At 42.9% G+C, this 71833-nt stretch overlaps 2 protein-coding genes and 1 non-coding gene across 7 annotated transcripts in view; 1 reads left to right on the top strand and 2 right to left on the bottom strand.

Annotated features, from left to right (window-relative positions):
• LOC109692633 (uncharacterized) overlaps positions 1 to 327 on the bottom strand; it is an 11261-nt gene extending 10934 nt beyond the window's left edge. Inside the window, exon 1 of the mRNA XM_020173378.2 lies at positions 131 to 327. The gene's annotated coding sequence lies outside the window, so the exon portion shown is untranslated. The remainder of the gene's footprint in view (positions 1 to 130) is intronic.
• A 24176-nt stretch (positions 328 to 24503) lies between these two features.
• Pigg (phosphatidylinositol glycan anchor biosynthesis class G (EMM blood group)) lies at positions 24504 to 70269 on the top strand. 5 transcript variants are annotated; one of them, XM_020173379.2, is made up of 13 exons: positions 24504 to 24800; positions 25603 to 25808; positions 30954 to 31163; positions 32657 to 32845; positions 33733 to 33874; positions 41260 to 41472; positions 45886 to 46103; positions 46599 to 46880; positions 48565 to 49004; positions 49530 to 49721; positions 52746 to 53055; positions 56622 to 56785; positions 69219 to 70269. In XM_020173379.2, exons 1-13 carry the CDS (start codon positions 24647 to 24649, stop codon positions 69457 to 69459), a joined length of 2961 nt encoding a protein of 986 aa, XP_020028968.1. In that variant the 5' UTR covers positions 24504 to 24646; the 3' UTR covers positions 69460 to 70269. The 5 variants fall into 5 exon arrangements, 4 of the variants coding, with proteins under 4 accessions (XP_020028968.1, XP_020028969.1, XP_073898904.1 ...); XR_012435900.1 differs by lacking the exon at positions 52746 to 53055 and having other exon boundaries at positions 69219 to 69355; XM_020173380.2 differs by lacking the exon at positions 30954 to 31163.
• Positions 58991 to 59125, bottom strand: LOC141411252 (small nucleolar RNA SNORA61). The gene has a single exon (XR_012436057.1). It is a non-coding gene; the product is annotated as a small nucleolar RNA SNORA61 (small nucleolar RNA).
• Positions 70270 to 71833: the final 1564 nt, after the last annotated feature.

The following is a 71833-nucleotide window of genomic DNA, read 5'->3' as shown; positions in this document are numbered from 1 at the left end:
AACACTGGTTCCCCGCAGCACCGACTCTGACACAGCAATCATGAAACCCAGTCCGAGTCGTCCCTTCCCTGGACCCGGACCCACGGAACCCACAGAGCTGCGCCCGCACGGCCCAACCCACGGCTCGCACCTGCACGTCTCAACTCCCACGGTCCGCCGTGGCGGGGGCTCCTTTGCCACTGTGGCACCAGCCTTCAGGGACGCAAAATCCAGCCCCAGAGCCCTCGGAGTAACGTCGGAAAGCCCCAAGAGCCCGAACTTCCGTGCGGGAAGCGCACGCGCAGGAAGAATACGAAGAGCCGTTCCCAGAGTTCCGCGCCATGGTTCTGTGCGGGAGAGGAACACTACATTTCCCACAATACCACGCGCCGTCCAGCAGAAAGTAGGCTAGTTTCAGGGGTCCACTGCTGTAGACCAGCTGCCCCAGATTCTCGTCTCACTGGTGGGGACTGAGTTGGGAGACCTTCTTGGAAATCCTGGTTTACTGCCTAAGGCGATTTGGAACCCATTGGGAAATTCGAATGTAGGGGGAGCATTAGATAATCTTGCTTTTAAGTTCTTCTGATAATTCTGGCTACAGATACACGTCTCTTTTTTTTTTTAACATGAGGCATGAAAGGTATATGTCCTTTTTGCTTTAAGTTTTTTGATATGGTAACCTCCTTCGCACCTTTCAAAAGACATTTGTTCTCAGCCACAAAACTGATTTGTGATGCTTAGTGAATTATATTCCGCAAAGAGAAATATTGCTGTAATATATACACTGAAATAAAATATCTGGGTTATACGGTAGGTGCACTCCATAATCTTTGTGTCAATTTACATTTCCAAAGTCTGTTCATTATTTCCCCAGAAACGCAAAATTTCTATCTATCTATCTATCAAATCTTTAGGGGGTTCTAGTTTGGTTTGGTTCTGAGATGTACTTGAACTTTGCCTTTTCTAATTTCTGTCGCAAACTAGGGAAAAGGTACTGCTCAGGGGCTTCTCAGAGCTGGGCCACCACCACTATTGTTAACAACAACAACAAAATAGTGATAATAAATACCTCAGTACTTGTGTCTGGCAGGAAAAGAACTCAAGCAAGATGCAAAGATAAAAGTCACAGTAAAGCTTATTAGAGGAATATACTTTCAATAGACTGAAAGTGGGTCTTCTCTAGAGTAAGAATGACAAGTCAGGTATTACAGTTGTAGTATTTATCGAAGAACTCTTTATCTTTGAGTTCACTTGGCCCGTGGGATGGATTCCTGGGTTTGAGTCTTTGTCTTGTTAAATAAGAGAGATTACCAGTGTCAAATACCAGTTCCTGTTCTAATTAATAGAGAATTTCTGTTTGAAATTTCTAACCTTTGCTCTATCAAATGTCAAGGATGTAACTCTTGGGTCCCTGGGTCTTTATCCTGTGTAAACTACCAGCACCAGACCTAGCTGATGTTTAAGGTGGTGATTACTCTTGAGTAAAGAAGGAATTAAGCTTTAGGTGAATAGCTGCCTTCAAAACATCCTGTGATATTTGCAGTCCCTGGTTAATTGATCTTAATGGAGACTAGTGGAGTTGGGAAATTTAATTACAATTACTTTTTCCTTTCTTTCTCTAGCAGCCATCACTTGGCTGCTGCCTATCACTATTGCTAACCAAATACAAAAATGTGCTTAAGTAGGGGACTGAAGTTCGGGGGTGGGTCTGTGTGTACCTGGAAAGCCAGTCCCCTGACCTCAATGCCAATTTATCATTTACAAATAATGAGACAGTCTTTTGAGGAAAAGGAAATAAGGTTTATTATTTCTCACAGGAAGAGGAGGACAAGGAGAGTCAAACTCTCAATGTCATCCCACTTCTGAGAGAAAATGTGTGCTTTTTAAAGGACAGTTCAGGGGCTCCACTTGACTGTGTGACTAGATGCATGTTTACCATGGCCACGGGCCTTAATTCTTTGGTGTTCAATACCACTTCTCCTCTGAAGCTGTATGTTTACTAGCAGGTTTACTGCAGTAGTCAGGAAGAGATAACAGGTAGAAGCCTTCCTGGTCTAATTGAAGAGCAAAGAGACTCAATCTTTGTTACTGGATTCTCCAACATTAAGACAAAGAAGGAAAGAATGTTAGTTAAAAAAAACAGAGTAAACTGACCAGCAAGCAAGCTGGCTATACAAAAACTTTTTTCCTTTTGTGGTCCTGAAACCAGCTTTGGACCCAAGGCCCAAACTCCTGAGATACCATATGGCAGCTCCAGCCACCTGCCCCTATTCCAAATAAAGAGACATGGTGAAGGCAGAGAAAGAAGATTAATTACACAGCTGGGGACATGCTTGGGAAAAGACAGAGTAAGCACTCAGCTCATCAACATCAGTACATTACATTTTGACTTTACAAAACCTTTAATGTAACTGGATTTTAGTCAACTCAATCACTTATATAAGCATTTATAAACTCCATCTTTTTATGACAACTTACTCTATACCTTACGACAACTTATTTTGTATTCCCTGGGGTAGCTTGTCTTTATCTTTTTTTAACTTAAAAGTATTTTTTAACCTCTTATTTTTAAAAACCATATCCTTAATATCATATATATATAACTTGTTGAAAATAACTCATAAAAACTTTTAACTTAGAACCTTATATTTGTATGGAAAAAAAGAAAGAAAGAAGCCTTAAAATTATTTTTTGTATAAAAACAATTCATAGAAAGCCCATTTGTTAATAGACCCATGTATTATAAGAGTGAATTAAATCCCAGATTTTATCTATGACAGAATGAAACAGGCTAAGGTCATTTTTAACTGCCCAAACTTTAAGATTCATGTTGCAGGTTGTACCCCCCCCACACCTTTTTTTTCTTTTTTTCCTCCTCTGATCTAAGCCGGAGTGTTAACCCCTGAATGCCTGCATCCTAGAGAGACCTGATTGAAATGAGTTTGAAAATCTGGTTTTTTTTAAAGTAGCAGTAGAACAGAGTAATAATTTTTTACATTTACTTTATAATAAGAACCATCCTCATGTGTTTACATATTTAAATGTAAAAAGTTTAAGCAGTTTGTAACAAATATCTTTAAAACAAACACCCTGGTTTTTTGTTACCTTGACTATCACATTAACCTTATAACAGCAGTTTAAGAACCATTTTGAAGATGCTTACACATACACACAACTTTTATAAATTAAGTATGCCAGGAAAAAAATGTCAACTTAAGCGCTCATAAGATGAGCTGGAATTCCAGGAGCAAATTAAATTTTGCCCAGTGCTTTAAACAAATTTACACACACACACAATTAGAATGCATTCTCAAAAAAAAAAAAGAAAATATTTAAATTATATCCAGAGGGTTATCCAGTGGAACGGTGGATGATACATCTGTTCTTCACCATTTGGGACTGAATTTTTTGTTATCCATCCTTAACCTCAGTTGTGACTGTTTCCCAGGAAAAACTCAAACTCCCATTAACTCTTGGAGGTGTCTTACACACTTTTGCATAGCACAATACTTCTGCCCTGCTCCCTGAACCTGAGAGACACAGCTTCACCCCAAAAGGCAGTTACTAGTGGACTCTGGGAGGTGATCAGTCTCCCCTTCTGCCTCCTGGGGCAGGCCTGAATTTGAACCCAGGTTCTTACCAATCTGATGAGTGCTGCTTCCAAGTTGGATCCTACCGCCTCACTGGGTTCTGTTGTGCATTCTGAGGCCTTCACCCTAACTCACTAGGAGGATGAATCCCCACTTTGGATCAAGCTTCCTGTTGGTGCCTGGTGGGATCTTCTCCCAGTGGTCTGAGGGATGCACCCTGGTAACAAGGGAGGTGATGACTCACCATCTCTGCAAACCCAGACGAGCCCCCAAGAAATGTTGCAGGAATCTCAAGCTGAGATATGGGACACTGAGGCAGCTTAGCAGGAAGCAACATTTTATTGTGCCGACACAGACCCAGTGGACTTGTGTCCAAATGCTGATCCCCAAGAACAAAAATGCCTCACCTTATATACCCTTGCAAGCAGGTTACAGAAGCAAAAAGCAAAGCTCAACCCACACGTGGCTGCATGTAACTTCATTGCCCATTCCATTTTCCTAGTGTTATGTGACCTTCATGTTTCAGTTCTTTAAGTTTTATCTCTCAGTTTTGCCATCCCTTGTCTTGTCATCAGAACACAGTCTATTTCTTTTCTGGCCCTTCTCCTTGCTACAGTAGGCTCTGTCTATATCTGACCAGAAGGGTCCCAAATTCTTTGTGTCCAGTAAGGAAAAATCCACACAGGATACGTGGATGTAGTAAGGGATGTAAAAGAGTTTATTAAAGGTAAGGGGAAGGCATCACGAAAAGCATTGGTGGCCCCACCTGCCCAGCTAGGGAGGCCAGTTGGGATGGAGAAGCAGGAAAAAGAGTGGGCTCTCTGTTTCAAGGCGTTTTAAACTGCCAATATTCAGGATAGTTAATCTGCACAAGTACTGAAGCTAACTGAGGCATTTTAATTATATCCTTGGGGTATGATCAATATTCATGTCTTTCTCTGAGAGACAATAGAGGGTGGAATCACCCCCAAGGCTTTTTGTCTTACAAGTTATAACACAAATGATGACTTTGGGCTCAGATAAGCAGTTTAGCATGAAATGTGCTAAGAAAATGTTTCATGGGGTATGAAGAGTCCCCCCAAGTCATCTTTCTCTATTTTTAACCGGCCTCACTATTCCTTTTGTTCTATCCCCAACAGAGCACAAGCCTCATGCATGTAAGGCAAGTGCTTTATCATGAGCTACATCACCAACCCAGAATGGCCATTATTTACCCTTTTTTTAAAGGTAAGTGTTGGCAAGGATGCAAAGAAATAGGAACCCTTGTTCACTGTTGATGGGAATGTAAATTGGTATAGCCATTATAGAAGGTGTTACTGGAGGAGGGGTGAGGGGGTTCCTACAGCTTCCCAGTTTCCACACAAAATCACAGGTCATTGAGCTCCACAAATATGAAAAGCATTTCAAGGTGTCTCACAGCAAGGAGTATCACAGGGTAGAAGTTTTAGCAAGGATTTATTTTAGTATAGCATGATAAAGTATGATAAAGTGGGGTGGAGGTAGAGAAAGAGTGAGAAACATTTTCTGTTTCCCACACAGGAAAGGGGACCAAAGACTCAAAATAGTATCTGTAGCCTTATTTTCTGAGCTAGGAGAATAAATGTCATCAGAAGTCTAGCAACCCTAATCATTAGACAATGATTCTGAGGGTCCAAGATGGGTGCTGTTTATTGTAAAATATGGAGATGCTATCCAGGCCTGCCTACCCAAAACACAGGGGCAATAGATGGGTTTTAGGACTTCTTTGCCAGATGAGTCTTTCCCTCTACCCATTCTAGGAGACCTGCAGCTTGTTAATGTCTCAATGAGGACAACAGGTAGCCCCACTAAGTCTCCCTGTTCTTACAACTTAGAATTGTTGGGTCTGGGGGATGAAGACAAAATTAGCCAGTGTACCCATCCCCCATGAGAGCCCTGTGAGACTTACAAAGGACATGCGGCCTCACAGGTCATGGCCCCCTGGGGATGCCTCAAAATGCCATAAGACCAATAAACAAGGCTTTCACAGGACTGTGTATATGTTCATGCAGAGATATGTTAAAAAAAAACTCACCCCTGACTCCTGACTCCCAACAGAGTGTTCTTACAGACATATGTCAAAAGACCACTTCACCCCTCACTCCTGACTTGCCTCGCTGACAAAAAGAACCAAATAAAAAGAAACCTTTTGTAAATGACAGAGAGCTACTGATTTTCCAGGCTCCCTATCTGTCTCTAGGGGCAGCTTTTCCTTTCTCTCTAATAAATCCTACTTTGTGTGCTGACCTTGTCATTCCACGAGTAAATTTGCTCCCTCATGAGCCAATTCTTTGGCCTGTGAAAGCAAGAACTCTTGACACCAGCCCACAACATTTCTGGCAACCACACAAAGGGACACTTCTCCTGGACCAAGGTCGGTACAACTGAGCACCAAACCAGCAGGAGTTTGTCTAAGGTGTGACCGTGAGCCTCCAGCACCCTGCTGGATACTCCTGCTGGGGGAAATCCCCTGCTGAGGACTAGCCAAAAGCAGACTTCCCTGTGTCACTCCCCCTGACCATCTCTCTGTTCCTGTCTTCCTGAGGGACTTTCCCATCATGGCATGAGATCAACAGCTCTTAGCCAACTTTGGCTCTGGGGGTGCTCTCTGCTCCCTCCCTGCGAGTTGAGACTGAGCCCAGGGTTAATTTGAGTACGCCTTACGTTACGTTGGAGGAGGCCTGTTTGGTTTTGGCACCTGGCATTCTCTTTCTTCTCCCACCTGTCAATACCCACCTTCTGCAGGAGGCAGTGACCCGAGAGTGGAAATTTTGTGTGGCTGACAGTGTTCCATACCACTTAGTGGGAGAAATCTGAAAGCACACCTAATCGTAATCCCTTGAGCATGTATCTTGTCTCTAAGCTCTGTTCCCCACTCCTTCACCTAGGATGTCAGGTTGCCCCTTCTGTCCTCCTCAGAGGTGGCGAACATTCTTCCCAAACCTTGGGAACAGACATTCCCTCAGTCCTCTTGTGGCTTCCTAAGTCATCTCTGTCCTCCACTCCCTTCCCAACCCTGTCCTTATTGTGACCCCACCTTCCCATGGGGACTATGCTTTTTATGACCTCCTTGACTTCATCCAACATTTACTCTGCCACCCTCCCTGGCCCAAGTGTCATGATTGTGTGATGATTAGGGAAGAGTCTAGGGAATTTGGCATCACCATGTTGGCTGGTCTTTGCTCTGGACTTGTCTGGGAGAATGCTCCTGGGAGGAAAAGGGGCACCCCTTCCACCCTTTTAAGTATAGCATTCCCTTTTGGGGTCCTCCTGGACTATATCTCCCCAGAGAAAAGAAGACATGTACAGAGCCTTTATAGTGATTATTAATCTATTTATTCATAGGGTCCTATTTGAATTGGCTTGCTTCTTTTGGTGGAAGCATCTCAAATGCTTGGGATATAGGGTAAGGAGACAAGGCACCTGATCAGTTAGTAGCTTTGGTAGGGTGGCTAAAATCTGAGTCACAGTTTTCTTTCCTTTGGTCCTAGCCATGGGCAGGAGAAGGGAGTCACAATGCCATGGGGATGTCGCCATTGTTCAGTCAGCCCCCATCGGGACACCAATGTAGTGAACACATGTAAGGTTGTTGTTGTATTGAAGGATTGTTGTGGTAAACACATATAAAAATGTTATTGTATTGATGGATTGTATTGTGTTAAAGCATGAAAAATTGTTGAAATAAAGAAACATTAGCTAGTGTGTGTTAGGGCTTAGAGGCCAGCCAGAGTGTGACAAGCTGATATGCTAATGAGCCAAACCTAAGGTGACAGTGTGGGTAACAGAAGTGATGAGGTCACCACAGGGTATATAAACTCAGGCCAGAACCCAAAGCCTTGCTTGCCTCTTTGATATTGGAGACTATGCTGTCAGGAGTCCCCTTGAGACCCTGACATAAAGGCAGCCACCGCTTGTGAGCGTGCCCCTTCTCCCGATGACCACTGGGTGTCGCCAGTGAACCGTGAACTGGACCTGCACTGAAGGCGCCTGTGAGGATCCCCTGGGGCGCAGCTACGCCCCCATCATTGGCTGAGAAGACGTCGCATGGTCAGCGAGGCTTGGGGGAAGATCCGAGTAACTCCTGGCTGGCTAGGGTAGAAGAGACAGGCATTAGGATCCATAGGAAAGTGCCGTGTGAATTTGTTTGAATAAAAACTCTGTTCTCTGAAATAAGAGTCTCCTGAGTACTGTCTCTCTGTACTCAATTGAATCAACAGGCGCTCACGACAACCAATAAATGGGGGATTCTGACTGTGAATTCTTTGGCCTTGTAGATGGGACCTGCTCCTTCCAATCTCCCAGCCTCAGTGCCTGAAAGATCCCAACTGGCTTGCCTATTGAAACACTGGAAGAACCTAGACCCTGACAACCTTAAGAAGAAGACCCTCACCTTTCTCTGTACTGAGGCGTGGCCCAAATATCCTTTGGGGGAATCAAGAGAGGTGGCCCCCTGAGGGCTCTACATTATAATCCATCCTACAATTAGATCTTTTCTGTAGAAGGGAGGAAAAATGGACCAAAATTCCCTGTGCCCAGCTTTTCTTTTCTCTCTGAGACCATCCAGAATGGTTCAACAAGTGCCACTTGGATGCCCAGATCATGGCAATGGTCTGTGGTCCCCAGCCCCCTAAGGAAACTCAGGGACAAAAGCCCTTGCAAACACCCCAGAGCCAAAATAAGGGATCAAAAGATCCTCCCCAATTAACAGCCACAGCCCCTCCCTTGTTGCCTAGCTAACCTGGGTCTCCACATGGGTGCTATCCCTTACAAAAGGGAGTGGCAGGGAGAAGTAGGATCCATGTTTCATGTCAGACCCAAAAGAGATGAAAAGGGACCTAGGCAACTAAACAGACAATCCTGATCAATACATCCAGGACTTTAGCACCATAATCCAAACCTATGACTTGGCCTGGAAGGATGTCTTCCTCTTACTGGACCAAACCCTTACCTCCCTTGAAAAGCAGCGAGTTTTGGCCCAGGCCACCCAAATGAGAGATGATTTCCACCTCCAATGGGTCCCTATGCCTCCAGCCCCAGGGAATGAGGGAATAAAGATGCCTCAGATATCAACAGGGGCACAAGCAGTTCCCCAAGCAGACCCCTGCTGGGTCCCAAACAATCTGGGGGACGAATGGAGGAGGCATCACTTTATCTACCTAGTAGTGGTGAAGAGGAATATAGCCTTGAAACAGGGTCATAAAACATGGTAAACTGTCAGTTAAAAGCTGTAACCTCGGACAGAGCTGTAAAGCATAAGGAATTGCCCATTAAAGCCATGCAAAAGTTCAGCACCGAGATGAAAAGGCACCATGCAGAGATAAGCACCCATTCCCACCTTTCTTTGTCTCTACTTGTAAATAAACTTTCTAAAGCAGGCCTCCCCTGCTGTTCTTATTTAAACAACATTAGGTCCCTAGCTCACTACCAGCCCAATTAACCTAAACAATCTAACTCACTGGTTAGGACACCATAACCTGAGCACATTTTTGTAACCTGATGCCCTGCACTACCTTTTAAATATCTTGTGAATCCTTTGTTCAGTGCTCAGACACAGGTACATGTCTGAGCCTGCTGGTGTAAAAATAAAATCTGAGTTCTCCACTCCTCCGAGTGTTGCTTAGTTTCTTGTCTGACCATACTTCCACAACAGTTGTGGAGGGACCAAAAGGGGCCAAGGTCAAGCCACTAAACTATTCCCAGGTGACTACTGTATAACAGGGCCCTGATGAATCTCCCTCTGCCTTTTTTTACAGCATCTTAAGAATGCAATTCAAAAACGTGCCACTGTGGACCCAGAGTCACACGTGAGGGAGGTTCTCCTCAAGGATAAATTTTTGACTCAATTGGCACCTGACACCCATAGAAAACTTCCAAATGTGGTAGCCAAAGGAGAAAGATCTTTGGACCAATTGGTGCAGTTTGTCACCTCAGTGTATTACAAACAGGACCTAACTAAAAAGAGAAATAAGGATAAAAAAACCCACCAGGACCTTATTGCTGCACTCAGGGAATTCCCCACCCATCAGGAGCCCACTCCCAGGACATGCTATCAATCTGGACAGGAAGGACAATTACGTAGAGAGTGTCAAAGATGGGGGCAGCCCAGGAAACATCCCTGGCCCCCTCTGGGACCATGCCCCATATGTAAGGGCAACCACTGGAGGTCTAAGTGCCCCCATCTCCAGATAGAAGGCGGGGTGCTACCTTCCTTGGATTAATGGATTCTGGGGCCTCCTGTCCAGGCTCTCTCTATGGAGAGTGGATTAAAGCCTATGAGAACTGGACACAAGCAAGGCGAGTTGTAGCTCAACTGCTTTTCCGAGATTGCCACAGCCCCAGAAGCAGAACAGCTGTTTCTCCTAAGTTGTTTGTGTTCAGAGCAGCAGGAACACAGGTTTCTCCTGTCACAATGTCACACCCTTCCCCAAGAGCCTCTACTCCACCCTGTTTGCTGCTGTTTATAAAAGAACCACTGAAGAAGGGCAGGAGGGTTTTTTTGGGCTTTGGCTTGGGATTTGGCTTTGGGCTTTTTGGTGTGGGGAGCTTTTGGAAGGGAAAAGAATTACTGAAGGGAAAATAATTGCTAAAGGGAAGTTGCTGAAGGGAAAAGAATAGCTAAAGAGGGGTTAATAGAAAGTCTGCACTGAAAACTTTTAACATAGGCCTTAAAAAAACTAAGCCAAAGAAAGAACATTACACATAGGTCTTAGAAAAGCTAAGCTAAAGAAAGACCAAAGAAAGAACTTTACAGTCCAAGATAGAGGACTGAGACTTTAAGATATACATATGCAGTTTTCAGGCACAACTGTTGCAAGTCTGAGCACCAAGGCTTTAAGAAAGCTAAAGAGAGATGGGACAGTGCCAGCCTGGGGGCAAAAAACTTTAAGAGCAATTAAACTAAAGATAAGCTAAGAGGAAAACCCCGTGGGACAGCCCAAGTCTAAGGAAAGAGGTTTTAAGCAAGGTTTTAAAGAAGACTTTAGAAGCAAGGTTTTAGAGAACCATAAGGACTAAGGCCTTAAAGAATAAAGAGAGAGAAAAGAAACAATGAGGGTTGGGCATCTCCACCCAAGCACCCAACACACTTGACACCCCCCCCCCACTTTCTATCTGTCCATCCTGTCTTTTCTGAATCTCCAGTCTCCCCCAGTTAAGCCCAGTTAGGTTCAGTAATAACTATGAGAGAGTGAGAAAAAGCTTGCTTTAACAAAGGAGGGAGAGAAAAAACAGCACCTCCTCCACCACTCCTTGATATTGTTACATGCTGGTGTTAAGGGTCCTTGCCTTCACAGACCAGAGAATTGGCTCATGAGGCAGCTGAATGATGAGCCAAAGCCAGTATATAAAGTAGGATTTATTAGAGAGAAAGAAAATGCTACAGCTAGAGAAGAGTAGCGGAGCCTGGAAGCACAGGGGAAAGCTGAGGCTTTTTATGGATGTCCCAGCTGTGAGTTAGGCAGGTTTTTTTTTCTATTGGCCATGTATTTTCATGTAGGCTCTCTTAGATGAGGTGGTCTGTTTGCCCCTTATTGGGGGGGCGGGGGACAACCTTGAGAGCATTTTGTTTATCAGCCCTGTGGCAGATTTGTGAGACCCTGTATTTCCTCCTCAGGGTGCAGGAATGTAGATTTATAACTCATTCTCAAGGTGGAGGGCTCATGGTGCTCTCCATGGGGGATGGGCTACTTACTCATCTGCCTCAGGTATCCAGACCCAACAATATCAAAACTGAGGACCCTCAGGTTGCCATCATGGTGGAGAAGCAAAAGGTAATTTCCCTCCTGGACAGTGAAGCCCACTTCTCTGTCCTCCCTTTCTCTCCAGGTCCCAGGTCCAAAGATAAAATGGTCATTGGGGGCATATCTGACCAGCCTCTTGAGCATTATTTTACCCGGCCACTGGCCTGTTCTTGGGGGAACCTCTACTTCTGTCACTCTTTCCTTGTGGTCCCTGAAACTCCAAAACCCCTGTTGGGGTGAGACTTATTGTCCCAACCTAAAGTCCAAATTCTACTCCCCCCTGGGGAATACTTCTGTTTATCCCTCATTGAAGAACAGGTAGATCTCACAGTTTAGACTGACGATACAACTGTCAGTTGAGCAAAAACTGTTCTTCCTGTACAAACTGGAACCTCCAGTTCCCTCATCAAAAGCAATATCCCCTAAAGCTTAAAGGGTGACAGGGTATAGTGCCCATTATTAGCTCCCTAAAACAGCAGGGACTTTTAGTGGAATGCTCAACCCCCTATAACATGCCTATTCTTGTTGTCTGTAAGAGGCCAAATAAATGGAGGTTGGTTCAGGACATCCAACTCATTAATGAAGCTGTCATTCCCTTCATCCAATTGTCCCCAAACCCTATACACTCTTGGCCCAGATACCCCCAGAAGCTGTCTCTGAAGCCCTGAGGCAACACTGTCCACATCAGCTGTTGTGAGGGATTGATGGTGTCCTCAAAGGCAAACAAGGGCTGGCTAACAGGATGTAAAGGAATGCAAAAGAAGGCACTCTTCAGATCTAGCACAGAGTAGTATTGGTCTTTTATCCATTTTGAGTTGATACTAGTACAGAGTGATAAACCTGGATCAAGTTTCAGTTTCTTGCAGATGGATAACCACTTTTCCCAACAACATTTGTTGAAGAGGCTGTCTTTTCTCCATCATATATTTTTGGCACCTTTGTCAAAAATAAAGTGGGTATAGTTGTGTGGATTCATATCAGGGTCATCTATTCTGTTCCACTGGTCTTCATGTCTGTTTTTGTGCCAGTACCATGCCAACAGATTCTTTCTGAGTGGGACAAGATAAGCCAAGGGAAGACTTTTCCCCACCATTTTGCCTAGGCGATATGGTCTTAGTTAAACTTCCTCATGCCTCTTATACACTTTCTGAAGCTCCTTGGGAGGGGCCATAACCCGGTCATGTTATCTACTCCCACAGGAATTAAGGTTACTGGACTGGATTCCTGGATTCACATCTCCTTAGTCAAATGTTGGATACTGGAGCCTGATAAATCCACCCCAAAACCATGATCAGCTCTGCTAGCCTACTCCTGTGAACCAGTGGAAGACCTTAAATACCTCTTCATAAGAACCACATCGGACATGTAACTTATATTCTCTCTCTACCTCTTTTGGTGACTTGTTTACATTCTTGTTCCCCTTGAGTGTTGGTTTATGGGTAACCTCTCCCCCTGAGTGGATATGGCTCCAGCAATTGGCCTTAAATGGTGGGTACATTATCCTGTGTGCCCTGTTCCTCGTGCTCCACTTACTCTCATAATCTGTGCCTTACTTTGCCCTGTAACAATGGATTCCTACACCCCTTGTATATGCAAAGCATATCACTCCCCCCCACTTGGGGCAATCAACTTGATTTATGTGTCAAACAAGGACCCACTTTTTGCCTCCATGGGGTACAAGCCTACATAATGGGGCCATGCTGGGACATCTGCTATCCCAGCATACCTCTTAGAGATTCAGTTCCGGCCCCTGTCCCTCTTCCTCCACATATAATGGCCCTCCCTTCTCCTCTAGTTACAGCCATACCTCTTGATAACCCAACTCCAGCCCCTATAGACCGACCACTGCCACAATGTCCCTACACCTCTGCCTATCCCCATATGCCACAAAGATGTTACAAAACAGACAGAGTCCTTTCCTGTTATACAAATGGGAGAAAATATTCAATTGGAAATTTAACAACTAACAGCTATTGGGGTTATTCAGGTCCAGTTTGCCCTATGGTGACAGGCTCCATCTGCTGGGTGTCTAACACAAATGACTGGCTTGAAAGCGTCCCTCAACCCAATAGGACTTGTGACTTAGACCCTGGATATACAGACTACTTAATTCCACCCATCATCTCCTAAACTATACAAATCCCTCTTTAGCCAAGAACTGCTGACTGTGCCTCTCCCCAAGTCTCTCACAGGTATTGGCTACCCTCATGGACTCACTTAGAACTTCACCAGGTAAAATATCGAGCCTTCCCCTAACAAGACCCAACACTGCCAAGGTAAAACTGACCCATCCAGACCCCCAATGCCTCCAAAGTCTACATGGGTCAAGGACACTGGGGAAAATTCCTAAAGAGCTTTGTGTTAAAATAATGCTGTCGGAAACCAGGAGGGCTCCCACACCGCCAGATGCCAGCTGCTATTGTGCTTGGGAGAAGCAGACCACCAGGTGAGCTAAGCAGCATGTAGTACTCCCACAGACAACCCTGGAACAAATCAGCACAGCCCCTTGGACAGATTAACCCCCACCCAGGGAAAAAAGAGTAAAAAAAAAAAAACCACAAACTGATAATAAACAAGCAGCTGAAAAAAAAGAAAGACATGTAGCAAAGAGGGTGGGGCACCCTGAGCTCTGGAGAGTGGGGGAGGGGCACTCCCCACTTGAACTGTAAATAAACAAGCCCGCTGGAGAAGGCAGGAGGGGTGGCACGAGTGGGGAGGGAATCCTCCCCACCTGAGCTCTAAATAAAAAAAAAAAAAAAAGACTGCAACTGCAGGTAGAGCTGTATACTGGAGAAAACAAAAGGGGCATGCATCCAGGAGAACTCTAAATAAACAAAGCCTGTGGGGCTAGGTGAGCGTAAAGCTCATTCCTGAGATCTACAATAAATAAAGCCTGCAAAGGCAGCTGGCTGACAGTAGGTGGCAGGTGAGCTGCAGCCTCAGACATGCACAAAACTGTCTCCAGACTCTTTTTTTTTTTCTCTCCCTTCCTTTGATGAGACGACAGAACTAGCACTGGATGCTGAAGGACTAACTGAAACTGTATTGCATTTGAACTTGGGATTTTTTGTTTATTTGTTTGTTTTCTGTTTTTGTTTTTCCCCTTTGAGGAGACAATGACAGAACTACTTTGCAGGCACCAACACCAGGCCTGGAGGCTGAAGGACCAACACCAGGCCTGGAGGCTGAAGGACAAACACCAAAATTATTAAGACTGAAACTTTATTGCATTTGAACTTGAAGACTTTTTTTTAATCCTCTCTCTGTCTCTCTAATACCTGTTTATCTTACTGTTGATTAGTACACTATCTCTCCCTGTTTATTTCTTTGGCTCTGTTTTTTTTGTTTTGTTTTCCTTTTTTCTTCATCTTCTTTGCTTTCCCTCTCCTCTCACCCTTCCACTCTAGATATCACCATTGTTATTATTGCAAGCTAGACAATACTGAATTACACACAGTATAGGGACAGTAACAATAGCAAGGGCAATGATAGGAAGATGGAAAAAAGAAGGAAACCATTTCCCCCCAATAATAAATTAGTACAGGAACCAGAGGGAAATGAAGAAAATAGATACCCAGATCCAGACTCCAACAAAACGAAGATAAACTATGCCAAAGAACCTGGTGAAGCCCACAAAAACACTCTGAAAGAAGAAATCCTGCAAGTAATCAATGAGAATTTTATAGAGATGATACTGGATATGGTCAACCAAAATATACAGGAGACACTCAAGAAATTCCAAGACAACAAAAATAGAGAATTTGAGAAAGCACAAGAACAAATAAAAGAAACTATAGAAGCACTGTATAAACACCAAAGAGAAACAAAGAACACGATTAATAAAGAGATAAATGAACTCAGGACAAAACCAGACAATATTAAAGAGGAAGCGACTCAGGATATGGAAAACCTCAGAAAAAAAGAACGAAATAGAAATGCAAAACAAAATGGAAGACCAATCCAGCAGACTAGAACAAGCAGAAGACAGAATCTCAGAACTCAAAGATGAAATGGTAATTAAAGGAAAAACCGAAGAACTATTAGTTAAACAACTCAATCTGTGAAAAAAAATGCAAGAACTTACTGACTCCATCAAAAGACCAAACCTGAGAATCATGGGCATTGAAGAAGGAGAACAGGTGCAAGCAAAAGGAATTCGTAATATATTCAACAAAATAATAACAGAAATTTCTCAAATCTAGAGAAAACTATGCCCATACAGATACAGGAAGCCTCCAGAACACCAAACAGACCTCACCAAAATAAAACTACCCCACAACATATTATCATTAAAACAACAAGTACAGAGACCCAAGAAAGAATATGAAGCCTGTAAGAGAGAAAAAACAAATAACATACAAAGGAAAACACATCAAAATCACAGCAGACTTTTCAACAGAAGCATGAAAAGCAAGAAGAGCGTGGGGTGAGGTCTTCCAGGTACTGAATGAAAATAACCAACCCTAGGATATTCTACCCAGCAAAACTATCATTCAAAACAGATGGAGCAATAAAAGTCTTCCATGATAAGCAGAAACTAAAACCATATATGACCACAAAGACACCACTACAAATATTCTTCAAGGGATTCTGCACACAGAAAGTGAAACCCAACATAACCATGAAAGGGCAGGCAGTACCAAACCACAGGAGAAGAAAGACAAGAAAGTACAGAGTAACATTGATTTAGCTACACACAATCAAACCCTCAAACAACTAAGACAACTAAATGACAGGAATCACCACATACCTATCAATACTAACACTTAACATTAATGGACTTAATTCCCCCATCAAAAGGCACCACTTGACAAACTGGATTAAAAAGGAAGATCCAACTATTTCTTGCTTACAGGAGACACATCTCATCAATAGAAATAAGCATAGACTTAGGATGATAGGCTGGAAGAAGATTTACCAAGCCAATGGCCCCCCAAAACAGGCAGGAGTAGCAATACTTATCTAGGACAAAGTAGACTTCAAATCTACATTGATCAAATGAGATAAAGAAGGACATTCCATACCAATAAAAGGGGAAACAGACCAAAAGGAAATAACAATTATCAACCTATATGTACCCAATGTCAACACACCCAATTTCATCGAACATACCCTGAAGAACCTAAAAGCATATATTAACTCCAACACAGTGGTCATGGGAGACAACCCATTATCATCAATGGATAGGTCATCCAAACAAAAAAATCAATAAGGAAATCCTAGATCTAAAATATACAATAGGTCAAATGGACCTAGTTGATGTCTACAGAACATTTCATCCAACTTCAACACAATATACATTCTTCTCAGCAGCCCAAGGAACCTTCTCCAAAATAGATCATATCCTAGGGCACAAAGCAAGCTTCAGCAAATATAAGAAAATAGAAATTATACCATGCGTTCTATCTGATCACAATGCAATAAAACTAGAACTCAACAACAAAAATAAAAACAAAAAACGTGCAAACAGCTGGAAACTGAACAACTCATTGCTTAATGAACAATGGGTCATTATTGAAATAAAAGAGGAAATTAAAAGGTTCCTGGAAGTCAACGAAAATGAAAACACAACCTACCAGAACCTATGGGACACAGCAAAGGCAGTCCTGAGAGGAAAGTTTATAGCCATGAGTGCATATATTAAAAAGACTGAAAGATCTCAAATCAATGACCTAATGATACATCTCAAACTCCTAGAAAAACAAGAACAAGCAAATCCCCAAACAAATAGGAGAGAAATAATAAAAATAAGAACTAAAATCAATGAAATAGAAACAAAAAAAAACATACAAAGAATTAATGAAACAAAAAGTTGGTTCTTTGAAAAAATAAATAAGATTGATCAACTCCTGGCAAACCTGACTAAAATGAGGACAGAAAAAACCCAAATCAGCAAAATCAGGAATGCAAAAGGGGAGATAACAACAAATACCATGGAAGTCCAGGAAATCATCAGAGACTACTTTGAGAACCTATATTCAAATAAATTTGGAAATCTTGAAGAAATGGACAGATTTCTAGATACTTATGATCATCCAAAATTGAACCAAGAGGACATTAATAACCTGAATAGATCTATAACACAAAATGAAATTGAAGCAGCAATCACGAGTCTCCCCAAAAAGAAAAGACCAGGACCTGATGGATTCTCTGCTGAATTCTATCAGACTTTTAAAGAAGAACTAACACCAACCCTCCTTAAACTGTTCCATGAAATAGAAAGGGAAGGAAAACTGCCTAACAAATTTTATGAAGCCAGTATTACACTTATCCCAAAACCAGGCAAAGACACCTCCAAAAAGGAGAACTACAGGCCAATCTCCTTAATGAACATTGATGCAAAAATCATCAATAAAATAATGGCAAACCGAATTCAACAACATATCAAAAAGATCATTCACCACGACCAAGTAGGCTTCATCCCAGGGATGCAGGGGTGGTTCAACATACTCAAATTAATAAATGTAATACACCACATAAACAGAAGCAAAGACAAAAACCACTTGATCATCTCAATAGATGCAGAAAAAGCCTTTGATAAGATCCAACACTATTTCATGATAAAAGCTCTAAGAAAAACAGGAATAGAAGGAAAGTACCTCAACATTATAAAAGCTATATATGACAAACCTACAGCCACTTACTTAATGGTGAAAAACTGAAACCATTCCCTCTAAAATCAGGAACGAGACAAGGATGCCCACTATCTTCACTCCTATTCAACATAGTACTGGAATTCCTAGCCAGAGCAATTAGGCAAGAAGAAGGAAGAACAGGAATACAAATAGGTAAAGAAACTGTCAAAATATCCCTATTTGCAAATGATATGATCCTATGCCTTAAAGACCCAAAAACTACTCAAAAGCTCCTAGACACCATCAATAGCTATAGCAAGGTAGCAGTATATAAAGTCAACATAGAAAAATCATTAGCACTTCTGTACACTAACAATGAACAAACTGAGAAAGAATATATGAAAACAATTCCATTTACAATACCCTCAAAAATATCAAATACCTAGGTGTAAACTTAACAAAGGATGTGAATGACCTCTACAAGGAAAACTATAAACTTCTGAAGAAAGGGATTGAGGAAGACTATAGAAAATGGAGAAATCTCCCATGCTCATGGATTGGTAGAATCAACATAGTAAAAATGTTTATAATCCCAAAAGCAATCTACATGTTTAACGCAATTCCCATCAAAATCCCAATGACGTTCATCACAGAGATTGAAAAATCAACCGTTAAATTTATTTGGAAACACAAGAGGCCACAAATAGCCAAGGCAATACTCAGTAAAAAGGACAACGTTGGAGGTATCACAATACCCAACTTCAAACTATATTACAAAGCAATAGCAATAAAAACAGCATGGTACTGGCACAAAAACAGACATGAAGACCAATGGAACAGAATAGAGGACCCAGATATGAAGCCACACAACTATAACGAACTTATCTTTGACAAAGGTGCTAAAAGTATACAATGGAGAAGACAGCCTCTTCAACAAAAACTGCTGGGAAAACTGGTTAGCAGTCTGCTAAAAACTGAAACTACATCCATGTTTATCACCCTATACCAAGATTAACTCAAAATGGATCAAGGATCTTAATATCAGACCCCAAACTCTAAAGTTGGTACAGGAAAGAATAGGAAATACTTTGGAGCTAACAGGTATAGGCAAGGACTTTCTCAGTGGAACCCTAGCAGCTCAGCAACTAATAGGTAGCATAGATAAATGGGACTTCATAAAACTAAAAAGCTTCTGCTCAACAAAAGAAATGGTTTCTAAACTGAAGAGACCACCCACAGAGTAGAAGAAAATATTTGCCAGCTACACATTAGACAAAGGACTGATAACCAGAATATATGGGGAACTCAAAAACTAAATTCTCCCAAAATTAATGAACCAATAAAGAAATGGTCAACTGAACTAAATAGAACTTTCTCAAAAGAAGAAATTCAAATGGCCAAAAAACACATGAAAAAATGCTCACCATCACTAGCCATAAAAGAAATGCAAATTAAAACCACACTAAGATTCCACCTTACCCCTGTTAGAATAGCCATCATTAGCAACACCACTAACAACAGGTGTTGGCGAGGATGTGGGGAAAAAGGAACCCTTTTACACTGCTGGTGGGAGTGCAAACTAGTACAACCACTGTGGAAAAAAATCTGGAGGCTTCTTAAAAAACTAAACATAGATCTACCATTTGATCCAGCAATACCACTCTTGGGGATATACCCAAAAGAATGTGACACAGGTTACTCCAGAGCACTTGCACACCCATGTTTATTGCAGCACTATTCACAAAAATATCCAAGTTACGGAAATAGCCAAGATGCCCCACTCCTGACGAATGGATTAAGAAAATGTGGTATTTATACACAATGGTATTTTATGCAGTCATGAAGAAGAACGAAATCTTATCATTCGCAAGTAAATGGATGGAACTGGAGAACATCATTCTGAGCAATGTTAGCCTGGCCCAAAAGACCAAAAATTGTATGTTCTCCCTCATATGTGGACATTGGATCAAGGGTAAACACAATAAGGGGACAGGACTCTGATCACACGACAAAGCGAGAGCACACAAGGGAGGTATGAGGATAGGTAAAACACCCAAAAAACTAGATAGCATTTGTTGCCCTCAATGCAGAGAAACTAAAGCAGATACTTTAAAGTGACAGACGCCAATAGGAGAAAGGTACACAGAACTAGAGAAAAGGTTAGTTCGAGAAGAATTTAGAAGGTAACACACATGTACAGGAAAGCAATGCAAGTCAACTCCCTGTATAGCTATCCTTATCTCAATTAGCAAAAACCCTTGGTCCTTCCTATTATTGCTTATACTCTCTTCAACAAAATCAGAGATAAGAGCAAAATAGTTTCTGCCTGGTAGTGAGGGGGGTGGGGGGGAGACAGAGGGGGCGGGGGGAAGGAAGGGGCCAGGGGAAGGGGGGAGAAATGACTCAAACATTGTATGCACATATGAATAAAAGAAAAAGAAAAGAAAATGCTGTCAATTGACCTAACATTTCGTCCTCAGTGTTCACTCTTTCCTGGAATTTATTTTGTTTGTGGAACTGCAGCCTATGCTTGCCTGCCTCCCAATTGGAGGGGAATCTGCACTCTAGCCCTTCTAACCCCACAAATCAATATTATCCCTAACAACCAGTCTCTGCCTATTCCTCTAGCTGCTTAAACTCAATCAAAGAGGGCCATTCAAATCATTCCCCTATAGTAGCCATGGGGATAACTGCTGGAATAGGTGCTGGCATTGGGAGCATTGCCTCATCAGTCCATACTTATCAAAAAATATCAAGAATTTTTTGATGACGTAGAACAGGTTACACAGTCCTTAGAGGTTTTACAAGACCAAGTAGATTCACTTGCATCAGTAGTGCTCCAGCTACTTAAAAAGCTAAACATTGATCTACCATTTGATCTAGCAATACCACTCTTGGGGATATACCCAAAAGACTGTGACACAGGTTGCTCCAGAGGCACCTGCACACCCATGTTTATTGCGGCACTATTCACAATAACCAAGTTATGGAAACAGCCAAGATGCCCCAGCACTGACGAATGGATTAAGAAAATGTGGTATCTGTATACAATGGAATTTTATGCAGCCATGAAGAAGAACGAAATGTTATCATTCGCTGGTAAATGGATGGAATTGGAGAACATCATTCTGAGTGAGGTTAGCCTGGCCCAAAAGACCAAAAATCATATGTTCTCCCTCATATGCGGACATTAGATCAAGGGCAAACACAACAAGGGGATTGGACTTTGAGCACATGATAAAAGCGAGAGCATACAAGGGAGGGGTGAGGATAGGTAAGACACCTAAAAAATTAGCTAGCATTCGTTGCCCTTAAAGCAGAGAAACTAAAGCAGATACCTTAAAAGCAACTGAGGCCAATAGGAAAAGGGGACCAGGAACTAGAGAAAAGGTTAGATAAAAAAGAATTAACCTATAAGGTAACACACACACAGAGGAAATTAATGTGAGTCAACTCCCTGTATAGCTATCCTTATCTCAACCAGCAAAAACACTTGTTCCTTCCTATTATTGCTTATACTCTCTCTTCAACAAAATTAGAGATAAGGGCAAAATAGTTTCTGCCGGGTATTGAGGGGGTGGGGGCCGAGTGGGTGGTAAGGGAGGGGGTGGGGGCAGGGGGGAGAAATGACCCAAGCCTTGTATGCACATATGAATAATAAAACAATAAAAAAAGTAGTGCTCCAAAATAGGTGTGCACTTGACCTATAAACTGCTGAAAAGGGTGGACCATGCCTCTTCCTACATGAAGAGTGTTGCTTTTATACTAACAAATCTGGGGCTGGTCAGAGACATGTACTGACAATTAAGAGAACGCATTACAAAAAGGAGACAAAAATTAGCCAATTCATGTTGTCCTTCTGGGACAACATGTGGAGCTGGGCTCCCCGGGTATTACCTCTAGCTGGTCCCCTCTTTATGCTTCTTCTGGCACTCCTATTTGGGCCTTGTATAACAAATGCTCTTCTCCAGAGTCGTATCTCAATAGGTCCAATGAATCAAATTCCAGCTCTTACTCAAGGAATACACAACTCTGCCTATGCACGAACCCTCCATCCAGTTCTACTGGAGTCCCTTAGAGACCACACAAGTCAACCCCTGAGACAAGGGCCCCTGCACCTCCCCTCCTTCTTCTGCCCCACTGTCAGCAGTAATTAGCCACATGAGACACCGCCCCTTTTCCCCAACAGCAGTTGGGTGCTCCTCTCAGAGGGGGAACTTGTTGGGCCTGGGGAATCAGAAGACAAAATGAGCCACTGCCCCCATCCCCCATGAGAGCACGGTGAGCCTTATATCCTGTAAAGGGACATGTGGCTTCACAAGTCATGCCCTCCTAGGGATGCCTCAAAATGCCACAAGGCCGATAAACAGGAGGCTTTCACAAGACTGTGTATATGTTTCTGCAGAGATATGTTAAAAGACCACTCCACCCCTGACTCCTGACTCCCCTCCCCAACAAAAAGGGCCAAATAAAAAGAAACCCTTTGTAAATGACAGAGAGCTACCAATTTCTGGGCTCCCTGTCCATCTCTAAAGACAGCGTTTTCTTTCTAATATATCCTACTTTGTGTGCTGACCTTGTCATACCATGAGTCAATTTGCTCCCTCATGAGCCAGTTCTTTGGCCTGTGAAGGCAAGAACTCTCGACACTGGCCTGCAACAGAATCTATAAGGAACTGGGAGGGGGCTGACTGCTCTGGCTTTTTAGTTTTCATTTGCTTGTTCCAATGTCTGAATCTGGACTTCCTAATATTTATCAAAATATAATTTCCCCGTCTCCTCATCTATCCTGCCTAGGAAAATTAATACATACAAAATAAAGACATAAAAATAGAACTACCATATTATCCAGCAATCCCACTTCTTGTTATGTATTCAAAAGGATTAAAATCAATGTCTTAGAACTGGGACTACAAAAGGGAAAAACTTTTAGTATAGATAGCTTGCATGCTGGTCAGTTTAATCTGCTTATTGATTAAACTGACAATTTTTCCTCTTTGTCTACTCGCTGGAAAATCCAATGTTAACTCCATTTGTTCTACAATTAGACCAAGCAATTATCTATTACCTGCCAGCCAAGACATACAGCTTCAAAGTGGCACCAGACACCTGGAGAATCAAGGCCAGAAGCCATGGTGAACATACATCTCATCACATAAGCTGAGCCCCTGAACCGCCCTTTAAAAGGCAGACATTTTCTCTCAGAAGTACAACAATAGTGCTTTGAGAGGTTGACTCTCCTTGTCCTCATTTTCTTTTCCTCAAAACCCTACTCTTGTTATTCGTAAATGACAAATTGGCATTGAGGCCAGAAACAGCTTTTCTAGTGACAATCTTGGATATATATCATTACACTGCAGCATTAGTCACAATGGGCAAGCACAGGACACATGCTAAGTGTCTATCAATGGATGCACAGATAAAGAAAATGTTACACAATTATACACAAGGAATTTTTACTCAGTCTAAAAAAGGAAGGAAAATTTGCCATTTACAACATAGATGGGACCAAAGGGTGTTATGCTAAATGAAATAAACCAGACACACAAAGACAAAAACAAAATGATCTTGTAGCAGAGAGGAGGATCAAAAGAAAACAGACTAGGCCTGAGTCCTGAGAAAGTAGCAGGGAGGTAGGGAATGGCATAGCAGAGATAAAACCTGAGAAATCTGAACATGAAGACGGTCACGTAGCACCAGGGAGGAAACAGTCAGGTAGCACTAGGGTAAAGTAGCCAATAAAATTAAATATAACCATATGTGGATTAGACCTTGCTTTTTGCTCCTGTAACCTGATTGCAAGGGTCTATAAGGTGAGACCCCTTTGTTCTAGGGGCTCAGCCTTTGGACACGAGTCCGCTGAGTCTGTGCTAGCACAATAAAACGTTGCTTCTTGCTAATTGCCTCAAGAGTCCCGTATCTCAGCTAGCAAACTCCCGCAACAATCTCACTTATGTGGGTAAACTAAAACAAAAGAGGCTCTCAAGGAGAACATTCTAGCAAAGCAAGAGAAGACACCGTAGCAGGTCTGTGGGCCCGGCTGGAGCCGAGCCTCCGCCCGATTCCAAGGGTCTGGAGCACTACTGCCCCAGACTCAACCCCCTTTGAGGAAAAGGAGCTAGGCTTTTACACTCAGGCGCCACCAGCCACTGGCAGGTGTGCCCTCCGGGGTTTAGCAATTCCCATCAGCCAAGGGCAATTTTCCAAAGAAGGGGAGGTCACTGAGCAGTGGGGTGCAGCCGGCTCCTAGACCAGGTCAGAGACGCGTAGCCTGCACAGCTAGTTCCAGAGACACAGGACGCAGAGGCTGTGGATTTCCAGGCGGTAACAATAGGCGGAGGTGAGCAACAAACTCAAAAGCCAGCTTGAGGCGTGGCAGAATGCAGTCAGGTCAGTCTTCGCCAAGAACAAGCAACTACAGAGTAACGCATCAGGGAACTAGAAGTGCTAAAAGTGGCGACTTCCGACTGGGCGATGCTGGGGGCAGGGACTCGCGTAAGCGATTCAGGAACCGGTACTTCAGAGTGGACGGCGCCGGAAGCGAGTGCTCCCCCGGAAGGAGTCTACCGAGCGCCTGCCCGTATGCACTTCCGGCGCGCCAGCGGACGTGACGCATGCTGGGCGCGGGCGCTGTCAGTGAAGCTTGTGGTGTTCAAAGGCTGTTCCCCTATCGTGGAGCGGCTGTTACTCCGCAAGGCTTCGGGTGTGGTTGTGGCTCGGCCTCCCTGCCCAGCGGGTGCACACGATGCGGTTGGGCTCCGGGGCCTTCGCCGCCAGTTGCGTAGCAATTGAAGTGATCGGGGTCGCGATCTTCCTTCGGGGATTCTTCCCGGCCCCTGTTCGTTCCTCTTCCAGGACCGAGCACAGAGCAGAGCCCCCGGCGCCCGAGCCCGTGGCCGGTACGGACTCCCCCCTCGCCCCCCCAACCCCCAGGGTCTCCGCTCCTTAGGTCCCGCCTCCCGCAGAGGACCCTCGGTCTGAGCCCCAGAGCTTTCCGGTGGTCTCCTTTCTTCTGAGCCCCACCCCTAGAAACCTTTTTTTAAAACTGCTCCAGTGTAGTTTTCTGTATCCTGCAACTAAGAACGGTGTATCTTGACTTTTCCCTCTCGTCACCACAAATTAAGCTCACCATACCTGGGCTATGTCTCTCCACTCTGTTCAACCTTTTCCCTCCTTTGAGTCACTCCCAGTTTCGGAGCCCTTATTTGCCTAGCACACAACAGATAAAATTCTTGCAGAACTCTGGATTTTTCTGTTACTTTCCTCCAATACTTCCCCGCCTCCTGCCCCTGTGGTTAAGGCCTTTCTGCATTAGGCTCCTTCCTAGCCCTTACCTACCCAAGATTACACACCAGGCTGGCCAGTTCTGGACCAGGTCCATCCACTGGCCATGTAAACCTTCCAGGCTGTTTTAGGTCAAGCTCCCTAAATGTTCTATTCCAGGCCCCTCATATAAAGACTCACCTATCCTAGTACCCTTCACCATACTAAGGGAAATTCATTACATGTTACTGTGGCTCACTAAACTTATTGTTAACATCCCCCTCAGTACTGGCTTCCAAGAACAGGCCGTCTTTGGGGTTGGGATACTAGATATGCCAAGATGTGTACTGGAAAAACATGAAGAAGCTAGATTTTGAAGGTGTTTGAAAGTCAAATTTGAAGTTTAATTTCATTTCTGCTTTTTAAAAACACTTTTAGGAGCCAGTTCCAACTGGACCAAGCTACCACCACCTCTCTTCAGTAAAGTTGTTATTGTCCTGATAGATGCCTTAAGAGATGATTTTGTTTTTGGGTCCAAGGGTGTGGAATATATGCCCTATACAACATACCTCGTGGAAAAAGGAGCATCTCACAGTTTTGTGGCTGAAGCAAAGCCACCCACAGTTACTATGCCTCGAATCAAGGTAAATTTGGACTTGATATTTTATGAATCATGGTTTGACTCTTTTGAAGGTTTAGAGGTATTCTCTGGTCTTCTACTTGGTATCCCAAGTGGAATTTAGTTTGGCACAATTTTACTAGGGCAATAGAATGTCAAAGGAGCCCTACAGACAAGGTGGAACCTGGACCCATGGTTTGTACCCCTTGTTAAGTATTCAGAGCTTATGCTTTGTGAGAAGTGAAAAGGATTTACAACCAGATCATCCACACAGCCTACACCAAAAGATATCCCTCTCCTAAGAAACCTGGTCTGTTCTTCAGTCATCAGTGAGTTATTTACAAACCTGGAAGGAGGCTTTAGGGTTGTTCAGTCTAGTCTCTTGACTTTATATGTAAGAAAACAAATCCAGATAAGTTAACTGACTTGCCCAAAACTGTACTATACAAAATGCTCAAACTAGTATGATCTGGCCTCAACAATTATTGCTGTTTCTGCTACATAAACCATTAGGAGTTCAGCCAGCTAAAGGTAGTTTGAAGTGTATGGTGCTTGCCCAAGAATTATGGGTGAGTGATAAAATGAAATTCTTTGGATTGGCTTAAGAATTACTTATTTAGTAACTACTATGTGCTGATATTGCAATGGATGTATATTTGGAAAAAAATGGTATTTCTGCCTTTGTGGGACTTTTAGTCTCTAGTGAGATACATAGTCGTTAGACAAATGAACACACCAGAAAATGTGTGGTTGAAGTGTGATGAACACATGATGAAAAAGAACAGAGTTAGAAAACTATGTCTGAGGAAATTACATTCAAGCTAAGACTAGCAACATGAGTAAGGGAGCTGGGACAGAAAGGAGCAGAGATGTTTGAAAGTCTGTGACTGTACTGCATTTAGTTTGATGTAAAGTCTGGTGAATTTCACATTTGTGGCTTATTCTTTGAGATCTTACTAATTGGTGAGAAGGAACTACTGCTTAGGCCTTGGGGACAGCCTTTATAGGTGCTCGGTAAATCTTCACTGGATAAAGACAGCCATACGGGAATGAAGGTAGTTCAGTGCCATATTGTTTACTAGCTTTTTCCTTGAGTTTCTTATGAACACCACATGATGCTCTAGACAAGAGGGATTCCATGAAAAACAGGACAGCAATGTCCTCATGAAACTTTCTAATGAGAGGAACTGAAAATATGTGAGAATGTGCATCAGTAGTCAAGATAGCAAGATAGTTTCAGATAATGACAGATGCTATGGAAAGAATCAAAGAGGGGAAGGTAAGGTGTGATGGGAATGGGGGAGGGTATCTTGTGTTGCCGTGCACAGGGAAAGCCTCAGTAATGCTGCTGTTCTGATGAAAATGTGCTGTGGAAGCTGAGAGAGAAGCGTTAGACTCCTGGTCATGAGGAACACTGATAGTCTATATGTGCTGTAAGACATGTAGGAGGAACCCTTTCTTTATCCTGTTAAGAAAAATGTTACTAGGACTCTGAGCAGATTTGAGAACATGTGTGAGTATATAGGCTATGGATTATCTTCAGACCAACACATTTGCATCACCTCATTTGATCTCCTGGCAGTCCTATGAGCTAGGTCCTGTGAAAGGAGGGAGACCTTTCTTCTGTCTTCTTCATTTTCCAGAACAGAGACTAGAAGAGGTAAAATCATACAACTAGCCTCAGAACATAATCCTATTTGATTCCAGAGAGTCTATTGGCACACTATGTCCTATACCTGTACTGAAAAATAGGATGACAAGGCAAACCCTCTCTAAGCTGTATCTATAAAACCCTCCTTAATTCTGAAAAGTCAAGAGACTACCCTTTCTTGAGGCCACAGCAACACCCCAAATCCCCAGGTTGATTACAGACTAAGATCTTCCTCAGATTTTTGGGACTGTAGCCATACTTCATTTGCCTCCCATGTGCTTCAGAAATGGGGATACCAAATCAACCTTGTCTTCTTTTAATCAATGGGAATCCACACTAGTGTAAGAAGGAGGGAAATCACAAAGGAAAGGTGAACAGATTTGACTATATGAGTGCAGGAATTTTTTTATATTGGTGAAGACATCATAACAAAAGTGAGCTGACAAGTGATGAGCTGAAAAAATTTGCAGTAGGCATCACAAATAAAATGGTAAGTCCATGGTCATGTAAAGATGATCAGGTCAAGAATAGACGTTCTACTGGGAACTGGGAAGTAATATAAAGAAATTTACACGGGAAGATTCTTACTAATAATTAAAGAAAAGCAAACTAAAAAAAATCCACAAGGCCAGTTTTTGTCTATTACATTGTAAAAATTTAAAGATTGATGGCATCTACTCCCCAAAGAAATGAGGGCATAAGTATCAATTGCCCCAACCACCATCTCCACTGCCAGCACCATGGTCCAGTCACTGTGGTCTCTAGACTAGACCACACACATCTCCTTCATTTCCGCCTGCCCAGATCACGGCCAGTCTTACACCACATTGCTGCAGTTCTTAAAACCCTCTTATGGCTTAGCCTTTGCCCCCTTTGAATACTGGCTTGGAAGGTCCTATGTGATTTTGTTCCTATTTGTTCCCATCCTCATCTAAGCTGTGATTCCTGTCCCATGCCTTCCCACCACACTAGCCACACCTAGTTTAGGAACTCAAGTGTACTGTTCTTTCCTGCCCCGGGCCTTTGTGGTTTGTTGTGCTTTTCCTTGGAAAACCCTGCCTCATCACCACAGCTCCTCTGCCATGGCACTTCCATAAGAAGCTGTTCAAAATAAATGTCCATTAAGATGGGGTTGGTGAAATATATTATTGAGTATTCATACACTGGATACTTTGAAACTGTTTAAAGATAAAGTAGATATTTCTTGGGGAAAGAGGTTCATGGTATATTACTAATCGAAAACCAAGTAGGATGCAGAATGAATTGTATAATGTATTGCCAAATACATTAAAATGTACTTGTAAAAAGTGTGAACCTTTGTATATTTGTGATTGTATAAGCACAGAACAGAGTCTTAAAAAGATGTTCATCAGAAGTCACTGTTTACATTTAAAGAGTAGAATTTTAAGATGATGGATACTCACATTTAAAAAGTAACCTTATTGAGGTAATTCTCATACAATACAGTGTACACATTTTTGTGTGCACAATATGATGGAATTTAACAAATGTATATATCCAGGCAACCCCGCCTCTATTCCAGATTCTAATCCCCCACCTTGGGAGTGGTAGTGGTTGCTGCTGTGATTTTTTTTTTTTGTACAGTGACTTGCCTGTACTAATCTGCAGAGTTCATCTCCCCCAGAGTATGCAGCAAATAATGTCTCTGTTTAGATTTTTTTGTAATAAATTCTTGTTTTTATTTTTAAATCACTCTTCCTGAGATGTTCTGGCTTAGCATAGTTTAGTGATCAGCCAGGGTTGTACTTAAGTAGGTCATGAAGTAGTAAGGTATCTGTCCTCTATCAGGGCTCATGTGGGTTGGGACATACTTCATTGCTCAGATAGTTTTCAAGCATGTCCGGACTCGCTGTTTATGCAGGGCATCCTGCTCTGCCAGAAGGAGCAGGAAACCAGGACCCTCTCTGGTGTCTTCAGATTCAGTAAATAGGTGGGCACTTATAAAAGTCAACCCAAATCCTCTTCTTAAATTCCAGGCTGGTCTCTTATTTGCCATAGCTAGTTTTGAAGCCTCTAGCAGTTGTAATGTTGGCCTTCTCAGTTGTGTTTTCACAACCTCCCTTGAAATGGAGTTTTTCCATAGAGTCCAGATCAGGTCAGGCAAGGAGAGGAGGAGATGGGAAACACCACAGGTATGGTACTTTTTTTTTTTTTTTTTTGGCAGTACTGGGGTTTGAACTCTGGGCTTCACACTTACTAGGCAGGCACTACCAACTTGAGCCACTGTGTCAGTCCTTTTTTTGTGTTGGGTATTTCTGAGATAGGGTCTTGCAATTTATTTGCCCCGGCTGGCTTCAAACTGTGATCCTCCTAATCGCTGCCTCCCGAGAAGCTAGGATTACAGGCATGAGCCACCAGTACCCACCTATAGTACTTTTTTGAAAAAGCACTTCTCAATTTGTATTATTTTAGTGAATTTTTAAGTTCTGAGATTGTTTCTTTTGACAGTTTTGTCCAATTTTTATTGCTCTTGGGGAAGAGAATTTGCCAAGCTCTGCTCTGGTTAATTCTTATTTGTTTCTATTTGGTTTTGGATTAGGCTCAGTGGTAGAGCAGTTACCTAGCATATGTGAAGACCTGAGTTTGATTTGATCCCCAAAAGTGGTGGGGGGGGGGGAGAGAGAGAGAGAGAGAGAGAGAGAGAGAGAGAGAGAGAGAGAGAGAGAGAGAAGAGAGAGGAGAGAGAAGAAAGGGAAGAAAGGAAGAAAGAAATGTATTGTTGTTAAAGACATCTTGTCAGAGTGTGTACACCTGTTGACGTTATCCAGATTCCCATTTCTTTTCATGGTACAAATCCCTGGATGCCAATGTTCTAAGGTGGTTGTATACTCAAATGATGGAGATCCATTATCCGTTACTATGGCCTCACAAATTCTGTGCTAAAATTGGGGAGGTTTTTGACCCAACTGTATATCAGAAAGATATGAATATATGTCACACCCAGCTTCTCTCAGAAAGCACAGTGCAACACTGGGTATAGCAGCTGGTGTCCTACTAACATTCAGTTCACTTTGAGGACTCTGGTAGTCATGCATACCAGTGGATTCCCTCCTGATTTTCACTCAGAGGTGAACATTAGACTTACTGGATTGCTAGGGGTTGGAATTTGTCACATGGAGTAGATTTGAATCTTAAGTGGGAATTTAATAGATGGTCTGAATATATAGGATCATGTTTTCAACACACCACACATTTGCCCCAACTCTGTCATTAAACCATAGCTTCTCTGGCAACTGCTATTGCCTAACTCCCTTTCTCTTCCTTAACTATCTTATCCACCAGAAGGATTGCCTGAGCCATGTTTTTTAATATGGTTCAGTCTTCATTATTGAGTTTGTTATTTTTGTCTAGAATCTTTGTCATATCCTCCTTTCCCTAACTGCTGTCCTGACATTGGCTCAGCCTCCAGCATTGGTCATGCCCTAGCTCTTTGCCTACCTACATCATTACCATGCTGCACTTTTGGATCTGTGGTCTAATGAATGTTTCTTCCTGTAGGCATTGATGACAGGCAGCCTCCCTGGCTTTGTCGATATCATCAGGAACCTTAATTCTCCTGCACTACTGGAAGATAATGTGATAAGACAGGCAAAAGTTGCTGGGAAGAGAATGATCTTTTATGGAGATGAAACATGGGTTAAGTTATTCCCAAAGCATTTTGTGGAATATGATGGGACAACCTCATTCTTTGTTTCAGATTATACTGAGGTCAGTTGTTTTTTTTTTAAAGAAATATGTCACCCTAGGTAGAATCTGGCATTGCCATTTCCTATTAAGAGGCAATGCTGTTTTATATGTGGTATTTATTAATTTATGGAGTAGTACAGAGCGATTATAAAAGTTTTCAGGTAAATGTAATCATTTACAACTGGAGGCATAGACCCTGATGCATGTGTGAGCCAAGGTCTACAGGGCCCAAAACGCAGAGCAGTTGGGCACCCATTGGGACACAAAGGATCAAGAAGGGCTCCACAGCAGAGGAGCTAGGGGACGTGAGGTCTGGTGGGTGAGTGGGGCTGCTCAAGTGGGCAAAGTGGAGAGTTAGCATCTGACACAATAGGACTCATGCACTTGCTGGTATCCTCTAGCTGTTGGGATCTGCAGGTGGAGCAATATCCAGCTAGGAAGATGGGCAGTGAGCCAGGCAGAACCCATTCCTGAGGGACATCTGCCTGTGCTGGGGTGCAGGCTCTGGCAAGGGAAGAGCAAGATTAGACCGTTACTTAAGAAAGTTGCCCTTGGGGCAGAGGCAGGAGTCTACAGGTGTCTGCCTTGTCATTGGGGACAGTGGTCTCAGCTCTCAGTTTGCAGGGTGTGGTGAATATCTGCAGTCCTGCTCACACTGATACCTTTTCTAAAGGGATACTCTTTCCAAGGTTTATCAGGGCTAGCATCACATGACTTTTCAGTAGTGACAAGTTTCCCATGCTGTATGTGGCACTGAGCAGAAACACTTCTCTTTGTAGTAGATATTTTAGTAAAAAGGAAGTGGGCTAGCTAAAGGATCATTGCTGAGCAGGGTGCCGGCCTTGTTGGAGATGCTCAACTGCTAATGTCTCTGTGACATAAAAGATTGTGGGCACCAGTGGCACATGCCTATAAATCCTAGCTACTTCAGAGGCTAAGATTAGGAGAATCATGGTTTGATAGCAGCTGGGGCAAATATTTCACAAGACCCTATCTCCAGAATAACCAGAGTAAATGGACTGGAAATCTGACTCAAGTGGTAGAATGCCTGTTTTGCAAGTATGAAGCCCTGAATTCAAACCTCAGTCCCAACAAACTCTGGGTACTTCTCTGTCTTAGTGCCCTTTGCCCTTCATTACCCCATAGCAACATGGGGCCTGTTTAACTTGCTAGTTTATTCAGCTTTAGTTAAGCCCAGCAGTGATCCTACAGAGAGGAAAAAATTGTCGGAACAGCCCTTGCTCATTTAAATTATTAAAATTTTCTGTATATATCCTTTTATAGCTAAAGACATAAAAATATATATATAAGCTTAATCTAATGCTAATGTTCATTTATTTGTTTTTAATGACATAGGGGTTTTTGTTTTGTTTCCTTTTTTTTTGTCTTAAGTTCCTGAGTCCTGATACCTAAGACAAACCTCTAGATTTTAAATTATTGCTTTTTCCTTGGGGATTGAAGATGCAGAGAAAATTGGGCAAGCTATTTATGTGTATTTTTTCCCCTATTCAAAGGTGGATAATAATGTCACAAGACATTTGGATAAAGTCTTAAAAAGAGGAGACTGGGACATGTTAATCCTGCACTACCTCGGGCTAGACCACATCGGTCACATTTCTGGGCCAAACAGCCCCCTGATTGGACAGAAGCTCAGTGAAATGGACAGTGTCCTGATGAAGATTCATACCTCACTACTCTCAAAGGTGAGGCTCACTGTGGCACATTTCATGGTGATGGAGTTTTGTGTTGCCAGTGATGTTTCCTAAAAGTACTAGAACTGCCTGAGAGGGGGTTGTGTCTGCCGGCCACATTCCTGTCACAGTTGTTGCCACATGGACTCACTCAGGCTTGCATGCAGCCCAGGGTACCTTCTAGATCACTGTTGCTGGGCAGTCAGCCCCTTATGGAGCTTATGTTCTGACCAGGAGAGGCAAGTAAAAAACAGTAAAAAAGAATGTAAGTATGCCAGAAAGCTATTGGTGCCACAGGAAAACACCAGGCAGAAGGAAGCAGCACTCATGTTCTTAAGGAGAGGCCGTGTTCAGACTAGTCTTCCTGGAAGACACTCACAGTGTAAGCAGACTTAAGGGAGGGAAGAGCAGACACTGTCTGTGCAGATGTGTGCCAGGGGAAGCAGCAGGGGTCAAGCAGATCCTGTGGCTGGAGCTCTCAGCATAGCAGTCACATGCACATTCCATGCCAGCCTCAGAGCTCTTTCTGAGTGCTGCTGTGTGTTTTATCCTCAAACAATCCTGTGAAATAGATGCCTTTATTATCTTCATTGAGGAAGGCAGGAAGAGTCATATGCCCAATCTCACAGTCTAGAAGTGGCAACAATAAAATGCCTGCTGTCAGAACCATGAACACAACCCTGCTGTACTCTGTAAGCTGCACACAATTCTTTTTCACCTATGATGTGGTTTGACTTTACTCTTTGATCTGGCTGTAAGCTCATGGGAAAAGAGATATAATGTATTGAGAAGAAGCTCTTGTTTGTAGAGTAAAACTAAGATCTACAGTTGTTTCCTTTACAAGATCATGTGTGCGCTTCCATCCGAGTGCAGCTGACAAGTTCTCCTTTGCCTTCCAGGAGAGAGAGACTCACTTACCCAGTTTGCTGGTTGTCTGTGGAGACCACGGCATGTCTGAGACAGGGAGCCACGGGGCCTCTTCCACAGAGGAAGTGAGCACACCTCTGATCTTAATCAGCTCCGAATTTGAAAGAAAACCTGGTGAGAATTAGGAATGATTAACATTTTAAAACTCTAGTCCGATTTTAATTTTTGAAATCCATGTTTTAGAAGCTGTATACGTTTGAAATATCCTGAACAATATGAGAATGAAAATTAAGAGGGAGGGGAGTATTCAGGAGTTGAAGCTTACATTCCTTACCCTGACTCTTACTCTTTGGAATTTTGTTGTAGGAATGTTACTGCTTGTGTACCTGGAACTATTAAAAGAAAATTTCTCATAGCTTACAGGCATCTGAACTGCATATACAAACTGAAGGAAGCATAAATAGCATTATTAGGAAAAGTCTGAGATCCAAACAAACCAGGGTTGATGAGGCCCTATCCCTCAATGTTAGACATGACCCTTTCTTTCACCCGTGCCTGACTGGCCTGCTCATCCTTTCATTGCTTCCCACATCATGGTCCTGTCTGCTTCTATGTGGGTCTGACCTCTGCCTTCACACAACTGGCATGCTCACAGTTGATGTGGCATTAACTTCGGCAGCACAGCTGAGTCCAGTGGATACTTTCTGGCTTTGGTCTCCCTGACCCTGCAGTTAATATTGCTGGCTCCAAAGCACCTGAGGCCTCCCATTTTTCTGGTTTTCATCCTGGCTCTCACTTTACTGTGAATCCTCCCTGCTGGTCTGCTTCTGTGGTTGAACATTCTGTGAATAGGCCCACACCCATCAGATTTATCCCTCTAGCTGTCTCCTTTCTCTGACCTGTCCACCCTTGCTGCCTACTTAACCCTGCATTTGGAATTACAGATAGACCCAGCATGGCAACTTTGCACCCAAACTCTTTTCCTCCTTTTATTCCTGCCAGCAAATGCCACTGTTGTCCCTACTGGTCACTCTTGCCTTTCTCCCTCTCTCCCCACGTTTCTTATATTACATCTCCCTGTACCTAAAACCTTACAGTAAGTGAACTTAAGGTAAATCCATGAGAGACTTCCTGCCAGCCCCACTACTCCATCTTGAGCTGTGTTCCCCATGGCTCACATGTCCTCCTAAGATTCTCTGACAGCGAGCCCTGCCCAAAGCCCTACAGCCTCCTGAAGGTCTCAGGTAACATCATTCACCCCAAGATTAAATTACATTACCAGTCTGTCTCTTCCACAGCACCCTATGTTTAGTTCAGTTTGTCATTATAGACTTATTTGTGGGATTGATGTTACATCTCTTCTCATTCCACACTGAGCCAGAGGAGAGTAGGGCCGCTACATGCCAAGAGCCTGAAATGGTGCCCAACGCATGACAGGTGCCAAAAAATATTTGCCTAATGAATGAGTCTTCCACTTAAGGGAGTATTAGTGAAGAAGTGCCTCCACCTGTTTCCTTCTACCTTTTCATGGAGCTTCTTCCTCTTGGGTGTCTGACCAAAATGTGTCCTTGGCTCTTATAATTCTGTCTTTCTTGGGTGTCTTCTGGTGAGTGTGTGCACTGAGCCATGGTGCCTGGCATCTGCCTCTGCATTTCACCATACTCTATACCAAAACAAGGTCAGGGTGCAGCTTGCTCATCTGAGAGGCCCCTCCCTTCACCCATCGTCTACTCCTCAAAAAGCGTTCATTCGGATCTGGGGACATGGTTCAAGTGGTAGAGCTCTTGCCTAGCAAACACAAGGCCCTGAATTCATTTCCCGGTACCTCATAAAAATAAAAAGAAAAGAAAAAATAAGGCATTCATTAGGCACCTGTGATAGGTCAGGCTCTGCACTGGGTGCCACTAGATCAACACAGGGAGCCAAGCACAGCCTTTGCCCTACACCACTAGCTTGTGGTCTGGGGAGGAAAAGGTGGCAACTAAGCTGGCATTCTTTTCTATGGGAATATTGTGTAACAAAAGTGCTGATGTTTTATTTCTAGCATAAATATTTTAAAAGTCAGCGTGCCACTGCCCACAATGCTGTGCCAACAACATTTTTTGAGAATAATTGTAATTCTTATTCTCATTATGCCCATTTTATGAGCCAGGTCTATACTCTTTAGGGTATGCAGAGCTGGGCAACCATGATCACAACCAACTTTAGAACATTTTCATCACCTCAAAAAGAAACCCTTACTAGGCAATTGCCAGTGTGCCTTTTATGTCTGTAGGTAGACCTGTCCTGGACATTTCATGTAGGTGGAACTCATAACACATGGAACTGAGTGTCTGGCATCCTTCACTTAAGATCCAAGATGTAGCATGTTAGTCCTTAATTCCTTTTTGTTACCAAGTTATATCCCATTGTATGGATGCACAACATCATTTATCATTCATTGGTAGAGGGGCATTTGAGTTGCTTCCACTTAGCTGCTGTGAGTAATTATCTGTGTATAAGTTTTTGTGTGGATGTGTGTTTTCACCTGGTGTCATTTTGTCACACCATATAGCTCTGCCACCACCTCCAACTGTTACTGTCAAATATGTTGCATTTCTCTGTGTTCCGGGCTCGGAGCATAATTATATACATGTAGTTTTATGTCATTGCTTTCAAAATCAGTTAAGAGAAGGAAAGGGTAGAAATGTGCTTTTGTACTGTCTTTTTGAATTATATAATTACCTTTCCTGGTCCTGTTTGACTTTTTCATAGATTTACATTTTGTCTAGAGTCACTTGTTTTCAGCCTGAAGAACTGCTTTTAGTGTTTTGTGCAAGACAGGTTTGCAACAAATTGTTTTCTTAAAATCTGAAGGTGCCTTTATTTCACCTTCTCTTTTGAAAGACTGTTTTGCTGCATATAGGACTTCTGGTAGGACTGGAGGTTTGGCTCAAGTGGTAGAGCACATGTTTTGCAAGCATGAAGCCCTGAGTTCAAACCCCAGTGGGCACCCCCCCACCACAGGAAAAAAAAAAAGACTTCTGGTTGACAGCCTCTTTCAGCATTTTGACTGCCAGATTCTGCCTCCTGCCTCTGGGCTCTGATGAAAAGTCACTATTATCTAATTGGGGTTCCTGTCTCTTTGTTTTTTAACATTTTCACTGTAGTGAGTCTGCATTTTTTGTGTTTATACATCTTGGCATTCATCAAACATTTATAATTTGTAGATTGTTTTTCATCACATGTGGGGATTTTTTTTTTGCTGTTTTTCAGGCTCTGTGATCTCTTTTAATGTTTAAGTTTATAACTCTTCCTTTTGGCAGTTCACAGTTAATTTTTACTTCAGTTGTATTTTTCAATTCCAGCATTTCCATTTGGTTCTTTCCTTGTTAGTTTCTGTCTCTTGATACTTTGATGATCTGATGATACTCTGATGAAACACTTGTACCTTCCTTTGCTTCTTAAGGCATGGTTCCATTAGTTCTTTGGCACATTTGCTATGCTACTTCAAAGTCTTTGTATGTAAATCTGAAATCTGGGTCCTTTCACAGATAGGTGCTTTTTTTCCTACTTGTCATACTTGGTTCTTTGTGTGTCTCATAATTTTTGGTGACAGTGAAACATTTTAATTGAGATAGTGTGGCAACTCTGGACACTGGTCCCTCCCCCTCAAGGGCTTGTTCATTTCTCTGGTGACTTGAGGATGTCGTAGGGACTTCTCGTGCTACTCCAGCCTGAGAAAGCACACACACACTCTTCAAGGGAACCCTTGTAAGCCTTCTATTACATCACACCCAGCTAGAAGCTGTACTGGTTGCCAGCTGATTGCTCTGCAGAGGAACAGGAGAAATACCTACACCTGCCCCTGAGGCAGGCACTCATACCTGCCAAATCTGGGGTGTGGGGTATTGCCTTCATTCCTAGCTCCCCCTTCCCCATAGTTTCTGTCCCTTGGAACTGGGAGGGGAAGGAGAGCAGAGGTGGTGGTTCACATGCCACATATTCTTGATGTTCTTGCCAAGATTTAGTCGACTTTCTTGAATAAAGGTTTCTTCATTTGCTGTATGCCCTTAGGCAATTTCCAGTCTGTAAATGGTGGTTGTTGATTTTTATGAAGCTTGGATTATGCATCATGTGATATCCTAGATCCCCCTCAACCTGCTACTGCCCATTCTGAATCTTCACACCCCAGGTGAGAAGCACAGGTATGGGCCTCTCCATGGGCAGGGGTTCTGGTTATGAGAATGTTCATCTTCCTGGACGTCCTCAAGGCCAAAGCAGGTATATTGGTTGCCTACCTCTCACTACTAAGAGATAAACTTCATGAAGGTGGGACTTGGCCTATTTCATAAATTTGTTGTTCTGTCCACCAAGTCTACAGTGGTCCTGGCACCTAGTAGATGATATATTTGTTGATTGAATATTTAAAAGATTGATTAGGTAGGAATGTAGCAGGACCAGTGGAAATGGAGACAGAAAGTAGAAGGACTGGGAGTATAGTTTTCTGAAATACCTGTGGAGTAAAGTCCACTTTACCCTGCACATTACAAAAAACTGGTCAGACCCATCCATGAAGCAAAATCAAGAAGCCAGAATAGACCCCAGCATAAAAGAAGATTTGATAATAATAGCAACATCTCAGATTAGTGAAGAAAAGACAAGGCACTCAATAAGTGGTGTTAGTATACCTTGCTAACTTGGAAAGAAGTAATGCTGGATCTCTACTTCATTCTTTAAGCTAGTATAAATTCCAGACCAAACCTCTTTAAAAGATTCTTCGTTATGAAAAATTTCAAACCTACAAAGGTAGCCAGATAGAATAACTCCCCAAGTTCAGCACGCATCTTGAACAGTCAGTATCCAATTGTGGCCAGTCTTATTCCATCTATACCCATATTCATTTTCCTTCTCCTTTGTTATTTGGGATCAGACATTTGAAGGATAAGCATTCTTCTCCCCCTAATCTGGGTACCATTACCACATTTCAAAAGTGGCATTAATTCCTTAACACTCTCGAATAGTGTTCAGATTTCTGGTGTCCATCTCTCTTTAGTTGTCTTAATTTGTTTAAGTTAGAATACAAATAAGATCCATAAATCATGATGTGTCAGTGCATCTCTTAAGTCTCCGTAGGTCTCCCACTCCTTTACTTTACTTGCTGAAGAAAACCAGTTATTTGCCCTGTGGAGTCTCCCACGGTATGATTGTTTGTTTATTTATTTATTTATTTACTGAGATCAGCTCTTGCAACGTAAGCCCAGGCTAGCCTCAAACTTATGGTCCTCCTGCCTCAGTTTTCTAGTTTTGCTAGTTGCTTTCTGCACTCTGCTGAGATGTCTTCTATCATCCTATGACTCTCCTCTAACCCAGAGGCTTAAACAGATTCAGAGTGCATGGGTTCATTCTGGTCTGGTTTGATCTGGTCTGGTCTGGGCACAGCTGCTTCTAACAGGAAGGACATTATGTCTGGCCATCTGCTTTATTGTGATGTTAGCAGCCATTAATGACCTTTCAGTCTATTAATTTAGTAGACTTTGCAAAGAATGGTGTTTTAATTCTATAATTCTTTTAGGTTACTTAGCCAGTGCTTTAATTCATTTGTGCTGCTATAACAGAATCCCACAGACTGGGTAATTTATAAAGAAAAGAATTTATTTCTCACAGTTCTTCAGGCTGGAAAAATCCAATATCAAGGTGGCATCTAGTGAGAGCTGCTCCCTGCTTCAAAAGTACTTTAACTGTTGTGTCCTCACATGGCAAAAGGCAGAAGTGCAAAAAAGACCAAATTCCTTCTGCCAGGCCCTTTTATGGTGGCAGTAGCTCTCTCTCATAAGCTGACACCTGCCAAAAGGCACCACTTCCCAGCACTGATGTTTTAAAGATTAAGTTTCCATCATTTGAATTTGGGGAGATACATTCAAACCAGAAAAGCCAGAATAATTCTATAAAGAAAATTTTCCCACATACTTTTTGGTTTTCCAGTGGTACCATTGACATAGGAGAGACAAGATAAATGATGGATTATTCTTCCCACTTAATCACCAGTTTCGAGTCAATGAGTGAGTTCACTATTATCTCTCAACTATGACCAATTAAGCTTGTTCTTTCTTTAGTAACTGTGAAGGTATGGATTTAAGCATATTGATTAGTTTCCATTCACTATTCTTTTCAATATCCAAATTGTCATATCTTTGGCCAGTGGGAACATTTTCATACTACCTCCTGACTCCTTTAGAGTAGACCCTGGTGGCTCTACTGGCTCTTCTGCCCTCTGACTGTACAGCATTTCTGCCTTCCAGGCTCCTATCCATGGAGCCTAATGAGTTTTTCCAGGGTGCCTGGGTCCCTCAAGTTGAGTGGTAGTTGAGGACCACTACCTCAGCTGGAAGTGTGCATTAATGCTGGACCCATCAGGTTTCTGCACAGAGTAAGAAAATCTTTTAAGATGATCTTGAGCTTGTATTGATACTTCCAGATCACATTGACAACTGTAAAACCTACTTCTTACATCTTGCCTCCATACTTTCTTCCTTCAAGCACACAGATTTGGTAAAGTTAGAACATCACGCATGATACACTTTTGTGTTATCCCATGATAAACATGCAGCAGTCTCATATGAACTAAAGATGGATTTGTGTTGTGTTTGCTCTTGGTTTTTTTCAGCTCAAAAACACTTAATGTATGAAAATAGTAGAAGGAAGTATTGGAAGAAAACAAGTAACATTGGAGTAGAAAGTTCTTTCTAAGCATAACCCAGAGGCCATCATTGGAAGGTTGGCTGACAAAATAAACCTGACCAAATGAAAGAGTCTATACAACCCAAAATTACCCTATTAAAGTAAAATCTCCATAGACTTATACTTAAGTATCCAAGAGTCTTGCCCCAATCAGAGCTATCTGATTAGAGTTCCCTGGTGGCCAAGCAGCGCTGTATACCTGCTTTGCAGCTTCTTGGGGTCTAGTTGTTTTCCTCACAGATAAAAAAATTTTGACTACATTGACTATCAACCAAGGTCATGCTGGACAGTAGTAAAGCGGGAGCCTAATCCCAGGTCCTGACACCATACCCATTCTCCTTGCAAGGAGTAAGTAAGAGGGCCAGATTTTACTGACAGGCTTGTCCTTGTCAATGTTTGCACCTGCCCAGCTAAACTCAGAGGTCTGGGCCAGGTTTCTCTATTGGTGCTGGGTGTGCACATAGAAAGGAGAGGTCAGAGCATTCTGAATCCAGAAGGTCTTACCCTCACCCTTATTCATTGTTGACTATTGATGTCACCAAGTGACTATCCTTCAGTCTCTACTGGAATTCCTGCTGCTTCTATCCTAGACATTGTTCTGCAATCACACTATTTTGAGTTACTAACCTTAGTTTCTTATAAACCACTTAAGGGATTGCAGCACTCAGTAAATTTATTGACTCAAAAAGCAAGGATGTTGTTTCTGTGTGAATCTACATCAAATAGTTTGAAGAGATGGGTAATTTGACTTATATGAGTTATAGAGGCTCAAATATAAGAGTGGCTACTGTCTCCTACCTTCTAGAAGTCTGTTACTTAAAATATTTTCGTTTTTCTAGGTGATATCCGACACCCAAAGCATGTCCAACAAACTGACCTGTCTGCAACTCTAGCAATAGGACTTGGTTTACCAATTCCCAAAAACAGTGTAGGGAGTCTTTTATTTCCAGTTGTAGAAAGAAAACCAATGCGAGAACAACTGAGATTTTTACACTTAAACACAGTACAGCTTAGCAAACTGTTGCAAGAGAATGTACCATCGTATGAAAAAGGTAAGCTGATTAACCCTTCCACCTTCTGTTAGGACAGCACATCTCCATTGAGCCTTGTGTTTTCCAGATGCATTTTGTGCCATGTAGTTTGTCTTGGGTCTACATTGCTGTCATCACTCTTCAATTATGCATATTTTATTCTGGTTTTCTTAGACCCTTAGCTGTCACCATTAGAAACACCCACAGAATTAATTAACTCAATGAAATCTTCTATAAATTTATGTACTCAACAAATACTAAGTTCTTATTTAAGAACTAGGGACTGTTAAAAGCACTGGAGATAAAGCATTGAGTGGTACAAGGTCTCTGTCCTCGTGGGACAGATGGAAGACAGAAAAAGTACTGAGATAAGGGACCTTAGGAAAGTATGGGCAGGGTAGGAGAGGAGAATGCAGGTGGGTGGGCTGTGGACAGTCCTGACCTTTGAGCAGATGCCCATGAGGGAGCAGTGCAGGCTGAGAGTCAGGAGACACAAGGCTCTGCAGTGGGGTCTGTCAGTGTATCTGGGGGAGGACACAGGAAATGACAGAGAGATGGCAGCTTTCACTTTTGTTCTGGGTGAAGTGGGGGGCACTGGAGGGTCTCCTGCATTTTCAAAGATTCCTTTGGGAAGAGTTCTTTCCCAAGCTGTAAAGGAGACTGAGCAGAAGGCAGTGCAGTGCTTGGTGAGAAGTGAGGTGGTGAGGGCCCTGCATAGCATTCTGGATGTAATTTGAAGATAGTGAAACAGGATATGCTGGTACTTTGGGATATAAGGCACAGGAAGACCTGCAGCCTAAGATACAATGCCAGAGTTTTCAGCTGAAAGTTAAAGACCATTCACTAAGGTGGACAACCCCATAACAGGAGCAAGCTTGCAAGGCAGGGCACTGGGGGAAAGGGGCCCAGGAAACCATGAAGAGCAAGAATTTCAGTAAGGAGGGAGTGAGCAGCTGTGTTGAAAATGAGAACTGACTACTGGGTCTGATCATATGCACCCAAGCACATCAGAGTCTACAGGAGGCACCCCCTGTATGAGGCATCATTTTACCTGAGGTAGCAGGTTTTCCTCTTGAAGTTGTGGGATACAACCCAGAAGGGTAAGCACTGTGAGTGTCACATGTGGAAGAAAGACCCTGCAAACTAGAGACTGACTAGGAGCACATGTGACGGGGCAGGAGGACTTTCTGAGCCAGCACTTAGCCCAGAACCCAGGTGACAGACTTTGTTAGAGGTGAGGGCTGGCTTCAGTGCACACTTCAGTCCAGACCAGGCACAGCTATTACATTTGCTTTTGTTTTTTTTAAAATAACTTTTATTAGCTTGGTAGTTTTTACATATTTGTTGTTAATATATGTTCTTTCTCCTGATCTAGTAAATCAACAAATTTTTAAAAAAATCAGTGGAATGCTGGGGCTGTGGCTGGGGCTCAAGTGGAGATTACCTACCTAGCAAGCACAATGTCCTGGGTTCAAACCCCAGTACTGCCAAAAAAAACCCAAGAGAGGGGTTGTTTGCCGATTTCAGAAATGTCAGGGTAGGGAGAAATTGAGAACCATAATGAGGGGGTAGGAAATAAGCCTGCTGAGATGGGGAAATATTCATGGGGTCCTATACCCCTAGGCGGCCTGTGTCTGCTGTTAGTAACTATTCTGGAATAAATCGCTTCAGATCCTACAACACCCAGCCAAATCTGATACACCTCGCCATCTGACTATCTTTCACTTATGGTGGGAAAGACTTTTTCTCACCTCTGGACCTTTGCACATGATGTTCACAGTAACTGAATTGCTGTTTCCCAGTTCTTCACCTGGTTAGTTCCTGAGTGTCCTTTAAGTTAACCCATCCTTGTCCTCCCTCTACCCTACTCCAAATCTAAAATCAGTTCCTTCTCGTTACCAGAAATCTTTCATTATACCATGTACTTTTCCTTTTATAACATTCTTCACAATTTGTAATTGTATGTGTCCATGCATATGGGTGTTTGTGTTTGGATTGCTACTTGACCCCAGTTCCCAAGCAAACAGGAATTGTACCTGTTTGCTCACCATTGTGTTTCTTGCTCAAGGCACAACACCTGGCATGCAGCAAGTACTCAAGAAGTATTTGTTTAGATGCATAAACAGGCGTCCTAAATCTCTATGACTCACTTATAGAGAGTTTAAGATATAGACATAGTCCTCTGTGACTCACTTATAGGGGATGTGGGGTGTAGACAAGGATGGCCCAGGCCTCTGTGACTTACTTACATGGGCTGTAGGATATAGACACAAGTCTCTGTGAGTCACTTATAGAGATTGTGAGGTGTAGACACAGGTGTCCTAGGCCTCTGTGACTCACTTATACAGGTTGTGTATATAGGAAGTGTAGACTTAGGTGGCATCTGTGACTTACTTATACAAGCTATGTGGTAGAGACACAGGTCTCTGTGACTCACTTATACAGGTTGTGAAGTATAGACACAGGCCTCTGTTGCTCAGTTATACAGGCTGTGGGGTATAGACACAGGTCTCTTTAACTCCCTTATAGGGTATAGACACAGGCCTTTGTGACTCATTTATAGAGGGTATGGTGTGTAGACATAGGTCTCTGTGACTCAGTTTTAGAGATTGTGAAGTATAGACACAAGTGGCCAAGGCCTTTGTGTCTCACTATACAAGCTGTGGGGTATAGACATAGGTCTCTGTAACTCACTTATATAGGTTGTGGGGTCTAGACACAGGTGGCCTCTGTAACTCTCTTATACAGGCTGTGGAGTGTTGTCACAGGTGCCCCCATGTCTCTGTGACTCACTTATAAGAGGCCTCTCTTGCTCACATATGCAGGCTGTGGAATAGACACAGGTCTCTGTGACTCACTTATAGAGGGTTTAAGGTATAGACATAGGTCCTTGTGAATTACTTATAGAGATTGTGGGGTATAGACACAGGTGGCCAAGGCCTTTGTGTCTCACTATACAAGCTGTGGGGTATAGACATAGGTCTCTGTAACTCACTTATACAGGTTATGAGGTGTAGACACAGGTGGCCTCTATAACTCACTTATACAGGCAATGGCCTGTTGTCACAGGTGCTCTCATGTCTCTGTGACTCACTTATAACAGGCCTTTGTTGCTCACATATGCAGGCTGTGGAGTAGATACAAGTCTCACTTATAGAGGTTGTAGGTATAGACACAGGTCTCTGATTCACCTATACAGGTTGTGGGATATAGACACAAGTGCCCTAGTCCTCTGTGACTCACAGAAGCTGTGGGATGCAGACACAGCTCTCTGTGAAGGCCATGATATGTAGACACAGGTGCCCCTACTTTGGGGTGTGTAGCATAAGGGTGCCAGCTTTGAACTTATTATCCAACTTCAGACTCTCCCACTCTCTGGTCCTGGGAAAAGGAATCACTTCTGCCTTTGTTGCTTCCTAGAGAATAGACATGATGCTCATTCCACCCTCATAGGTCATTGCAGAGAGGAAGTGAGTACACTGCTTAGAGTAGTGCTCGCCAAGTCATGTCTACCAATAGTAATGGGGGGTGGGCCTGAAGTGTTGGAGTTCACACTGGCATTGTACCACTGAACCCTGAACTTTGGCGTTAGATTGCTTGTGAGGGTTCTGCTGTTGTAAAGGGGAAGGCCTGGGATGTGCTCATAAAATCCCTGTGCAGAGCCATCTGGTGAGGGTAACTGCTGATAGGCACCATGTTCCTACTAGAGTATGAACCACATTTTAAAGACCTGCGAGTCTCAGAAAATAAGATCTTGGTTTGAAGACCTATCTAGTCATAAGTATGATCTAGCAAAGACTCACAGACCAGCTCTGTAAAGAAAGAATGTCAGTCCCTGCCTCGACTCTAGAGGCATGCCATTGAGAGTTGAGGCTGGATTTCATCCAGAAGCTAGGCATTCTGTGTTAGCTGCATCACTGGCCATTGTGGGCAGGAAGAGGCTGGGGAATGCTTTGCCTTTCTAAAGAGAACATGAATGGAGGATGCTAATGCAAGGGCAGAAGGGCCAGCTTGTAGGGTGGATGTGGGCATGGTGGAGCAGGTTCCCTATACACGCTGTGAGAATTAGAAAGGTCTGTGAAATCAGAGCCTGTTGGCATAATGCCATAATTTCAGGATTGCTTCTATATTGCACAAGAAGAAAGAATTGAAAGAGAGAAAGTGAAGGGGGAGAAGGAGATAGAAAAGGAGTTCTGGCCAAGCAGTGGGCAGATATTTCTGCACATTATATGTGCTGAGTGCCCAGGCCCTGGCAGTACTGACAGCAGATGGACAAACATCTTCAGTTATTACAGTTTTACTGACGTGTTCCTTTCCCAAAGGAAGAGATTGTCTGCATTAAGTATCATTTCTAAAATATGTGCCAAGAATAATCGAATACCCTGAAATTGTAAGTATGTATGACATGTTTGTGTAATCTTTTTGTCCTGGTAGATCCTGGATTTGAGCAGTTTAAAATGGCAGAAAGATTGCATGGGAACTGGGTCAGATTGCACTTGGAGGAAAACAATTCAGACGTCCTGTTTGGCCTGGGGACCAAGGTGCTCAAGCAATACCTCAGTGCACTGAAGACCCTGAGTCTGTCCCTGAGCACACAAGTGGCCCAGTACGACATCTACTCAATGGCAGTAGGGACTGTTGTGGTTTTGGAGGTATGGATGCTGAAGTAATCATGTAGTTATTAGGTGTTAAATTGATGTGGTAACTCAATCAAAACCTGTTAGCTTTAAATACATATGATATCTATGTTACTGCCAGATATGGTGCACACCTGTAATCCCAACCCTTGGGATGCTGAGGCAGGAAGACTGTGAGTTTGAGGCCAGCCTATGCTACACAACATGACCCTGTCTCGAAAAAATAAAATAAAATCAGTGTTACTAAACACAGCATTTTCTTAACTCTTCCATTGTATGTGCTGACTTTTGACAATACAAGTACTGTGTATTGGGTGGCTTCATTCAGCATTGCTATAAGATTAAAAAAATAAATCAAGCCCTGCATTTTTGGCAGGAAATAAAAATAATCTTTCTTTGGGTCTTCTTTCCTGTTTTCTGTATGTGAGCAGCAGTTCAGGAAGGGCTCATTTCAAGCGACCTCTCCAAGCCCAGCCATCTGTGGACACTGCTGGTGTTTTTTTGTTACAGGTCCTCACCCTGCTCCTCTTGAGCACTCCACAGGTTCTACACAGAAGGGCTGAGCTGGATGTTCCTGTGTCATCTCCTGTGTTTTCTTTGCTTTTTTATCTGATGTTCCTGGTTCTTTCGGCCATTCACGTTGTTGTATGCACCTCAGCCAAGAGCTCGTGTTACCTCTGCAGCCTGCCGTGGCTGGCTGCAGGGGCCGTGATGGTGCTGGTTTCCATGCTGCTCTGTGTGATTGTGTCTGCTCTTGCCAGGATGGTCATGGATGGCACTCAGCTGAGGAAGGTATGGTTGGCTCCTGGGTACATGAAGTGATCTTTCTGTGCGAGCTGTTTTTGTTGTCAGCCAATCTTTTATTAATCAGATGTTGGTTGAACACCTGGTATATATCAGCAATGCAGCACTGGCAGTACCCTGAAAAAACCATACACCAAATAGACAGAGGATAGGGACTTTAACAGCCTTCCCCAGGCCTCTAGGCATCTTTACCTCTGGTATTCTGGTGTGGTCCAGTCACATCTTTGTTCTCTGTTAGAAAAGCAGGGGTGATGGTAGAGCTTTTGGTCATGGAAGACAAGAAACATGGGCACCTAAGTGAGAAAAAGTATCTGAGCTGCAGCTGAAGGACAATCAACTGGTAGACACTCAGGAGGCTCCAAAGGAGGCTTAATGTTCCTGTCCCTCTATTCTGCCTCACAAAGTGCAGTTTTCTTTTCAAGGTTGATGTTTTCCTTTGGAATTTTTGGTCCCTAGCCTGGCTGGTCATTAGCTGGGTGATGGTGGTGAAGGGTGAGGAAGAAATGGGTGGTTACAGTAGAGTCCACAGTGCCCAGAGCCTGAGATTGAGGGACCCTGTACAGTAACTCCAACTCCCACCCCATGCAGCCCCTACCCTCCTCATCACATTTGCTGTATGTCAAGGTCTAGGACTTGCTATGTCCCTAGGGCCAGGATTGTCTTTGTCCATGTTTGCTTGTCTAGGGCCTAACTAGGTTTATGGTATACCCTCTGGGTACCTCACTGCACACAATAAATATTTATCAGAAAAATAAATAACAATTGCTTCCTAATCTTGAACTACTTAAAGTTAGTAATTTGAGTTAGTCAGCTTTTCGTCACTGTGACAAAATACCTGAGATAAACAACTTAAGGGAGAAAGAATTTATTTGGCTCAGTGTTTTAGAGGTTTTAGTCCATGGTTGGCTGGCTCCATTGCGGTAGACCTGTGGTGAAGCAGAAACATGATGGTGAAAAGGCATGAGGTAGGCTGAGGAAAGCTGCTCACCTCATGATGGCTAGGAAGCAAGAGGGGGGAAGGAGAAGGGTGCAGGGACAAGTTAGACCTTTCAAGTGCACACCCTTAATGACCAACTTCCTTGAACTAGGTCTCACCTCCTAGCCCATTCACATATCAGCAGATTAATGCATTGATTAGTTTAACACCCTATTGATACAGTCACCTCTCAATAGCACCACCAATTGGGGACTAGGCCTTCAACACAATTTAAGATACCACCTTTGGCATTTCAAAAGAAGTAACCATTATAGAGAAAACTATGGTGTTCTGGAAAATTCATGGAGAAAGGAACTGGCATGGAAGAAGGAGTATAAAGACTGGTCCAGGAGCTGCTGGTCAGGGCTTTGGGCTCCATCACTGCCCTGAAAACCTAACCATTTTCAGACTACCACTGAATTGCAACTTCTAGACCAAGGTGAAGGCAGCTGACCAGTATGCCTTGTCCATGTGCCTCTGGCTGGTGTGAGGGCATCTTGACTTCCCCAGGCTATGCTGCAGGAGGAAGGGCCATACCCCCCAAAGCAAGGGGCAGAATAGGCAGTGGGTATTGGGCATAAGGAACAGCAGGTCTCTATTACAGGGGATTACTTCCTATGAGCAAGAACTTCAGCACATACAGGGAGATGTGTAATTTTCAGATTATCCCTCATGCAATGCGTTTCCTCCTCACAGAATGCAGTGCACCCCACCTCAGTGTGGTCAGAGGTGGATTTCCTTCTTCTGCTGGGTACAGTGGGTCACGTCCTGAGCCTGGGAGCCAGCAGCTTCGTGGAAGAGGAGCACCAGACCTGGTACTTTCTTGTCAACACCCTGTGTCTGGCTCTGAGCCAGGAAACCTTTAGGAGCTACTTTCTGGGAGACAACTGTGAGCCTCAGCATCACTTCCACATGGCACAAGGGTGTGAGGGCACTGTCCACACACTGCAGTACAACACAGGCTACGATGCCCCTGAGCCCAACGGAGAGAATGCTAAAGCACTTGGAGGCCACAGGCGGTGGGCAGTGCTGGCAAGTCCATGGCTGGTGCTGGCCTGCTGCCGGCTGCTGCGGTCCCTTAATCAGACAGGTGTGCAGGGGGCCCACCGGCCTGACTTCGGCCACTGGTTCACCAGGTGAGCATGAGCCCCTAACCTTTGGCTGAATTCTCTGGGGCTAAATGATCACACACCAAGTTTGCTTTTTCCATATTTAGGCCTATTTTTCATATTAAGAGTAGGATAATATTTGAGAGCTGAAGAAATGGAAAAATATACCATAACCCATAAATCAGCTTTGAATGGTCGTCTTTTTGAGGCTAGCCTAATGAGGGGCCAAGTGAGCTGTTCTGTGTGTGAGAGAGCAGCAAAGGCCAAGGTGAAGATGAAACAGATTGAGGGTACCAGGGGACAGGACTGTTGGTACCTCACTGCCCAGTCTCTCAGCCTGTCTATGAGTGCTAAAGTGAGAAGTGAGACTTGAGATTGACAGTCTTATTTGTGACATTTTAAGAGCCTTTATTTAGATTTAATTAACCAATAACTTTTGCTTTTTGCTTTGTAGTAAGATCAGCTACTTTTAATAGAGTTCTTTGAAAGCCCCTTGAAGTTGATCACCAATTCCATTTGGTAGTAATTTTGACATTTTCCATCTCATTTTAGCTCTGACCACAAAGTGCAGCTCTCAGTCCTGGCCGCTGTCTCCCTGCTTGTGATCTTCATGTTGGTCCAAAGGGGATGCTCCCCTGTGTCCAAGGTGGCCCTGGCACTTGGGCTGCTGGGTGTCTTCTGCTACAGGGCTGCCATTGGAAATGTGCTGTTCCCATGGCAATCAGACAAAAAAGGCATTTCAAAGTAAGTGTGCTGGAGACATTAGGGTTCGCTTTTAGGTCTGTTTTAGTATTTTATGTACTAAAAAAAATTCCATGCCAAAAAAAAAAAAAGCAGGCCAATCTTTAGCACACTGGGCTTTGTTTTATTGTGAATAGTGATTTCATGAGCAGCTATGATAGCCCAGCTAAGAAAACCATAATGAACCATTTTGTTAGCACTCTTTTAGGAGAGAGACAAATAACTTGGAAGTGAAGTCATTGAGATTTACTTTTTAAATTAATAAGTAAAACCTCGAGGGATATAATAGGATTGATGAATGAGGTGTGGATTGATATCTAAGTTAACTGCAACAAGCAATTACCAGAACTTGGTTTTGCTCAGTCGAGGTGCGACTGTAGAAAGAAAGATGGTTATAATGAGTGGACACTCCCTAGCCGTTGGGAAAGGAAGCAGAGTGTCCCCATAATTTACAGTGCATTCTTGTAAGAGCTAGGAACTTCCCCTGTGCCATCCAGGAGGGCCAATCATGAGTCTGGTTTCTTTATGCTAGACGGCTGCTCTTCTCTTTCAGTGATGATGTGGTGGAATTCTGGGGGTTACTAGACAAAGCTGTCTGGAGGGCAGGTTGCAAAATGTATCTGTGTCTCTTCTCAAGTGTATCTTGAGAATACAAACGGGCAACTAGGATTGGGACACAACTTGCTCCCTGAAGCATCACTTACAGTTGAAAAAATAAAGAAAAATGCATTTGTCTAGCAACAGAGGGTAACACTTGCAGTTTTGTTGAAGCTCTGTAGTGGGATCTCACAGCTGTCAGGCAGAGTTTTCAGAGAACAGAGAAGCAATAGGCTGTAAGAATGTTGTATGACTCCAACTTACCAAATGTGTTTTATTTTTCATATTAGTATGAAAGACTAAAGAGATCAAATATTGGTGATTATATTTACAATCCAGTATCATAGGTGGATTGTGGCCTTCCTTCATTTTTTTATCTTACAAATGTCTAGAATTAACATATATTGCTTTTCTAGTCAAATGAAAGGTCCAAGTGAGGGCCAAAGGCTGTGACCATGCTTCATGGCCAGGGGCTTGGGGACATACCAGGAAACACCCTGCTAACAGGTGTGGGAATGGGGAGTTGGTGGTGCCAGGAGCCTGGCTGAGGTTGCAGTAATGTGGTAGCCTTCACCTGAGGCAGATGGCCAAAGGGGCCAGGAAGAGAATAGGGACTGGGGGTGCTGGGAACATTCAGTGGCATCTCAAAGACTGTTGATTTTGGAATCTGAGACTGAGCGGACGTCAAGGCTGGATGTTATTTGGGGCTATTTGTTTAGTCCCAAAGTGCAGTATGTTCCTCATTTCCTCCCAGATCTGTACACCTGATTTGGCACCATCAATCTCAAGACTGTGATACCTTGCCTTCCGTATTTTTCCTATAACATGTCCTTTGTTAGTGTCCAAAAAATAGTATGCCTTTTCTCTCAACATGCTTCTTTCTGCAAAATGCTTCTATCCCTCACCCCATACTCCTCATTCGAAATACATTATGACTATATTTCCATAGGTTTGCTCCAATTCTGAATCCACAAATCTGGTTCCAGATCCAATTGGCTCTGGATCTTCTTTGAGTCTAAATTCATCCAGCGTTTTAAGATCCTTTGCCTTCAACATCTCCTTTTCTTCTCACTTAGAAGCTCAGGCATGGCTGGCATAGAAGGTTGATTCTGGTGTGAGAAGCACTGACTAGGGGTGGGGACTTCTTGGAGGTATCTGATGATACTCTCCTCATGTGGCCATCCAGTGGCCCTGGAGGCATCTCCTGGTACAGAGCCTAGTCCTTTTTCTTCTTTGAAATGTCTTCAGTGGCTTGACTTTGCTGGCTTCTGCCTTATAACCCATGTGGGCCTGTCCTTAGCTCTCATATTAGGATACAACCTGGCGTGAGGGTTACTTTATTTGACCCCAGCTCCTCAGCCCCAGCACACACTGCCCCAACTGTGGCACATAGAGCCCACACTGTTTGAATTAAACTGATCATATTAAAGGGAGGAATTTTTTAATGCATAAACCTAAGAAAATATGATACAGGAAAATTCACTTTTCAAAACAGGTACAGGTACATTATTATGTTGATATTTCACTTAAAACTTATTTACTCAGCGTTATTTTAAGAGACCATCTTTTATAGTGTATATAAAATACCTCATTTGGAAATTCTATTTAAAATATTATATATTAAGAATGTATATGAGTTTTGTAAGATGAAATTCTTCGGCATAGTATCATAAATGTTATACTTTATAGATTTAAATGAAGTGCTAAAGCACTTAATTTGTAAAATATTTAATATTTACTGAGCATTTACTGTATGGTAAGCATTTTATGTGCACTCTCTTATTTAATTCCTAGAATTTTGTGAGGTATAGATACCACCTTCTATTCTTTTCACAAATAATGAACCTGAGTATCAGCAGTATTAATTAACTTGTCCCAAACAACAGAACTTGTGAGCAGCAAAGCTCAGACTGAACAGTTTGGACCATGTTGTTCATAAGTGTTGACAAATGTGCAAGTCCTTTTTAAAATCTGCTTGACTATGAATGTGCTTAGTTACATAGTTAGCATTTGTGAACCTAGAGAAGTTTCTGAAAGTTGGGTCTTATATTAGCACAGTGGGTTTTCACATTAAGTACACAAAGTAGGTAGATGATTTTTCCTGGCTTGTTCCAAGGGCTTGGCTCTGATCCTGCAACCAGGTGATCCTTGGACCACATAAGCAAGATTTCCTTGAAGTCATCCCCATCAGGAAGATGCACAATAGGACACAACTGTTGGCCTTGCAGGATGTTCCTTGTGGGCACATGTGCAGAGGTGGACACACCTTCCATGGCAGTAGCTGGGAGGCAGGAGGGCCCCACAGCTTGTTAAGCTACACTGGCACATTTTAGGCATTCCCCAATTAGACATGATTTTTTAATGGGAAAATGTATATTTGAATTTTTCTAGCTGATACAAATGAACCTAACTTGTTTTGCTTTTTTTTAGGGGTATTATTGAAGCTCGTTTTGTTTATGTCTTTGTCCTTGGCATTCTGTTCACGGGCACCAAAGACTTGCTTAAATCACAAGTCATTGCTGCAGACTTCAAAATCAAGACTGTAGGTTTGTGGGAGATATATAGTGGATTAGTTCTTCTGGCAGCATTGCTCTTGAGGCCACATAATCTTCCAGTGTTAGCTTTTAGTCTCTTGATTCAGACTGTAATGACTAAATTCATCTGGAAGCCCCTGAGACATGATGCAGCTGAGGTCACTGTAATGCATTATTGGTTCGGTCAAGCATTCTTCTATTTCCAGGTAGGTTTTCATTACTATTCATGGGTAGCAGACTATTAACTTTCTATGTCACATTATCTTTTAATTTTTCCCTGAGAAAATTTTACAAGTTGGAAAATTATACTTGCTCAGTAAAAGAACTGTCAGTATACATGGTGAATTATGCTGAAATCTCATGTGTCTTTTGTAAGATAAAGTATAGTTGGTCATTTAACAAAGACACTCTTACTGTGGATGCATGAGTGTGTAAGACTATGGTTTGTTGCTTTGGAAGGTAAGGTAGGGATTGATTTATTATAGGCAATTAGGAAACACTTCAGTCTTTCACATGCTTTATTTTATGAGTGTGCTTCCTCATGCCTTTACCCCTGGTAAAGGGCTCTCTACACTGGGGACTGTTTGGTGTCTCATGTGGTTATTAGTCTCCCAGGTCCTAAAAGATCATCAGGAACTCTCCTGTCAGGCTGCCTCACAGGAGGCAGGCCTTAAAGGGATCCAGTTCCTCCCAGCATCCCCAAAGAGGGTGTAGCTCACTGCAGATCCCCTCCCAGCCAAACTCCCTGGTTGAATAACTACTAGCTATGGGACATCTTGTCTGTATCTCCTCTGTGTTTACTGGCTACCCCCTCTCCTCTGTCTAGTTCCAGAGGCTTATGAAGCTGTGGTCCCAACAGATCAGCATTTTCGCTGTCCTCCTCTTCTGCTCTTGGTTTCCTGTACCCCCTAGCCTTATGTATGGAGCAGCCTACAGGTACACAGCTTGCCTAGTGTGTCATTCTGACCTCAAAGCCCAAGAATGGTAGGTGAAGTGAGGAAAGTCTGTAAGTCCTTGTATAGCATAACCAGGCTGAGACCAGTCCTGAGCTCAACTTGCTGTGGTGTTCCCTGACTCTCCCCAACCCTTCCAAATGGTCTACCCGAGAGTCAGCCAAATTCCTTCACAGACCTAGCATCTGTGGAGGCCAGGGACACATAGAAATCATTAGGAATGCAGGTAACCACTAGCCTGGAATGCTGGTATCCAGCACTTCCCACCATGTGACCCCTGGCAAGTGCCTGCTGTGCCTTAGTTTTCTTTATATAAACTGAGGATGGTAAATGGTGCCCTTCTGGGCAGTGGCAGGGTCAGGAGCCTAGCTGAGCCTGGTTCTGCCACTAAGCAGTTTTAGCACCAGGTAAGGAGACAGATTTTGGAGCTCACTTTGCTCCCAAATGTGGCATAGGTTCCAGTGGTGCAGAAGTGCAGGGCAGTGTGTGATATGCACATACATCACCATTTAACTGCAGAAGGTGGTCACTGGCATTCCTTTAGCAGAGATCCACATCTAGGTGTTGAGAATCAGTCAGAGACCAAATCAGCAAAGATTTGGGCCTCATGCAGATGGGCCAAAGTGGACCATGGCTACCCTCCCCCTGTCCTCCTTAAGCTATCTAACCTCGTCCCTAAACCCCTCCTTTCTCTTTCTTCCCACTTTCTGGCCTCCCAAGGTTCCCTGGCCTCAGGTTGAGTCCTTTTCCCTTCTCTGTCAGGTTTCCTGAGAAGATCTGTGGCTTTGCTACCACTGTGTCTTGCACTCAGTACTGCATTTCCTCAGCAGCATAGGGATCAGGAATGTGGGTGCCCAGCTCTTGTTGATGGTCCTCCATTTGCACTAAGTCCCCAGTCTGTGTTTCAGTTTCCTCCCTGCAGAGCAAAGGTAATAGTGTGCAGTGTCAGCATAGGTGAGGGTGATGAGTCAATGAAGTGAGCCTCTGTCCTTCCATCCCTCTCTTCTGGGCTCTCTGCAGTCTCCCCAGGGAAGAGCATCCCATCTAGAGTGAGGAGACCAGACCACACTGTCAGCCGTCATTTCAGGGTCATGTCAAGGTGTACCTAAAGCAAACATGAGCGGTCACAGTGCAGGAATGCTATGTGTGGAGCTAGCATCACAGAACCATGTCCACCTGCCTCACAGATGCCACTGGAACCACTCCTGCCAGAAGAGGGCAGGGGATGAGGGATTGGCCATTGAGATTGCAGAGCTGGTAAACACCCAGATGAACAGTTCCGAGAAGAGCCTTGTCTGGGCTTGGTAGATTCCTGTGTGCTGTCAGACCATAAGCATCATCAGTGTTCAAGATAGATCTGTGTGGTGCAGACAACAGATTGTCAGAATCCATAGGCTGGAGGAGGAAACAGGCAGGATCTTAGAACATCCTTTTCTTCAATCAAAAATGCTGCCACCTATTCACAATAGCCAAGTTATGGAAACAGCCAAGATGCCCCACCACTGACAAGTGGATTAAGAAAATGTGGTATCTATACACAATGGAATTTTATGCAGCCATGAAGAAGAATGAAATGTTATCATTTGCTGGTAAATGGATGGAATTGGAGAACATCATTCTGAGTGAGGTTAGCATGGCCCAAAAGACCAAAAAGTGTATGTTCTCCCTCATATGTGGACATTAGATCAAGGGCAAACAACAATGGGATTGGACTTTGAGCACATGATAAAAGCGAGAGCACACAAGGGAGGGGTGAGGATAGGTAAGACACCTAAAAAACTAGCTAGCATTTGTTGCCCTTAAAGCAGAGAAACTAAAGCAGATACCTTAAAAGCAACTGAGGCCAATAGGAAAAGGGGACCAGGAACTAGAGAAAAGGTTAGATAAAAAAGAATTAACCTAGAAGGTAACACACACGCACAGGAAATCAATGTGAGTCAACTCCCTGTATAGCTATCCTTATCTCAACCAGCAAAAACCCTTGTTCCTTCCTGTTATAGCTTATACTCTCTCTACAACAAAATTAGAAATAAGGGCAAAATAGTTTCTGCTGGGTATTGAGGGGGTGGGGGGGAGAGGGAGGGGGCGGAGTAGGTGGTAAGGGAGGGGGTGGGGGCAGGGGGGAGAAATGGCCCAAGCCTTGTATGCACATATGAATAATAAAAGAAAAAAATGCTGCCACTCACACATAGGCCGAACAATATGGCATTAACCTTCATGTCCCACTGGGCCGTAAATAGCCAGACTCTCAGCAATATTAGAGAAGTCAGTTCTCAGTGAGCAGTTACCAATCCCCCAGCAACTAGAACATTTTCCACCATCTAACTCATGGCAGCATCCAGAGGACCCACTATGTGATAGTACTTGGCCTCCAGCCAAGCATCCACCCTAGCATCCACCCTCAGCCAGACCACGCAGTGATGCCTCTCAAGGCCACCTGAACCATACTTAGGCAGAGGTCTTCAAGGGGAGATGGCCATGCCAGCTGTCACTGGTCTGAGGAAAGCATGATATTACTGGGGTCAGTCAGCAGATTGGCATGTGTGTGATTCTTCAGTAGAGGTATCTGTATGTAGATCAGTTCTCTCACTTAGGCTTGAAGTGACATAGCAGGTAGGTAGATGACTTGTCATGGGCCAGTCTGGTGACCTGAAGGAGTAACCATGCAGCTGGCTTTGACCATGGCTTCTGGCTGTTCTGACCATGTGTTTACCCTGGTGTGGTTATCTGTCCCTTGTGTGTATTTCATGCTAAGATAGTGGAGATTGGTGCCATGTGTGCTGTGAGGTCGTAGTCAACCTTATTTTCCTGTGTTCCAGGGTAACTCCAACAACATTGCCACCATTGATGTCTCAGCAGGCTTTGTGGGCTTAGAAACTTACATGGAAGTTCCAGCTGCATTCCTCACAGTGTTTGGGACATATGTGGGACCTGTGCTCTGGGCCAGCCACTTAGCATACTTCCTGAACTCAGAAACAAGCAGGTGAGGTGCTTTATTTCTCTTTTAGCACAAACATGATGTAGGTTGTCTGTTTGTAAGAGTAATACCTTATTCTAGACACGGGGCATCTTAACTCCAAGGGTCAGACAGTCTTCATTGAGCACAGTTCTTGGCTGAAAGGCCTGAATGAGGTCTCAGAGGATGTGTGGGCCAGATTCAGGTCTCCCAGTTCACACCACACAGAAAGGGAAATTTCTTTACCTTCCCACTGAGGTTTTTCTGCTTGCTGGTGCTAAGTTTAGGGAAGGGAGGGGGAAGGTCCTAGGGAAGTGGGAGCAAGTTCTTTCCATCTGGGGGCAAGAAGACAAAAAACACTGGTGCTTGGCCTTCAGAAATCCTGCTGGAGATCCAGAGAGGCCTCTGGAAGGAGTTGGTGGCCATGTAGATTCTAAGTCACTGTGAGCAACTGGGGCTACTATCCATCCACAGAAGGCTGACAGCTGAGAGGAAGAATGAGGAGTCAGAAGTTCAGGGACAAGTTAGTGCCATCCCCTGTCTAAGCTGGTCTCAGCCATTGCCTTCTCCAGCAGCTAGGAGGACCTGCTCAGGATCCAGCTTGCTTATGGCCTTGTTTCCCTTGGGGCTTTACACAAATGGGCCCCTCAGCAAGTGCAGTCCTCCAGGCCTGCCCAACACACTCCATCCCTTTCCTAGCTGTTTTCTCCACGACATCCCACTGTTTATTTGGTGCTTCTTTACTCATTGATTTGCATCTTGTTCCAAAGGAGACTGCATATGTAGAGACTTTACCAGCAATTTTTTCTAGGTAAGCCTAGTACTATCCAGATCAGACATCCAGTGGTATGTGGACCACCCAGTTCTGCACCTTCCAGCATGGTCTGGGGGTGCACCCAGAGCCCAGGAAGTTATTAAATTTGTGTTTGCTTGTTTTGCCCATCTGTTAAAATAGAGGTTGTGGAGGGGGTGTGGGGCCACTGCTGTCAGCCACATTCCTAGACCTATCAGTGCCTTCACACTTCTTAACATACCTAAATTGTCACAAACTATGTGGCTGGGGTCCTTCTATCTTCCGTGGATAGAAACCATGGTTACATGAGAAGCTCCTCCAATTACTCCAGGCTGTTAGCAGGTTTTTTGTTTTTTTTTAAGCAATAACAGCAGGCAACAGCAGGTGGCACAGTCTAGCATCACAACTCTAGCCTTGGGGGTTGGACCCAAGGCACTTTTAACAGCTTGGGTGGTTAACAGGCATGCAGGACTATGGCAATGCTTTAGACTTTTTTTTTTTTTAATTTATAATCCAGAGAATGAAGTATGAGTTGTTTTGGGGTCTTTCCTGTTATCCCCATTATAGTAATAGTGGTATTGCTTAATGGTGTGAATTTAGAATTTAGAACCAAATAATTTGCTTCAGTATCCACCAGGAAGTCAATTAATTGTTTTCCCACTATCAGTTGTACCTGGGCTCATTTGGGGCTATCTCTATGGGAACTGCCAATGTGCCTGGGAGCCCAGGGCCCCACTATCTATCATCTGAGTCTCTGGCCCTAAAAATCATTGGAGCTTCTGAAAACCATTTGTTTTAGATTTTTTGTTTTTGTTTTATTATTGTTTTGTTTTGCTTTTAGCTTTGGGCATTTTTTAATGTCTTTTTTTTTCTTTGTAATAGACACATTGTTTTTTTCCCAACTTGGGTTGGACCTTGTCATCTTTTGGGGGAGGGAACCTCCTTTCTTTGGGGTACATAAAGAACTTGAATTGATTCTGATTCTTGTTCCTCCCCTAGCATTATAAGCCTTGTAAGCAATGTCAACAACTTGTGAGGGATTTATTTTTGTTTCTTTTATCCATTGTAACTTTTTTATGTCAGGAGTACTCTGTCCAATAAATCATATTAACCATACATTGGTTTTCAGGGGCCTCTGGGTCAGAGTCTGTATATTTTCTGTAAGCTTGACAAATCCATTTAAAAAATTTAGAGGTTTCTCATTAGCCTTTTGTTGTAACTCTTGGATCTTATTTGAGCTCCTCTGTCCTGTGGAGTCCTGTGAGTATGTGCCTCTAATAATCATTTATCTTGACATTTCTTGTATCTGCATTAGGGTCCCAAATTGGTTTTACTATTTGTGTGGCCTCATTAGATATGCAGACCTGGTTATAATCCTCATTATAGTAGCGTTGTGCCTTATCTTTTGCCTTGTTTGGTTTTTTTTCCCTTTTATTCAGTCCTGTTGAAACTAGCCCACATGCTATATGCCAGGCTGTAATACTGTGAGGCCAGCTCTTCAGTATCACTTTCCCTCCTTTTACAACCACCAAGACCAGTATTCAGATCTGATGGGAAAGGGAACCACAGAGGGTTACCTTTTGCCTCGTTTATCATAAGTCAGCAGTCATTGACTGGAAGAAGATATTTAACAAAGTTTATATATCTTCCCAGGTAGGATGGTAGGTAGCAAAGTAATAATAAATAATTTAGCTATGTTTTGAGACTCTTTCCTATAGGTAGGGCTTGAATTGTTTTAGTTTAATAAGTCCGAGGTTGAAGAGCCAGCTGTCCTTGGACATTTTTTATTGGATATTGTCTCAGAGGAAATTGTCCTGCTCCAATAGGTGTGTCCCCTTCCCTTCTTAGAAGGGGAGACCATCTCTCAACCCAGCTCATTATCAGAAGGGTCCTGGGTTAGTCATATTATGCCTCTCTCTGCTCCCCTCATTTTTTTAGGAGGAGGCAGGCCTGTAACTTCCAAAGCAGCCAGAGGAGGAAGGTGCAGGGTAGCCAGACTTTCAGCATAACCTGGTTAAAGGGACTTACTATACTTAAGTTAATTAGATTTTCTTTGATCCTTTTTCTGGGGCATGGCTCTCCTCATCAGAAGCTTTGACCATCAACTTAGTTTTTGGTTGTTTAGAATCCTTGTTATATAACTGTGTAAATGCCTGCACATATGAAATTTTATCCAGTCTACTTGTTTTCTGACAAAATGACTTCAATTGCAAGATGAGGATGAATCCCTTAGGTTCCCAGTCTTGTTTACAGTGTTTTATTTAAAGGGTGCCACAAAAAAAAAAATGGCCATTGCAGGGTCAGAACGTTACAAGGGGATCTCCCCAAATGGGTAGAATCAAGGGATCTCAGTATGTACACCAGAGGACCCACCCAAGCTTGGCTAAGGTGTCATGACTTTTTTGGCCCGATATTTTTGTACCCGAAGTTGTTCCAGCAGCAGGAGCCTTGAGTCTGCGATCCATGAACAAGAAAAAAGGGGGTTCCCTGGAGTTAAAGTCTGGATCCAGCAGCTGCTAGGATGGTCTCTTAGTCTCTCCCTCTTCTTGCACACTGACACCTCCTACGGAACTGTCCTAGAGTTCCGGGGGTAGGGGGAGGCTTCCTATAAACCTTTGTTTTCCCTGTGTCCAGGGGTTTAGGGTAAGGACCTTTCTCTGGGCCCCACATGGGCTCTAAGTTTGATACAAAAATTTGGTCCCTTAAATTTAATGCCAACTTACAGATAACGAGAACAAGGGTTTTGCAGGAAAGGAAGCAAAGGTTTATTAATTTTGGCAGGCAAAACAAGGACTGTAAGACCTGCTGTCTCAAAAGAAAAAACAAAAAACTACAGTCCTTGTCCAAGCAGAAGTGATAGGCTTTTAGAGGAAAGTCCCAGAGCATGGGTCTTCCAATGCACATGCCCACGTGACTTTGGGCCAGTTGGTCGCCTTGAATTTATTTAGATCCCAATGTGCTGGTGTGAGTCTTGGGAGTTGTAGCCTTTACTGTTCTGTACATTCCTTCATTCACTGATGTTCTTTCATTCCCATGGTCAATGAGATAAGAAGAGAAGCATGATGACCTTGCTTGGAGCTGTAAAGATATTGTTGATTGAGTTCCCTTTCATGGGGGAACAGGGAAGGGGAGGGGAGATAAGACAATAAGAAAATCTTTTAGAGAATTAACCTAGAAGGTAACACCCACGCACAGGAAATCAATGTGAGTCAACTCCCTGTATAGCTATCCTTATCTCAACCAGCAAAATCCCTTGTTCCTTCCTGTTATTGCTTATACTCTCTCTACAACAAAATTAGAAATAAGGGCAAAATAGTTTCTGCTGGGTATTGAGCTGGGGGGGGGGGCGGAGTGGGTGGTAAGGGAGTGGGTGGGGGCAGGGGGGAGAAATGACCCAAGCCTTGTATGCACATATGAATAATAAAAGAAAAATGAAAAAAAAAAGAAAATCTTTTAAAACTTATATAACTAGGGCTAGAGGCATGGCTCAAGCAGTAGAGCACCTTCCTAGCAAGTGTGAAGCTGTGAGTTTAAACCCCAATACCACACACAAAAAAAAAAAAAACTTGTGTAACTGAGGTCAGGCCAGTCAATAAAATGAGTTAGTGATTGGACTAAACCTATAATTGTGAGTATATTTAGGTGTCTATTCCTATTACACTTTTTTTATTTGTTTATTCATATGTGCATACATTGTTTGGGCTGTTTCTCCCCCCTACCCCCCTACCCCCTCGCTTCCAGGCAGAATCTGTTCTGCCCTTATCTCTAATTTTGTTGAAGAGAAAGTATAAGCAATAATAAGAAAGACAAAGCATTTTTGCTAGTTGAGATAAGGATATCTGTAAAGAGAGATTCCTAGCATTGCTTCCATGTACAAATGTGTTACATCACCAAGTTGATTCATCTCTAACTAACCTTTTCACTAGTTCCTGATCCCCTTCTCATATTGACCTGTGCCATTTTAAGGTTTCTGTATTAGTTCCTCTGCAGTGGGGACATCAAATACTATCATGTTTTGGGTTTCTTACCTATCCCCATACCTCCCGTGTGTGCTCTCCCCTTATCATGTGACCCAAGTTTGACCACACTGCTGTATTTGCTCTAGATCTAAAGTCTGCATATGAGGGAGAACATACGATTTTTGGTTTTCTGAGCCTGGCTTACCTCGCTCAGAACGATGTTCTCCAGTTCCATCTGTTTACTTGCGAATGATAAGATTTCATTCTTCTTCATGGCTGAGTAAAATTCCATTGTGTACAAATACCACATTTTATTAATCCATTCGTCAGTAGTGGGACATCTTGGCTGTTTCCATAACTTGGCTTTTGTGAATAGCACTGCAATAAATATGAGTGTTCAGGTGCCTCTGAAGTAACCTGTGTCACTTGGGTATGTCCCCAGGAGTGGGATTGCTGGATCATATAGCAGATTTATGTTTAGCTTTTTAAGAAGCCTCCAAATTTTTTTCCACAGTGGTTGCATTAGTTTGCATTCCCACCAGCAGTGGGAACAAGGGTTCCTTTTTCCCCACATCCTCCCCAACATCTGTTGTTAGTGGTGTTTTTAATGATGGCTATTCTAACAGAGGTGAAGTGGAATCTTGGTGTGGTTTTGATTTGCATTTGCTTTATGTCTAGAGATAGTGAGCATTTTTTCATGTTTTTTGGCCTTTTGAATTTCTTCTTTTGAGAAAGTTCTGTTTAGTTCAGTTGCCCATTTCTTTATTGGTTCATTGATTTTGGGAGAGTTTAGTTTCTTAAGTTCCCTGTATATTCTGGATATCAGTCCTTTGTCTGATGTATAGCTGGCATGTATTTTCTCCCACTCTGTGGGTGGTCTCTTCAGTTTAAAGACCATTTCTTTTGCTGTGCAGAAGCTTTTTAGTTTTATGAAGTCCCATTTGTCCATACTTTCTCTTAGTTGCTGAGCTACTGGGGTTCTATTGAGGAAGTCCTTGCCTATACTTATTACTTCCAGAGTGTTTCCTGCTCTTTCCTGTACCAGCTTTAGAGTTTTGGGTCTGATATTAAGGTCCTTGATCCATTTTGAGTTGATACTAGTACAGAGTGATAAACATGGATCTATTTTTCAACATTTGTTGAAAAGGCTGTCTTTTCTCCATTGTATATTTTTAGCACCTTTCTCAAAAATAAGGTGGGCATAGTTGTGTGGATTCCTATCTGGGTCCTCGATTCTGTTCCACTGGTCTTCATGTCTGTTTTTGTGCCAGTACCATGCTGTTTTTATTGCTGTTGCTTTGTAATATAGTTTGCAGTCAGGTATTGTGACACCTCCAGCATTGCTCTTTTTGCTGAGTATTGCCTTGGCTATTCGTGGTCTCATGTTTCCAAATGAATTTTAGGGTAGATTTTTCAATCTCTGTGATGAATGTCATTGGGATTTTGATGGGAATTGCATTAAATATGTAGATTGCTTGTGGTAATATAGCCATTTTTACTGTGTCTAATCCATGAGCACAGGAGATCTCTCCACTTTCTGTAGTCTTCCTCAATCTCTTTCCTCAGGGGTTTGTAGTTCTCCTTGTAGAGGTCATTCACATCCTTTGTTAAGTTTACTCCTAGGTATTTGATTTTTTTGAGGCTATTGTAAATGGAATTGTTTCCATATATTCCTTCTCAGTTTGTTCATTATTTCTGTATAGAAAAGCTAATGATTTTTGTAAGTTGATTTTGTATCCTGCCACCTTGCTGTAGCTGTTTATGGTGTCTAGGAGTTTTTGGGTCTTTAAGGTATAGGATCACATCGTCTGCAAATAAGGATATTTTGACAGTTTCTTTGCCTGTTTGTATTCCTTTTATTTCTTCTTCTCGCCCAGTTGCTCTGGCTAGGAATTCCAGCACTATATTGAACAGGAGTGGGGATAGTAGGCACCCTTGTCTCGTTCCTGATTTTAGGGGAAATGGTTTCAGTTTTTCACCATTAAGTATGATGTTGGCTGTAGGTTTGTCATATATAGCCTTAATAATGTTGAGGTACTTTCCTTCTATTCCTGGTTTTCTTAGAGCTTATCATGAAGTGGTGTTGGATTTGTTGAAGGCTTTTTCTGCATCTATTGAGATGATTGAGTGGTTCTTGTCTTTGCTTCTATTAATGTGCTGTATTACATTTATAGATTTATGTATGTTGATCCACCCCTGCTTCGCTGGGATGAAGCTGACTCGGTCATGGTGAATGATCTTTCTGATGTGGTGTTGTGTTCGGTTTGCCATTATTTTATTGAGGATTTTTGCATCAATGTTCATTAAGGAAATTGGCCTATAGTTCTCCTTTTTGGAGGTGTCTTTGTCTGGTTTTGAAATGAGTGAAAACTGGCTTCATAGAATGAGTTAGGCAGTTTTCCTTCCCTTTCTATTTCATGTAACAGTTTAAAGAGGGTTGGTATTAGTTCTTCTTTAAAGGTCTGATAGAATTCAGCAGAGAATCCACCAGGTCCTGGACTTTTCTTTTTTGGGAGACTCTTGATTGCTGCTTCAATTTCATTTTGTGTTATAGATCTATTCAGGTGATTAATGTCCTCTTGGTTCAATTTTGGATGGTCATAAGTATCTAGAAATCTGTCCATTTCTTCAAGATCTTGAAATATATTTGAATATAAGTTCTCAAAGTAGTCTCTGATGATTTCCTTTATTTCCATGGTGTTTGTTGTTATCTCCCCTTTTGCATTCCTGATTTTACTGATTTGGGTTTTTTCTCTCCTCATTTTAGTCAGGTTTGCCAGGGGTCTGTCAATCTTATTTATTTTTTCAAAGAACCAACTTTTTGTTTCATTGATTCTTTGTATGGTTTTTTTGTTTGTTTGTTTGTTTCTATTTCAGTGATTTCAGCCCTTATTTTTTATTATTTCTCTCCTTCTGTTTGTTTTGGGATTTGCTTGTTCTTTTTCTAGGAGTTTGAATGTAGCATTAGGTCATTGGTTTGAGATCTTTCTGTCCTTTTAATATATGTACTCATGACTATAAACTTTCCTCACAGGACTGCCTTTGCTGTGTCCCATAGGTTCTGGTAGATCATGTTTTCATTTTCATTAACTTCCAAGAATCCTTTAAATTCCTCTTTTATTTCATCAATGACCCTTGATCATTGAGCATTGTATTGTTCAGCTTCCAACTATTTGCATGTTTTTTACTATTGTTTTTGTTGTTGAGTTCTAGTTTTAATGCATTGTGATCATATAGAATGCATGATATTATTTCTGTTTTCTTATATTTGCTGAGGCTTGCTATGTGCCCTAAGATATGATCAATTTTGGAGAAGGTTCCATGGGCTGCTGAGAAGAATGTATATTGTGCTGAAGTTGGATGAAATATTCTGTAGACATCAACTAGGTCCATTTGATCTATGGTGTGATTACAGCTAGGATTTCTTTATTAATTTTTTGTTTGGATGACCTATCTATTGGTGATGGGGGGTATTAAAGTCTCCCACTACCACTGTGTTGGACTTTATATATGTTTTTAGGTCCTTCAGAGTATGTTTGATGAAATTGGGTACATTGACTTCGGGTGCATATAGGTTGATAATTATTATTTCCTTTTGGTGTATTTCCCCTTTTATTAGTATGAAATGTCCTTCTTTATCTCATTTGATCAATGTAGGTTTGAAGCCTACTTTGTCCAAGATAAGTATTGCTACTCCTGCCTGTTTTCAGGGGCCATTGGCTTGGTAAATCTTCTTCCAGCCTTTTACCCTAAGCCAGTGCTTGTTTCTGTTGATGAGATGGGTCTCCTGTAAACAACAGATTGTTGGATCTTCCTTTTTAATCCAGTTTGCCAAACAGTGTCTTTTGACGGGGGAATTAAGTCCATTAACATTCAGTGTTAGTATTGATAGGTATGTGGTGATTCCTGTCATTTAGTTGTCTTTGTTGTTTAAGGGTTTGTGTGTGCATCTAGATCAGTGTTACTCTCTACTTTCTTGCCTTTTCTTCTTCTGTGGCTTGGTACTACCTGTCTTTTCTTGGTTTTGTATGATTTAATTTTCTGCATGCAGGATTCTTTGAAGAATCTTTTATAGTGGTGGCTTGTTTAGCTTCTGCTTATCATAGAAGACTTTTATTGCTCCATCTATTTTGAATGATAGCTTTGCTGGGTAGAGTATCCTAGGGTTGAAGTTATTTTCATTCAGTGCCCGGAATACTGAGAAATCTGCTGTGATTTCTTGCAGGATTTCTTCTTTCAGAGTGTTCTTGTGGGCTTTGTTGGGTTCCTTGGGATAGTCTATCTTTGTTTTGTTGGGGTGTGGAGCTGGGTATCCATTTTCTTCATTTCTCCCTGAATCCTGTCCTACTTTATTTTGGTGGGGAGAATGGTTTCCATCCCTTTTTTGTCTTCCCATTGTTCCACTTGGTGCTATTTCTGTCCCTGTTCTGTTGGTCTGCACCTCCCAAGCAGGTTTGGAGCTGGTGTCTGGTGGCACAGGAGCCCTCCTGGTTTCTCAGTGTAACATGGTGTGGAGAATCTGTGTGTGGGCTGGGGTTTCAGGTGTCAGAATTTTGGTTCTTCTTGATGGTTTTTTCTGCCAAATGTGGCTCCAGCGTCTCAGCAAGATTTTCAATTTATGGAGTTCATGCTGTCTGCTTCCTCCCTCTAGTCGCCATCTTGGATCTCTGTCCCTATCACACTTTGACAGTACTTGGTATAGGTAAATGTTACAGCTCTTGCAATCTAGGGTTCAGGACCCTTGACAGCCCTGGTAGCAAGCTCTACAGCTTCTACTGCTGGCTCATATAGAATCCTCAAGGTGTCTATGGAGTGTTCAAAAACAGCTGCTGCTGGTGTGAGTGCAGTCTTGCTGGCTGCTTGGCTTATAGTCCTTTGCTCAAGGCAGCCAGGGTTCCAGGGAAGGGTCTGACAGCTGTCAAATAGGGAATTAAATCTCCCAGGCCCCAACATTCAACATATTCAAAGGGAAAAAATAAGCAATGTAAGGGGTGCTTATAACAAAGGCTTATTTGTTCAGTGCTTCAGCAGTATTTAACAGTGCTTAACTCCTGCCCCAGGGAGTAGTAAGTCTCTACCATCTGTTTGAAAATTACAGAAAGCCAGAATCTCTCTGCGACACTGGATGCCCTCCTCCCACAACCAGATCAATCAGAGCCTCATATGTATCCCACTGCAACCAGAGGCCCAGTCATCTCATGTCCCCAATCCCAAAGTCAGAGGTTAGGTTGGGGCTTTCCACTTCCCATTCCTACTTCCTGCCCATGATTAGTAGAGTGGATCTTGTGGAATTGTTGGCCCAAGATGATCATCTCAGGACATCTCCAGGCTTCTCCTGCTGACCTCCACATCCTCACCTGTGCCAGCAGTGAAGCTCTGCTCCTCCTCTGGCTTTACTTCATGGCCTCCTTCATGGATTTTTCCTCAGTCTAACCCCAAGTTCTGTCCCACCTACTCCCCAGACCAGCTCTGAGATCCCAGGTTCATTGACCATGACACAGATTCCCCTCCAGACCCAAATACCCAGTATCCTGTTGACATCTCCATGGAGGTATCCAGACAGTGTTGAATTCAGCAGGCCCAGGACTAGACACTTACTCAGTGGTCCCTTGTTTCTGTCAGAAGTAAAGGTGAGCATTGTGTTAGCTGCACAAAACTCTCAAGCTGGACTTTAGAGCAAGAAAGCAATGTGATGGCCCTAGCCATGGAGCGAGACATCCTGCCCTGCATGCCTCATATTAGGGCTGTGGAGAGAGAGACAGGTCCCTTCCTACCAGCTGATTCTTAACTTTTCAGAGAAGAGAACCTTGTTTACCCAGCCAGACCATAAATTTCCTGATAATAAGGAATGATTGAAATTCACCCATGGGTGCTCAACACCTGAGCTTTGGGGCATTCTGTAGACAGACCTCTTTAAGTTGTACTCATCCCTGATCCCATCAGTAGATGAAAGAAGTTTTGGTAGGGAGGAACCACCTTGCAAATGAGTCTTAAAGACACCCTGTGGGGCAGAGCAGCATCTTTCAGGAACTGGTAATTCAGGCATGAGGACCTGACCCTAGGAGCCTCAGGCTGGTGAGAAGAGCAGTGAAACAAATGGATGACTGGTGCTGCCTACAAAGAAGAGCTCAAGAACCACATTCAGATATTGCATGTAGAGGGTAATGGAGCTATTGGAGAACCCAGCATAAGTAAAGGACATACCAAGACCAAGATGAGGAGTCATTGAAGGCTGATGTGAGGCTGTAGAGGAGAAGTCAGCTCAAGCTGCCCACTGGGGATAACCACTGGGAGGATGAGGGGTCTGGGCCCAAAGTCTGGGACAATTCTTGTCCTTTAGCCACTGAGTGACTATTGGTGCACTTTGCTAGATAGTGAGCAAGAAGCAGAAGACATTTGTGAAATTTCCCAAATAGGCCCTTGTGGAGTTGCCTTGTCAGCAGGACTGAGGAGAACACATTTGTGTAGTTACATGCAAACAGTAAACAGTGCACATGCCTCTGAGCCTTTGCCATCCCAACAAAGCTCACATTACTGTTTGCCTCCTACCCCCAGGCCCTTCACAACACAAGCGCTTCTGAGTCACAGGAACCTCTCCAGTTGAGATACTTAAGGCACCATGCTGGATTCCTGGAGGCCCTTGCTCTATGTTGATAGTCCCAATGCCCATTCTCTGTACCTTGTGGTGCTAACATGAGTGTGTGCTCAGTCAGGGAAGATTGTTCTATGAGCAACAGAGACCATGAGCTGGGCAGAGCAGGCAGCAGTGGTATGGGATGTTGACTGACTGCAGTGGAAAAGCCACAGACCAGCTGTAACTCATCACAGAAGTCAAAGTAAAGCGGCAAAGCTAGAGTTTGGGAGAGCCTGATCTAGAATTTTCAGGGCATCCACAGGTTCTTCCAAACTGATCAGAGGCGAAAACTGATCAGAGGCGATGGGTGGGGTGCAAAAGAATCTGGGACAGTAGAACTTACAGCTCTGAAGTAATCACAGACTCATGGGAAGTTGCTGTAAAGAATAGTTAGATTTACATAATGCTTATGTTCATGGTTTGGAAACACGGAGAGTGGTTCTTAGGACAGGAATGATGTTCTACACTGCTAATTTGCTGAGCAGCCTCTTTGGGCCAGTGATCCCAACTAGACTGATGATACTCCACCAGACAGCAGGAAGAAAAGTGTAGAACATGTATTTACATTTGCTTATATATCATCCTTTTGTGATTTTTCAATTCTGTGTTTGTATTTTATAATATATGTGATGCAGTAGTACATGCATATAATTTTTAAATAGCTATGCAAAATCTGGGGTGCATTCTTGACAACTGTTTCACAGGTTACAGGGAAGGGTCCTGGAGTGATATTTCTAGCTAATCCTGAATCATCTTTATGTACAATCAAGTTTTAGAAGCATTCTAAGAGCTCAAGGGGCAATTCTCACCCTCACTCTTCCATTTACTTTGCCTTACTTTTCTTCATAGAAGTGATCACTTGCTGACAAGTTACATATTTTTCTAGTTTTTCCCTTCTCCATATACCTGCAGGAATGCAAACACACCATCCAGTGACTAGATGAGTCCACAGAAGAGAAATGTGGCACTCTCTGGTCCTAAGCAAGAATTATCACAGTCGTTTTCAAAGCAGAACTATTGATAACATGTGTTCTTGTGGCATGCGCTGATATATGTTTTCTGTTTTATTAACAGCGGTTCAGCATTGAGTCGTGCTTGCTTCTGCTATGCACTGATTTGTTCTGTCCCAGTTGCCACTTACATCATTCTGGTGACATCCCTGCGCTATCACTTATTCATATGGAGTGTATTTTCTCCAAAACTTCTCTATGAGGGAATGCATCTGCTCATCACGGCTGCCCTCTGTGTGCTATTCACTGCCACGGACCAGACAACCCACACGAAGTCACGGGTGAAGATGGACACTGAAAGCTGATATGTCCCTGTTTGCATAATGGATTTGAGTATTGAAATGTACATCTGTTTAAAAAAATCATTCAGGGGTGTGGGGGAAGGGAAACCTATGAAGTTGATGAGTAGCATCAGCTGCATTTGGATTTAGATTAAATAGTAAGTAGTTTAATAAAAGATCACCTAAAATACACTATGTTATATTTTCCCTATTGACAATCACTCCAGAAACTTCTGAACTTTTAATTTCTCTGGGTAAATTAAAAATATGTATGTTTAAATTGATGGAAAAAAGGTTCTTGCCTTTGTTCTCATGTATGTGAATCTCAGAGAGCCCAGGAGCCCTTAGCAGGCGCTCTATCACTTGAACCACACCTCAGCCCAGATGTTCTGTTTTAATACGACACGGAAACAACAAATGGTAGTTTTGGTTTTTTTTTTGAGATAGTGTTGCTATGTTGCCCCAGCTGGCTTTAAACTCATGATCGTCTTACCTCAGTCTCACTGGTGCTGGGATTACAAATATGCACCACCATGCCTGACTTCAAATGGTAGTTCTTACAGATTAGTTGGACAAAAAGAAATGAGTGTATATAAAACTAGTGATATGAGTCAGAACCTTCTTATTCACAATTTAAACACATTTGGGACATGCCATATCTCAAGCCTGTCCCTGAGCTAGTAGAATTGTACGGTTTGATAATGCATAATGACTGCCTAAAGGATCATCATTGGGGGAAGCTAGGTGAAGGGGACATAAAATTCACTGTGCTATTTTTGCAATTTCTTGTGAGTCTTAAATTATTTTAAAATAAAAGCTATTAAAAAAAAACAAGTTAGTCGTAATGTGGAATCTGAATCTACCTGTGAACTTCTGTACCCGTTTGCATTGAAACCCATTCATTGCTCTGCCTTGAACCTTAAGGGTCTTTACACAGATGTGACTGTTAGGCTAGAGGACAGTGTGCTGAGCTCCAAAATTTCACACATGAAATATCAAAGTTTATGATTGTCCGCACATCCTGAGTGACTTTTTTCCCTCGAATTGACAGTCTTGGTTTATTTCTAAGGAAATGTCTGCCAAATACCCAAATCAGAATATCTAATGTGCATGACAGACTTGGTTCAGCCCAACTCCCGCTGAGTCCTGCACATCGTAGATACACATTCGTGGCTTTAGGTGCAGCTGTATGTGCACTTCCCATTTCCTAGGCTTGTAAAAGATGTGCTCACACATCAAGATTCAGTAAAGTCAGTCACTGTCACTATTTCCACAAACCTGAACAAGTCATTGCCATTATGTGGCTGCCAGTGACATCATCATCATCCCAGGTAGGCAAGGCCAGGGATTGGTCCACCCATTTGCCCACTGTTGGAATTCATTTTTCTGGTTTGGGAAAATGACGTAATCTGAAGAAATTAGAAAATGGGCCTCACATATTTAAAGTCTCAGCATCCAGAAGCAATAATCAATAGCATTTAGTGAATATAAATGAGGATGTCTCTGTAGAGAAGAATCTGTAGACAGATGCATGCCTGCACATTACACTAGATACTGCTGCTTTTAATCCAGAGTAGCAATGTTTTTCTGAGCTTAACAGAAGGAAATTAAAGTGAAGCCAAAGGAAACACTGAACTTCAGATAAGTGTGTTTTCTTTAGTTTTGGGGGTTATTTTGTTTTGTTTTGTTTTGTTTGGCTGTACTGGACTGGGGGTTGAACTCAGAGCCTTGCACTTGCCACTTGAGTCGTGCCCCCAGCCCTTTTTGCATAGGTTATTTTTTTTAAATAATGTCGTACTTATGCCCAGACTGACCTGGGCTACCATCTTCCTATTTGTGCTTCCCAGAGTAGCCGGGATGATGGGCACACACCACTGTCCCCAGCCATTGATTAAGATGGGGGGTCTCATGAGTTTTTTGCCTGAGCAGGCCTCAAAATGCAATATTCCTGACCTTTGTCTCCCTAATACCTAGGGTTTGGCTTGAGCCACCACTCCTGCCTTCCAATAAATGTGTTTTCATTACAAGGAAAAGATTATTGAGACTGGAGTAACAACTAATCTCTAAAAATTACCTGCTTTCCTATTTCAGTCCCTGTCTCCTGATTCCCAGCTATAAAAGAGGACAGAGTTCTCATATATTCTCCCTTCTGTCCCACTCACTATATTTGACATGTGTGTTTTATTCTGTAGTTTATGCAGCTACTCAGTTTTGGTTTCACAAGAAATGGCCCATTACTTGCACATGGTCCTTCCCCACGGCTGCATTCCTTAAGTTCCTTATGGATGGATTTTATGGCCTAGTAATTTTTTTCAAAAAGGTTCAAGGATGCTGAGTCCCTGAATGTTTATCCCATGTCCTATGGCCCAGAATCTGCTAGGTCAGTAGTTCTTCCCTC

This window comes from Castor canadensis, chromosome 9, assembly GCF_047511655.1.
Source record: "Castor canadensis chromosome 9, mCasCan1.hap1v2, whole genome shotgun sequence".
Lineage (NCBI taxonomy): Eukaryota > Metazoa > Chordata > Mammalia > Rodentia > Castoridae > Castor > Castor canadensis.
Note: the sequence above shows the minus strand (reverse complement) of the source record. Positions and strands in the feature narration are given on the sequence as shown.

Excerpts from the sequence above, each read along its gene's own strand:
- Pigg (XM_020173379.2), top strand. The coding sequence starts at position 24,647 with ATGCGGTTGGGCTCCGGGGCCTTCGCCGCCAGTTGCGTAGCAATTGAA. Across the intron at positions 32,846-33,732 it reads ATACCTCACTACTCTCAAAG|GAGAGAGAGACTCACTTACC; the intron begins GTGAGGCTCACT and ends TTTGCCTTCCAG. Across the intron at positions 41,473-45,885 it reads TGTACCATCGTATGAAAAAG|ATCCTGGATTTGAGCAGTTT; the intron begins GTAAGCTGATTA and ends TTGTCCTGGTAG.